Source organism: Oncorhynchus mykiss, chromosome 10, assembly GCF_013265735.2.
Source record: "Oncorhynchus mykiss isolate Arlee chromosome 10, USDA_OmykA_1.1, whole genome shotgun sequence".
NCBI lineage: Eukaryota > Metazoa > Chordata > Actinopteri > Salmoniformes > Salmonidae > Oncorhynchus > Oncorhynchus mykiss.
The window spans coordinates 68,923,454-68,995,542 of record NC_048574.1 but is presented as its reverse complement, the minus strand read 5'-3'; the positions used below and the strand labels follow the sequence as shown (position 1 = coordinate 68,995,542).

General features: G+C 42.7%; 3 protein-coding genes and 1 non-coding gene across 5 annotated transcripts in view; 3 read left to right on the top strand and 1 right to left on the bottom strand.

The window, feature by feature from the left end:
- Positions 1–21,576, bottom strand: part of LOC110498427 (TBC1 domain family member 9) — a 31,262-nt gene extending 9,686 nt beyond the window's left edge. Inside the window, exons 1-11 of one of the 2 annotated variants that reach the window (XM_036933682.1) lie at positions 21,479–21,576; positions 20,592–20,728; positions 12,006–12,116; positions 7,548–7,666; positions 6,736–6,964; positions 6,431–6,507; positions 6,134–6,318; positions 3,970–4,177; positions 2,521–2,727; positions 1,952–2,131; positions 595–745 (exon numbers count right to left, since the gene is read on the bottom strand). In XM_036933682.1, coding sequence (XP_036789577.1) covers positions 595–745; positions 1,952–2,131; positions 2,521–2,727; positions 3,970–4,177; positions 6,134–6,318; positions 6,431–6,507; positions 6,736–6,964; positions 7,548–7,666; positions 12,006–12,116; positions 20,592–20,712 — 1,588 coding nt within the window. In that variant the 5' untranslated portion in view covers positions 20,713–20,728; positions 21,479–21,576. Of the gene's footprint in view, positions 1–594; positions 746–1,951; positions 2,132–2,520; positions 2,728–3,969; positions 4,178–6,133; positions 6,319–6,430; positions 6,508–6,735; positions 6,965–7,547; positions 7,667–12,005; positions 12,117–20,591 lie in introns of both variants that reach the window. The other variant, XM_021575043.2, reaches the window with a different exon arrangement.
- A 9,608-nt stretch (positions 21,577–31,184) lies between these two features.
- Positions 31,185–53,406, top strand: LOC110498439 (RING finger protein 150). The gene is made up of 7 exons (XM_021575055.2): positions 31,185–31,641; positions 42,549–42,799; positions 44,461–44,532; positions 44,978–45,060; positions 45,326–45,422; positions 45,542–45,767; positions 49,558–53,406. Exons 1-7 carry the CDS (start codon positions 31,185–31,187, stop codon positions 49,674–49,676), a joined length of 1,305 nt encoding a protein of 434 aa, XP_021430730.2. The 3' UTR covers positions 49,677–53,406.
- A 3,782-nt stretch (positions 53,407–57,188) lies between these two features.
- LOC110498441 (zinc finger protein 330) lies at positions 57,189–64,059 on the top strand. The gene is made up of 10 exons (XM_021575057.2): positions 57,189–57,547; positions 57,952–58,097; positions 58,220–58,239; positions 58,631–58,701; positions 58,916–58,992; positions 59,457–59,583; positions 59,749–59,853; positions 60,120–60,166; positions 63,009–63,126; positions 63,457–64,059. Exons 2-10 carry the CDS (start codon positions 57,978–57,980, stop codon positions 63,729–63,731), a joined length of 960 nt encoding a protein of 319 aa, XP_021430732.2. The 5' UTR covers positions 57,189–57,547; positions 57,952–57,977; the 3' UTR covers positions 63,732–64,059.
- A 7,357-nt stretch (positions 64,060–71,416) lies between these two features.
- Positions 71,417–71,489, top strand: trnaa-ugc. The gene has a single exon. It is a non-coding gene; the product is annotated as a tRNA-Ala (tRNA).
- The last annotated feature ends 600 nt before the right edge of the window (positions 71,490–72,089 follow it).

The window sequence follows — 72,089 nt, the reverse complement described above, 5'->3', positions numbered from 1 at the left end:
ACTATAGAATGTGTGCTCTCACTGTAATATGCTGTAGCAGTGGACGTGAAGCATGCAGCCCAGTTACAGGTTAGATACAGTATGATACTGCTGCTCAGGCAGGAGATGGGAATGGAATGCGTTGCCAAGGCCAAGCTAATGCATGTTTAATGAGGCTACCCAAATCCATATGTACACTGAAAGAAAAGCTAATATTTGACTGTCAATACTTCTAATACACCTGGATGATGAACCATTCTGTGCTCATACCACAAAAGGGGGTTTGGGAAAACCCAAAACTAAAATCTGATGTGTTTTTCCTCCTGTGGTAACAATAACTATAGTAATGAGATGTGTGGTCCCACCACACGATGCCGAATGCAGGTTAGGAGTTGGTGTATGAGCACGTAGTACTGTCTATCTGTGGTCTTTGAGTGTGTGTATCAGCACGGCTTGTGGAGATACAGAATGAGTGAAAGTCGAGTATATGAATGTCAAGAACCGGGGGGCATAATGTAATATACAAATGACTATGTACAGTGAATGTGAGAGTGCATTGTGAGATCATGCCCACGCCGGACTGTTTGTGAGAACGCGTGCGACTGTTGGCCTCACCGGAGAAGAGCAGCCACAGCTCTCCCCTCATGTTCTCTGGGATGCCTTTAAGCACCAGGTCCTTGGTCTTCTCTGTACGGTACATACACACCCCCTGGCCGTACTCGGCGATGTGGTTCTTCCACGCCTGTTCCTTCAGGAACTCCTTGGCCTGGGGAAAAATAAAAATTGACAGTTAATAATCTTGCATGTGTTGGAAAAATAAATGTTCAAGGACAGAGAGAGTGAGAGAAAGAAAGTAGACACCCTTGTAACAGCTGTGCCAACAACCCAACAATCTCTGCAGAAAGCAACAACAAAAAAAGACTAGCCTCGTACGAACCATCCTAATCTGGCACGCTTACATTGTTTCAATACATGCAGAATGTAAGCTCGAGAGATCAGGATGGTTCGTAGGAGGCAAAAAACGAATTACCACCTCATTAAATGACGAGCCAGAGAGCCTTCAAAGCCTAAACAATATTTCTAACTTTCGACACAGACGTATGTAGCACAAATACTCCCCTAGAGGTCTCTGAAGAATTTCATTAAGGCTTTATTTACTTCAATTACCTCGGATCTAATTTACTTTACACACACTTCCCCCTTCCTTGGTCTACATCTGCAACTTCCCTACAGGCCTTTGAACTGTGCAATGCAAAGCCAGCTGGAGGTTAGAGCAGGAACAGAACACACTGACTGTAAGCCAAGCTTTGTTTTAGATCAAGGTTGAGACACTGATGGCACCGACAGACATGGCCGCTCTGTTTCTGGCTCCTAAGCAACTTTGTTTTGTTGTGTATTGTTAGATATTACCGCACTGCTGGAGCTCGGAACACAAGCACTTCGCTACACCCGCAATCACATCTGCTAAATAGTTGTACGCAAGCAATACAATTTGATTTGAGGCTTGGGAAAAGCCTCAGGTTATTACATGCAGATATTGGATTCCCAATGGCTTATTCAGCATGCAGGTATATACACGCAATTACAGTTTGTTACAATATCTTGTCACTGTAAATAAATGTATTCAACTCAATTTAGTCCAAGTTCAATTCCATCAATCATGTGGAATCATTCCAATTCTCTACTATAGCAATAGAGCATCTTCTTGTGTTCGACCACATGTTTATTTAACTAGGAAAGTCAGTTAAGGACAAATTCTAATTTACAATGACATTCCTACCCCAACCAAACCCGGATGACGCTGGGCCTATTGTGCGCTGCCCTATGGGACTCCCAATCACAGCCGGTTGTGATACAGACTGGAATCGAACCAGGGTCTGCAGTGACACCTCTAGCACTGAGATGCAGTGCCTTAGACCGCTGCTCCACTCGGGAGCCCCCAACATGTGAACAGACCATTCAATGACCGTACCAGTTTGGGGTTGAACTCCTCCGGCGAGCGGCGGCGGTACATGGTCATGAGGGCCTGGGTGGCGGTGGGCACGCTGTTGTCATTGAGGTTAAACTGGCGCTCACCCTCGGAGGAGCCCTCTGAGCCCAGACTGCTGCGCTGGGGACTGCTGGAGAGGAGAGAGCCCTGCTGGGAGTACATCTAGAGGAGAGAGAGAGACACAGATTCAGGATCAGAATTAGGAGATTGTTAATGCAGTCAATTATCATGAGTTTATCATAACAACTGTTCTGAGACCTGTGATGAGATGCTATAATAATAATAATACTGAGAATACACCTGGTGGAGAGCAGAACAAGTCCAGGATCAGGGTAAGGATAGTTAATGCAGTGTGCTTTATGATAAGAACTGATCAGAGACTGTGATATCAGAGACTGATCAGAGACTGTGATAATAATCATGCTAAGTATTTACTGAAGACCTGGAGTAGAGGGAGACTTATCAGCAAACTTGGGGAGCAGTTGTGGAAGAGTATAGACCTAAATGATGTACAACATCCTAGATATACAATGACATAGATGTGCCCTCACCTCATCGTCGGAGCTGTTCACACTCCCGGTGGTCTCCCTCTCGAAGTAGATCTTGGAGGTGGTCTGCTGCAGGAAGTCAGAGATCCTCTGGACCAGGAAGTCCCGGTCCTTGAGGTTGGCGAACAGGAAGGTCATCCTGTTCTTGGTGCTGATGGACACTGGGCTGGGCAGAAAGTTGGAGCTGTCCGCCTTCTCCACTATCGTCACCTGGGAGGGACAGAGACACAGAGGTCTGTCACAACAGATATGTCATTCATGTATCAGTCACAACAGGTATGTCAGTCACAATAGATGTCAGTCATATGTCAGACAACAGATATGCCAGTCATAAATCAAATGTTATTGGTCACATACACATATTTAGCAGATGTTATTGCAGGTGTAGCGTAATGCTTGTGTTCCTAGTTCCAACAGTGCAGTAGTATCTAACAATTCACAACAATACACACACATCTAAAAGAATGGAGTTAAGAAAAAATATAAATATTAGGACGAGCAATGTCGGAGTGGCATTGACTAAAATACTAGTAAATTGAATACAGTATAAAATATATTATATGAGATGAGTAACGCAGTAAGTAAACAGCCTCTAAGGTGCAGGGTTGAGTAATTGGGTGGTAGCCTGCTACCACCCGGTTGTGTCAGACAACAGATACGCCAGTCACAACAGATACGCCAGTCACAAAAGATACGCCAGTCACAACAGATACGCCAGTCACATGTCAGTCATAAGATATGAGGATGCAACATAAGATATAAATCTATTTGATATGAGAAAGTGGTCGATGTAGAACACGAATTACAATAACCCATCACATGTGTATTGATTTATTACACCATCTAACCACATAGGTCATTGCACATGAGAATATTGACCTAAGGCCAACATACCATACCAAGCACACAATAAGTTTCACCATATCAACACTTCAACCCACATATTAGTTGACTGAATTGATTCAGTGCCACACATCATAACACTAGACATTAGTAGTCGATCCACGTTCTGCCCTGCCAGCTATTGGTAGTTTAAGATGGCTGATGGGGATAGGATGTGACAGGGTGGGTGGGGGGATGGGGTCCTGATTGACATGGCAATGGCTGGGCGAGGGGCAGCCAGTGACTAAAGCAGATTGGGAGTGACAGCCCCTACCAGAGTGTTAAGCCGGCTGCTGCTCTTTCTAACTGCCCTGCTAGCAACCCCCTACAGCAGCACACAGCACAACTTGTCTAAGGTAACCTTTCTTTCCTGATGGAAAATCTCAAATCTATAGTGGTCCCACATTGATTTATGTCTTAGCATCATCCAAAATTGTCACAAAAGTCTAGTTCAAAGGTCACCAACCCAAAATCCCAGAGCGCTCCAGTCAGTACAGACTACTGCTCCGGGCCAACACTAAGCTCCAGGACTACGGTCAATCACCAGAATCTGTACCCAGCCAGACTCACCTCTCTTAGGGGGATGATGAGGCTGCACAGGGTCTCCTCCTTGGAAGTGAAGCAGATGTAGTTAGTGGAGACAAACATCTGGCCCAGGATGTGCATCTTGTTGAAGGGGGTCCAAAGGGTGCAGCCCGTGTGTCCGTCCAGCTTCTCATCCTTGGGCAGACGGAACAAGGCCCGGTAACGCTCGCTCTTAGCCCTGGCATCCAGGTCCCTGGGTGAGACAACAAGGTTCAAGAGATTGTCTAGTCTAGAGACGGTCAAGAATCTAATTCGGAACATAATCTGTTGTCTTTAAATAGCAGCAGTAAATTGAGACTAACTGTCGGTGCAGTTCTTGACAGAAACCGGTGCGCCTGGCACCTACTACCATAACCTGTTCAAAAGGCCCTTAAATCTATTGTCTTGCCCATTCACCCTGAGAATAGCACACATACACACAATCCATGACTCAACTGTCTCAAGGCTTGAAAATCCTTCTTTAACCTTTCTCCTCCACTTCAGTCTATATCATGGAAAGAGAAGGCATTCTTAATGTTTTGTACGCAGTGCATTTCCATACAAATGTATATATTCCAAATACCTTTACAAATGTATGTCACACATTAAAATACATTTGGCCAATGTTTTATATTTTCCATGTATCCTAAAATGCATCCCAAAAACAATTAAATGTTTTTTTTTCTTTGTATGAAAAATAAAATCAATCAGGTCAATGTAGTGAAAGAGCCATTTGCAACCAAGTATGACAGTATAATACTACAACAGACATCTATATAGGGCAACAGTTACTACTACAACAGACATCTATATAGGGCAACAGTTACTACTACAACAGACATCTATATAGGGCAACAGTTACTACTGCAACATACATCTATATAGGGCAACAGTTACTACTACAACAGACATCTATATAGGGCAACAGTTACTACTACAATAGACATCTATATAGGGCAACAGTTACTACTACAACAGACATCTATATAGGGCAACAGTTACTACTGCAACATACATCTATATAGGGCAACAGTTACTACTACAACAGACATCTATATAGGGCAACAGTTACCACTACAATAGACATCTATATAGGGCAACAGTTACTACTACAATAGACATCTATATAGGGCAACAGTTACTACTACAATAGACATCTATATAGGGCAACAGTTACCACTACAACATACATCTATATAGGGCAACAGTTACCACTACAACATACATCTATATAGGGCAACAGTTACTACTACAACATACATCTATATAGGGCAACAGTTACTACTACAATAGACATCTATATAGGGCAACAGTTACTACTACAACAGACATCTATATAGGGCAACAGTTACTACTACAATAGACATCTATATAGGGAAACAGTTACTACTACAACAGACATCTATATAGGGCAACAGTTACTACTGCAACAGACATCTATATAGGGCAACAGTTACTACTGCAACAGACATCTGGATGGGGCAACAGTTACTACTACAATAGACATCTATATAGGGCAACAGTTACTATCTGGATGGGGCAACAGTATGAGTAGTAGTTAGAGAGTTGGAATCTGTCTTGAGGGAAATACATTTGAAAGTCTTGGGCTAATGAAGCAAACTTGGGTGTTCAAAGTTAATAGCGCCAGAAAAAGTTCAGCTGTACCTGAAAGGATTATGACAAAGTCGTGCTGTAGATTTAAAGAATGTAAAAGTCTGTGAGCCAAACTACTAGAAAGGAACCCAGTTTAAATATACTACTAATGCCTCAGCTGGTTTTCCTCCAGGCACGTTGGAACAAGACTATACATTTCTTTCCTCTGAAGTCATTTTTGTTGTTTGTTGGTGGTCTTATGTAGTCATTTAGTTAAGTATTGGTATATTGTTTATTAAACTGTGTAAAACTTACAACACCATGCAACCACATGGAATGGTTGTGAATGGCTATAGGTCACCCGCAGCAAAGAATTTTGTGCAGCATTATAAATGACTACATCATGACTAAACTTACTGCATCTCCCCAGAAACCAATCCTCCGCCACTATCAACCGAACCTATTGAGGGGAGACCAACAAAAATCTCTCAACTACAACATCCAGCCTCATCAAACCTCCCCAGAACTTCACCAAACCTTCCCAGACCTCCCCAGAACCCCCTCCACCAAACCTCACCTCTTGAGGGCAGACACCTTTTTGGGTGTCTTCCTCTTGAGTTTGGGCAGAGAGCGGTCCTGCTCAAAGCCCTTGTTGTCAAGGAGCTGTCTCATGGCGATGTTGGCCAGTTGCTCCATCAGCTTGAAGGTCTCGTTGATGTTGAGGAAGACCGAGAACACGTGCTCAGCCAGCCGCGTGCTCACCTTGACCGAGGAATGGAAGCATGAATGAAGGTTAGAGGGGTGTATGGATGGACAAAGATACAGTAAAGTGATGGTAACATGCAGTATATTTGATATGATTTACAAGGCTCACCTTGACTGCATCGGGGAGGAGGAGCGTGGCGCTTTTCTCCAGCTGGGTGATGTCGGCCCAGCGGATCACTAGCTTGGCTGAGTGGGGAAGAAAGAGGGCGAGAGAGAGAGAGAGATGGTTGTATTTATACATTTTTGAGTTGCATAAGAGCTGATCGTTTGAAATATACATCACTTCATCTTAAAAATTACATTTTATCCACCCAGAAAAATATCAAGGGGTTGTACTATTTTGGGGACTTCTGAAGGGTCTTCAAAAGCTATGCATAATCAGTAGGTAGTAGGTAGCATGCCAGTGGTCCCTACCTTCTTTCCCCAGCAGGTAAGAGTAGAAGCAGATGTGGTTGATGCTGAGGTAGAGCCAGCCCTGCCGGGGCACACGGCCCTTCCAGTAGCTACAGGAGTAGTAGTTGACCAGCTTCTCCTCTTCAGGCATGCCAAACAGCTTACGGAACGTACAGATGGCCTCCTTGAATTTGTCAGTGTCATCGTCCTCCTTCACGTCGTGGTTCTTGTTGTACTCGGCGATAATACCCTGGGGCAAGAGACCAATAGAGGGAGTGAGGGACTTTGAGACAATCAATAAAAGTTCAACAATTAATTTTCAAATAGAGATAGCTAGAAAGTGAGAGAGTGAGTGGGAGACAAAGTGAGAGAACTAAATAAATCTTATCTGGCTAGCTTTTGTAATCTATTCATTGAGTAAGAACTACTTCATCGCCATACAGATACATACAGAATCTGATTTAGAGGCTGTGTCAGTAGCTGGACCTGTTCTTAGGTTACAATAGTAAATACAGCCGGGCTTTGTTATTTTGCCCCTGGCAGGAGTCATTTTGACAATACTAGTTTGACTACATGCTAGACTAATATTACACCTGGCATGACAAACATGTCACAGTCAAACGTCATACGTTTCAATGTCCAAACTGTCAAAATGAATTGTTGACAACCACCATTACTGTTGTCAAACACCATTACAAAGATTTGTGAAACTCCACAAACCCCACCATGCAACCCCTCTAAACACAACCAACCTTCCAAATCCCAGAGAAGTCCATACCGTTTCTTTAGAGACAAGCATCTGCTAAGTGACTCATATATACACTAAACAGTACCTGAACTTTGCCCTTGACAAAGGTAGTGATGTCATTCTCGTTCTCAAAGATGGACAGTGTCTGCAGGAGGTTCTGCTCCAGCCACTCCCAGTGTTCTGTGATCTCCTTACGGGAGCACCCTATGGAACGAGGGAGGGGAGAAGAGACGGAGGAGACAGGGGTGCATCAGGGAACTTGATTACAAGAGGCTCCCAGGAGAATGTGGAGGCATGAAGTTTCACCCATTCCTCATTTTCTTTGAGACATTACAGCATGTCGACTGAGACGCTCCTCATCATTCTTACAATTGTATGCAAATTTAACATGTTTAGCATACTTGGAATCCAAACCTACTCTTCTGGATACTAAGTAGTATGGAGGTACATGATTCAGGATCAGTGACAGACAGACGAGGGGAGACAGTACAGACAGCAGTAACAAGCTGTTCAGACAGCTAATCAAGACTACTAGACACAACCCACCAGGCTGTAAACCTAGGTGTTATTTTAGACTGACCTAAAAAAATATGTTTTTTTTGTTACATTTATTTAACAAGGCAAGTCTGTTAAGAACAAATTCTTATTTAAAATGACGGCCTAGCAACAGTGGGTTAACTGCCTTGTTCAGGGGCAGAACAACAGATTTTTACCCTGTCAGCTCAGGGATTCAATCTAGCCACCTTTCGTTTACTGGCCCAACACTCTAACCACTAGGCTAGAGCGTTGGGCCAATGAAGGCCCACATCAGAAATGTGACCAAATCAGCTTAGAAATATTGTCAAAGTGTGACCATTCCTCTGTCAAGCCCATACTGACTATTGCATGTTTTTATTACTGACAGGCTTGACTATTGCAATATACTCCTGTCTGGTCTCCCCCCTCAACAAAAAAAAACATTGACCAGCTTTAATTAATTGAGAATGCAGCAGCACGTGTGCTTACAAAGGCCAGGAGGAGAGCACACACACACCACCTATTTTAAAGTCAATGCATTGGTAAGCCAGTTAGTTTTAGAGTGGATTTTAAAATTGCTTTATTGATTTTTAAAGCACTACGTGGGTTTGCACCTGAATACATGTCTGATATCTTAAAAGCATATGTGCCGGGTTGTCCCTCAGATCCTCTGTCACTGGCCTTTCAGCTGTTCTTAGGGTTCAGCTGTTCTTAGGGTTCAGCTGTTCTTAGGGTTCAGCTGTTCTTAGGGTTCAGCTGTTCTTAGGGTTCAGCTGTTCTTAGGGTTCAGCTGTTCTTAGGGTTCAGCTGTTCTTAGGGTTCAGCTGTTCTTAGGGTTCAGCTGTTCTTAGGGTTCAGCTGTTCTTAGGGTTCTTTTAATTATATTCCCATATATAATCACATGTATTTTAATGCATTAGTCTCATGTGTACTGTTATTTTAAGTTCTCTTAAAAAAATGTATTGTCTTATTTGTATAGAAAACTTTGTTTTTATTTTTCTCACCTTTTATTTGTTAATCACTTTGAAACGCATCCTGGAAGAAATGTGCTATATAAATAAAGTTGGATTAAATCTAGACAGTCCAGCCACTGACATTACTTGGCCATCCCCTCTGCTCAGCCTACATTTACTACCACACATATTTATACACACATATGGCGATAAGCTCATGGCTAGAGCGCTATTGGCTAATTAGCTTCAGATATGTTACGATCCTACTTAAAAAGGTGAAATAATAATGCCCTGCAATACAGCACACCTTAAATTCAGGGAGAATTTTTAATAGTATTGGCAGGCAAATCCCTATTGGTGCTACTGTGGCTACTTGTTAGCAGCTACTTAGCGCTAGTGAAATCTGAGAGCCAGTCAAGGCAGAGCCTGCTAGCACAGAAACCTCAGTGTCCACTATCGTTAGAGGCCTCATCCGTCATCCATCTCCCCTGTAAGTAGCCCACTGCTGCTCATCTCTTAGCTACATTAGCGATGACGTCTGGCAGACAGACTGCTCCACGCTCCCTCTGTGCTGGAGGATAGGCGGATAGGGAGAGGGGAGGGAGGAGTGGTTGCCATTTCAAGGCCAGCCCTCAGGAGTCTTCTTCTCTGGGCTTCCATTTCAGAGAGGTAGAGGGTCTTCTCTCCTGTTTCTTTCCCCTACTCCTTTTTCCATATGGGAGCACTCACTAAGGCAAATACACATGCGCGTAGTCACACACTATTCAAAGTCCTCCAACACAACAGACTTTTCGATCCACCATCTCAGTTCATTTAAAAACAGAGCCATTGTTCATTACGTCTGGGGAGTATGGTTCTGAAGCCTCTCCTTACTTACACAATGATCCCTCTTTAAAAATAAATCCTTCCTTTCCCGTCCGCTTGTCATGGGTCCGTGGGATTGCATTATGGCTCCTCCAGAGTAGTAAATTATTTGTGTGACATACAGTGCCTTGCGAAAGTATTCGGCCCCCTTGAACTTTGCGACCTTTTGCCACATTTCAGGCTTCAAACATAAAGATATAAAACTATTTTTTTGTGAAGAATCAACAACAAGTGGGACACAATCATGAAGTGGAATGACATTTATTGGATATTTCAAACTTTTTTAACAAATCAAAAACTGAAATATTGGGCGTGCAAAATTATTCAGCCCCTTTACTTTCAGTGCAGCAAACTCTCTCCAGAAGTTCAGTGAGGATCTCTGAATGATCCAATGTTGATCTAAATGACTAATGATAATAAATACAATCCACCTGTGTGTAATCAAGTCTCCGTATAAATGCACCTGCACTGTGATAGTCTCAGAGGTCCGTTAAAAGCGCAGAGAGCATCATGAAGAACAAGGAACACACCAGGCAGGTCCGAGATACTGTTGTGAAGAAGTTTAAAGCCGGATTTGGATACAAAACGATTTCCCAAGCTTTAAACATCCCAAGGAGCACTGTGCAAGCGATAATATTGAAATGGAAGGAGTATCAGACCACTGCAAATCTACCAAGACCTGGCCGTCCCTCTAAACTTTCAGCTCATACAAGGAGAAGACTGATCAGAGATGCAGCCAAGAGGCCCATGATCACTCTGGATGAACTGCAGAGATCTACAGCTGAGGTGGGAGACTCTGTCCATAGGACAACAATCAGTCGTATATTGCACAAATCTGGCCTTTATGGAAGAGTGGCAAGAAGAAAGCCATTTCTTAAAGATATCCATAAAAAGTGTTGTTTAAAGTTTGCCACAAGCCACCTGGGAGACACACCAAACATGTGGAAGAAGGTGCTCTGGTCAGATGAAACCAAAATTGAACTTTTTGGCAACAATGCAAAACGTTATGTTTGGCGTAAAAGCAACACACCATCCCCACTGTCAAACATGGGTGGCAGCATCATGTTTTGGGCCTGCTTTTCTTCAGCAGGGACAGGGAAGATGGTTCAAATTGATGGGAAGATGGATGGAGCCAAATACAGGACCATTCTGGAAGAAAACCTGATGGAGTCTGCAAAAGACCTGAGACTGGGACGGAGATTTGTCTTCCAACAAGACAATGATCCAAAACATAAAGCAAAATCTACAATGGAATGGTTCAAAAATAAACATATCCAGGTGTTAGAATGGCCAAGTCAAAGTCCAGACCTGAATCCAATCGAGAATCTGTGGAAAGAACTGAAAACTGCTGTTCACAAATGCTCTCCATCCAACCTCACTGAGCTCGAGCTGTTTTGCGAGGAGGAATGGGAAAAAATGTCAGTCTCTCGATGTGCAAAACTGATAGAGACATACCCCAAGCGACTTACAGCTGTAATCGCAGCAAAAGGTGGCGCTACAAAGTATTAACTTAAGGGGGCTGAATAATTTTGCACGCCCAATTTTTCAGTTTTTGATTTGTTAAAAAAGTTTGAAATATCCAATAAATGTCGTTCCACTTCATGATTGTGTCCCACTTGTTGATTCTTTACAAAAAAATACAGTTTTATATCTTTATGTTTGAAGCCTGAAATGTGGCAAAAGGTCGCAAAGTTCAAGGGGGCCGAATACTTTCGCAAGGCACTGTAACTGCTCAAGGAAAGAGGAAGGTGAAGATTGGGTTTCTGTGATGTCACAAACCATTGTAACTAGCCAAAATAGGTGTGATGAGATAGCCCATTTGGTTGAGATCGTGTCAGTATCTTACATTTACAGCCCTGAGTTAACCTTTTAGCTTTTCCATATAGGACATTAGGGTGGTTAACCCTTTAACATGCAAAGAGACAGTGTTAACAGATGAAGTCAGCAGATGTAATGTAAGCTTTACCATGCTAGCTAATTAACTAAAAAAAAGCATGACAGCTCCTCATATTTTGAGCGAATCCCCATCGATTCCCATTCCTGGTATCCGTTTCCCCCCAGTCTAGCCCTTTAAGAGCAATGGGCCATGACGTGATGCTTGGCATTTGCAGGAAGTGAGAACATGGTGCAGGAAGAGAGGGCCTTGTGTGGGAGGGGGGAGAGAAAGAAAGAGCGAGAGAGAACTATACACAGACACACACAGTACACACCATGAGCAATGATCCAGTAGATTAGGGAGTCAGGTGTTTGGTAAAGGATTCTGTAGGGGGCCACTCGAGCACTGGAGTCCAGCACCACGTCCAGTGTTCCCACCAACAGACCTGCGGTGGGAGGAGCAGGGAATACCGTGAGTTAGGGAGGGAGACACTGTGGGAATATCATGATCGTCTATACAACATTGTTTGGACGTTGAATACATAATGCATTGACTGTCTTGAGGATGGAAAATAAAACCTTTAAGTGATCCAAGAACTTAAAAAGCAAAAACAAACAAGTCATGAATCCTCCCCCTAAAAAAATGACTTCAAAGCAAAAACCCAACAAAAGAGTTTCTGTTTTAGCCCATTTCAGACACGTAACAAAGCAGCCCCCTCCACCATGTGAGACAGCAGACCGTTCTGGTACATTAACCCTTGTTAGACCACTTATGCTCTCCTCGAAAGGCCCTTGATGGAGCCCTCCGGCGATGAGATCACCACTTATGAAATAGGAGGAGGAGGAAGGGGTATTTAGGGCTGACGGGCAGCTGTGGCTTTCCTGTCCTGACTGCTTCATGCCCAATTTATATTATAGGACCAAACTGAGCCACACAAACCAGGACTGTGCCCATATCTACAAAGCATCTCAGAGTAGGAGTGCTGAACTCAGATCGGTTTAGCCTTTTAGATCGTAATTAGATAGGTTTATATGGACAGGTGGGGACCTGATCTTATATCAGCACTCCTACTCTGATACATTTAGTGGATGGGGTCTGGGCTGGCCTGGTTATACATCCACCATAGTTGCTGGAACTGTGCTGGAAAAGACACAGTGAAGAAATATCCCAGCCAGCACAGTACGGTTCAGGTTGGCACTAATGTGTGAATCTGGTATCAATGTTCTTGTATGGAGAAGTGGGGTGGATGGGCAGATGGCACAGAGCTCAGATTTCCCATGTGACAGATCGATGCGGAGAGAAGAAGGTGAGAGTAAAGTCACCTGGAATAAAAAGGACGAATCCCCTATAATCTAATGACCAGGGGATGAATCCCCTATAATCTAATGAACGAGGGAAGTGGAGAGATAGATGGACAGATTATGGACTCATGACAGCTGAAAGAAGCCAATAACTCCCGTCTCTTTTAAAGAGTTGTTTTATTACCCTAATACTTCTTATCTCTGATACAGTAATAATACATGACTAGTGTAGCTACTGTCTATTGTAAACCACAAGATCATAAAATCAGAAGAAACTGGTACCACAATTCAAAAAAAAGAAAGAGTGGAGGAAAAACATCTGAAGTGATGAATACACTAGTCTTGCTAAAGGCCTTTTGTTGTGAATAGTGATAAGTCTCGTTTTTTATGCCTTGGGGTCTAACATGTCATCAAAGTTTGAGTGGAAATGACACTCCTTTTCCAAACTCAACCTTTGATAGAAAGAAGCTTTTTGGCTGCCATATTCCACAGTCGCCCTGAAACTTTATTCCCGGTGCGGGAATTTTACCATTGCCACGACAGCTTCTTGCCAGTCACACAGACCGAGATAGACGAAAAGAGCGATGTGGGGAGAGAGGGGGACAGAGACAGACATGCAGAAAGGGTGCAAGAGAAACCAAAACAGCCAGTCTGGATGATATTCTTCACTCCATACATAATGTCTGCTGGAGGACTTCTGGGACACCACTCATCTATTCTTCCCTCCATACATAATGTCTGCTGGAGGACTTCTGGGACACCACTCATCTATTCTTCCCTCCATACATAATGTCTGCTGGAGGACTTCTGGGACACCACTCATCTATTCTTCCCTCCATACATAATGTCTGCTGGAGGACTTCTGGGACACCACTCATTTATTCTTCCCTCCATACATAATGTCTGCTGGAGGACTTCTGGGACACCACTCATTTATTCTTCCCTCCATACATAATGTCTGCTGGAGGACTTCTGGGACACCACTCATTTATTCTTCCCTCCATACATAATGTCTGCTGGAGGACTTCTGGGACACCACTCATCTATTCTTCCCTCCATACATAATGTCTGCTGGAGGACTTCTGGGACACCACTCATTTATTCTTCCCTCCATACATAATGTCTGCTGGAGGACTTCTGGGACACCACTCATTTATTCTTCCCTCCATACATAATGTCTGCTGGAGGACTTCTGGGACACCACTCATCTATTCTTCCCTCCATACATAATGTCTGCTGGAGGACTTCTGGGACACCACTCATTTATTCTTCCCTCCATACATAATGTCTGCTGGAGGACTTCTGGGACACCACTCATTTATTCTTCCCTCCATACATAATGTCTGCTGGAGGACTTCTGGGACACCACTCATTTATTCTTCCCTCCATACATAATGTCTGCTGGAGGACTTCTGGGACACCACTCATTTATTCTTCCCTCCATACATAATGTCTGCTGGAGGACTTCTGGGACACCACTCATTTATTCTTCCCTCCATACATAATGTCTGCTGGAGGACTTCTGGGACACCACTCATTTATTCTTCCCTCCATACATAATGTCTGCTGGAGGACTTCTGGGACACCACTCATCTATTCTTCCCTCCATACATAATGTCTGCTGGAGGACTTCTGGGACACCACTCATCTCCACTAGCTTTTCTAATGAAGACATCTTAACACAATTACATCTCTGGGGCTCCATTTCTCTCTCCCTCCTGTTCTCTCTCTTTTAATTCTCTGCAGGGCACAATAAAAGGTTAGGACGAATTCAATGAGAAGTGCTTAAATAATGATTAAAGGCAAATAGATAATTAATATATCATTAACATATTAATTGAATATGATAAAAAATGGCTGTAAATATCAGAGTGGGCCTTTAAGAGGCAGTTAGGGCAATTCAGGTTTCACACTGGATGGTCGTAAACAATATGGCCGTCGGTTCTGACAGGTGTAAGGGCTTGAGATTTCCCATCTGAACTAGGCCTATACCTGTAGTTGCACTCACCGTGAACAAAACCCAACAGACAAACTTTCAACTGTATCTTCACATTAGTCACCATTGATAAGGTTACTGTACAGTTATATTTATTTGTTTTAAGTGTTAACTGCAATGACAACGCAGAACAAAAAGAGGTACAGTACGAAATCACAGAAACAGAAAATAAACTAGATGGGAGAGAACAGAACAGCTTGGCCGATATGCAAAAGGTTTGTATGTTAGCCTCCATTTCAAAGGGTTAGCACAGACACCAAAGCAGTTGTTGTTACTTTGGGGCTGGCTAATGCAAGGATACAGGATCTGGGCCTTTCTGGCAAACATGTTGTGGGCATAAAATTACATTTTCAGTTTCAAACTTCAATCGGTTGTTCCTGTTGAACAGTGTTAAGTCCAGTTCTGCACCCCCAGGGTTGCACATTTTTGGTCTAGCCCAGCACTGACACCACATTCAACTAAGAACATGAGTTGACTAGTTGGGCTGGAACAAAATGTGCAACCATGTGGGTTACCTCAAGACATGGAGTTGCAGAACACTGAACAAATACCTGTGAAGCACCACTCAGTTGGATAGGCAGGGCATGACCTGAACCCAGCGGTGTTGCAGGGATGTGTGTTAGGGGTTAACACAGGAAGCACAGGTGTCAAGCACAACAAAAGAGACCACTGACGAGTGAGACCCACAACATCCTGTGACTTCTGCGACTGCATGCAACCTACAGCTCAAACCTCTCACTCCAAATAAGTTGCACAGTTAAGATATCAACAGCAATGGAGAGGATTAGTATGCACTGTATTTTATGAAGAAGGAATTAGTGCACCCTACATCATCGTGACAATATTATTTGTTTTGATCAGAGGGCTACTTTTCCTGCTTTCCCCCTCAGAACACATGATCCTCCACCATGCTATAATAACAAGAGTTGATATGAGCTACTGTACTGTGGTGTTTTGTAATGGTGAAGAGAAGGCGGACCCCAGACCTATAGCCTAGTGTTGACCCTTTAATCCATAACATGAACTTTGGGAAACCACACAATTGTCTGTGACTATATGTTCCTATACATTTGAATGTACTTTCACCACCCCACGCGCAACTAACACACACGACCAAAGAAAAACAAGATGTACAGAAACTAAGCTCCAATGATGAGAAATGCTTCCTTTGTTGTGGGTGGGGATGGAAAGAAACGAGTCTGAGTGTACATACAGTAGACTGGAGAACAGACCAGCATCATGTGATGTTTTGGACTTTTTATAGATTGGAGAAGCCAGGAAACAAGGTCAGAAGCTGGGCTGCCTATTGTTACTTAGCAAAGCTCAATTCTCTGTTCAGTTGAGACAGCTAGTTCCTACTTTCCACTCAAGTGGGAAAAAAAACATCTTTGAGCAAAAGCAATCGGTTTTCCTCTCCTTTTCATCGGTCTCCATCCTGCTTTCTGTTGGGTCTATTTCAGTGTTTCATCTGGAAAAATGTATAGCAGTGGAGGGGAAGTTCCGATGGGGATTGAAGGAAGGGTCCCACCCTTGATTTGGGGGTCTGGGTTCCCTGCCAGATATTTTTTATGGAGGACTGAGAAGCTCAGTACTGGTGACTTATTAAAAATGGTCTTTCTACTCCAAAAATGAACAAAAATACAATTATCCTGACACCATCTAAAATATAACTTCCACATCCAGCAATTAGCACAATAACACATGTAAAATTATTTTGAAAAAAATATTTTGACATATTGGACAATGCATATAGTCTATGCATGGTCCATATTATCAGGTATGCTATTAGCAATAAGCATTATCACCTGTAGCCCAACTGATGCAGAGAAGAGCAAATAAATAAATAAATGGCTAGTCCCATGCTTCAGCCTGTCTGTGGTTACCCTATTTGGCTAATCATTAGCCAATTATTTTAACTAGTTATTATGCATAAACACAGTGAATATAATGTAGAGCTAGCTACCTGTTAGGGTAACCCAGGGTAACACACCCCCTGCCTGTACTTGAGGTAGGGTGGTGTTTTACCTCAAAGCTATCCTACAATTGACCAGTGTTACATTTATCCCAAATATCCCCCATGCACTAAAAACTGCCTGGTGCAGTTCGTGCATATTTAGTAGTTGAGAAATACACATGCATCGACTGCTTGTCAGAATGCATGTTTCCCTCCTTATGGCACTTGTAACTTGAATGTGCCACAAGAATAGAATAGAACACACAAAAACAAGCCGACTATAAAAGACGAACAATTATATTATGGGGTTACCCGATTTTTATATTCATGACTTGTTTGTTTGCAGAGGAAAAGTACATGTGGACTGTTCTAGCATTGGCAGAAATATTTTCTCATGTTCCATATTTTTTGGGACGTGGCAGTAATGATTTTACTGTGGAGCAGCACCACAGCTAAATGACTACAGCGGAAACACTGGTCTATATTCTACCAAGTACTGACACAGCACCTAATCACCCCACTGGCTGAGAATCAATATTGTTTCAAATAACAAGAACCTGATACGAAGTAACACCATACATGTTATTTTAAGTCATGTTTCTCTAACCTAACCCCCTGTAAGACAGCTGTAGTGTTATTCCTTTTCTTCTTTCCCAAGCCTCAATGTGTACCTCCAGGTCAGAGGTCACCAGATAAGATAGATAGGTGACGTAAAGCAGCAGATGATAGTGTGGGTAAAGTTCGATGGTCAAAGAGGTCGATGGTTAGAAGTCTAGTCCAAGTGTCTATTGAGGGCGATGTCATCATGTGTACGTGATGTTAGTCACCCAACACATGTAGGCCTAGTAGAGTTTCAGGTCATAACAACTCCAAAATGTCACACTATTGTGAAATGTTAGGTAATATAGGTTAGCTTATTGTCCCTTGGATAGTGTCATTTTTGCAGTGAAATATAGTGAATAAACTCCAATCCAACATTTGGGGTGGAAGGTAGCCTAGCAGTTAGAGCAATGGGCCAGCACCCGAAAGGTCGCTAGTTCTAACTCCCTAACCGACAAGGTGAACAATCTGCCCATGTGCCCTTGAGCAAAGCATTTAGCCCAAATTGCTCCAGTGTTGCCGTAGATAATGGCAGACCCTGGCAGAGACACCACTCTCCGAGGCGGTCTCAAGGAGAGTGGGGATATGCAAAAACAAACATTTCCAATTCACATGCGTATTAATACAAAATTGTCCAAGTGAGAAATAGAACAAATATAAGCACCTACCAAATTACCATCGTCAACATTTCGCAATTGAAGCTTGACATTTTTCAAATCTTAGGACTTAAGATTGATTTTAGGGGAACTAGTCATCTATAATGAAACTGTACTATATTTTCTGTTTCTCAGTCTCTATAAATCAATTAAATAAAAAAAAAGTGCTAATGTTGACTTTTCCTCATATCAAGTAGCCTCATAAATATGGCTTAAATCAAAAAGCGTTGGCCCTGGTGCCCTTCCATATGCCCCAGGAGGACCAGGTGCTCGCTTGGCTTTCTCTGCCCGCTGAAAAGGGGTGTTTACTGGGCAGTGCCAGTCATTGTGCCCAGGCTCTCTCTTCTCCTCAGCAGGCCAACTGGCACACCACACGGTCCGCTCAGTATTCACATAACAATGACATCATCACATATCACCACCACGACGCTTTGTGTCGCTATCCCGAGACAATAGGGAGAGGCAGAGCGTTGGTTCGGGGGCTAACTTTCCTGCTGGCATGCAGGAAAAAATAATATCTCCGTCCTTCAGTAAAATGTCAGCGAAATATCTTGTTGCTGACCAATGAAGTGAGATACTTCTAGGCCATTTTGTCTCCCCTTGTCATATTCATTACTGGCTGGCTGGCACTGAAGAGGGAGTGACTGACTGGCACTGAGGACAGCAGCACACAGTTCAACTCTCTTTGACCCACCATGACTGCGACGGCCAGTCTAGTCAAAGCAGGGCTACATAGATACTGCATAGAGAGGGCTATAGATATATCCATCCAGATATCCATCCAGAGTCAAAGACTTGGACTGAATCTACTGTACCTAAAATGAACCCGACTGACTTTTCAACTGATCATGTTCTATCCTTTTTTTAACAAGGTAGCATCATTCGTAACCCATTTTCATATTTTTGGATTCTCAGTTGCGATGAATTCAACAGACAGACTGAATCCAGGTCAGCCTGATTGGGATGGCACCCTATGCCCTACATAATGCACTACATTTGACCAGTTCCCCGGTCAAAAGTAGTGCACTACATAGGAAATAGTGCACTACATAGGAAATAGTGCACCATTTCAGATGCAGACACAGTCGCCACCACCTATGGTCCTAAAATGATTGCTCCTCCCTGATGTAGCAGTCCTCCTAGTGACTGTGGACTAATTTGGATGGAGTGAGTGAAGTAGAAGAGGAGGAGATGAGTAGAGAAAGGAGAGGGAGAGATGATTCAGCATGTACTACTCCTGCCGGGAAGAACAAGTGTGCCTTTGCTCTGCGTGTCTCCTTGTGTATGGGTTGTCTCGGTGGCATTCAAAATTCAGTACGGGGAATGACACATCAGCCATTTTAACATTCCCTGGGCGTGCTGGGCTCTAATCAATCACAGGTTCATTTCCATTTATTGGAGCTTTTTAACAGTCCCAAGTGCTGGAATTTGTCTTCCCTGTCAGGGGAGATGTGTCCAGACTTATGTTAGCTAGCTAGTAGCCTAATAAGATTACAATAAGAGTGAACTAAACACAGTCAATGATTATCTATTTAACAAATCTATGCATTTCTTTCCTTGTTTTGTTAATGGTTTAAAGGGTATATAGAAGGCTTACTCTTTGTAACAATATTAGTTACAATTTTCCAGGATCACCTAAAGTACAAGGCCTAGATAAATAGCCCAGATCTTGGGATGCTGATCAATAGGGTACATTAGCTGCTGAATGCCCACTAGCTCCAGTGTATGTAGTTCTATGGGAGGAGGTCCATAAACGTACAACAATGGCCCTATGACTATTCTGAGCTTAAAACCCCATTCAGATAAAATGACACCTGCATTTGTCTAGTTATAGTAGCTCTCGAGTGGCACAGCAGCCTAAGGCACTGCATCTCAATGCTAGCGGTGTCACTACAGACCCCGGTTTGATCCCGGGGTGTATCACAACCGTCTGTGATCGGGAGTCCCATAGGGCGGCACCCTTGGCGTCATCCGGGTTATGGGAGGGTTTGGCCATCATTGTAAAATAAGAATTTGTTATTAACTGACATGCCTAGTTAAATAAATAAAATATAGTAGTAGAGGCTATTAGGGTCACGTGTCTATTCATTCATACAGGTATACATCCCTTCATGCCATTGTCACCCCTTTGATACCGAGTGACCTGACCCCAATCCCTCCCTACGCATGCAATCTTCTCTCCATCACTAAGCATGAATAATCTCCCAAACCAAGCGAGAGACCCGGCCAGGGGACAATAATTTGTCTTGGCACTGCTTGCACACCAGCTGTAATAGCGTTAAATAATCCTAGCCACGTATATCTGAACTCGACGATGGAACATTCGTGGAGTTGAGCTATGCTTGGCTACAATAATCCATGATTTGGAGACGAGGAGAGAGACGCAGAGCAGAGACAGTTATATGTATCTCACCCGCTAGTCCTCCTCTGCCGTCCCCGTGGCCCTTGCGTTTCTGGAGGATGAAATAGGGATTTGCTCGCTCGGTTATCCACAACGCACCCGCCTGCAACACCTCTTCAGGGTGCACCCACATCTTCGTCCAGTTGATTCTAAAAGCACATCAAATCCAGCTGATTCAGGCGGTGCCTGTCAAATGAACTGGAATGCTGATTCGGTCTATCCAGTGGCCGAGACTCGATGCAGGTCCACCGAATAACGCGTACAATTGGACAACGACAACTTGGTTGCAGTGTAGGTATAGAACTATGACAGCATAAAGACACTATTTATTCGCTAAAAACACGCAAAAATAAAATACGCTCTCCAAACATCATGCAAAAATGGTGTGCAATACACTCAGTGGATCTCAATTACTAGGTGGCACAATAAAGCGGGTATCGCATTAAAACAACCGAATCTGACAGATGTCTGTAGGGATGGATCTGAGAGCGACACTTCGGTTCGGTCTTTGTTGTTTATTATCTGTGTTCTAACCGCTGTCAGGTGGATATCGATGCCGCCGACGAGTCCTCGTTCATCGGTCGCCAGATATTTCAGAATGAGCGATGGTTGGACGCTAATTAATGTGCCCACAAGCACGTTATATCCATTAGGCTATTTACAACCTACTATCCAACATATATGTATGCTGCTTGCCTCCTCATCGAACAACAATGTAATTTAACGCAACCCACTCTCTACCGCCGCTACCGCACAGCTCCGTATCAACAACACGCGTCACAGAGTGGCCACATCGTTACGTCAACTTTGTGGGAGGTGGTTGCATAATTATAGCCTAATAAAGTATGAATTCAAATGACTAAAGTTGTTCATATGACTTGGCTACTGTTTACAAATACCAGGTGTCGAAGCTGTCTTCAGGAGCAAAGCTGTCACTGCCGGCTCTCTCTCTTGCATTTGTTGTTTTTGCCACCTGTTACCAATTAGTGGATCAATTGTAATGGTTTCCATGGTTTCTTTCATCTGTACTTTTTTCTTTAATGCAAATATCATCATTTTATAAGCAAATACAATTGCCATAACTTACACCTATGTCCAGTGGGTAGCCTATAGGGGTTTTACAATGACATGCCACACACATTTGGGATTTCTTAAAAACTTGAGAAGGGGGTGTTTAAGAATGAAAACGTTGAATTTGTAAATTCCCAGTTAGTCAGAGGGCTGAAAAGGTACACGAAAAGCATATCCAGTTTCAAACATCAGTTCCTTCAACACCACACACCCACAAACCTGTCAGACATGAGTCAACAAATGTTTGTGTGTCAACAAACAAATATGTGGTAAATATGTGGGAGTTGATGGAGATAGAAATGGTTTATATTCCACAACGTCTCTCTGTCTACAGTATATGGTCCATGGTCTGCTAAAGGCCTGTATTTAACTGTGCTTGTTTATATATATATATATATATATATATATATATATATATATATATATATACACATATATATATATGTATATATATATATATGTGTGTGTGTGTGGGTTTAGCTTTGCTGAACTGACTGCACTTTAAGGTTTCACAGCTTCCATCGACACGTGGGAGACCTTGTCTGAGGTTGCTCTACTTTCTCTCGACAGACCACATTAAGTAAACGGGATTCAGAGCTGCAGAGACGAGACCGATGTCGCTATACTTTCTGTTTTTGTCGGTTTAGACTGAGGCTGAAGGTAGGGACAAGCAGATGTGCATAGTGCACTATTTGTTTTTACCCTCCACCTATTCACCAGTAACCACAGTGGGGCTATGTCAGGGGCTCTGTTCAGTCAGTGTTTATGTACATAGTCTGGAGGAACAGTTTCATTCACAGATGTGGGGGATGGAAACTTGACATTTAGGACTAACAAACAAACCCACTGACATAATGCCGACTCAAAGGGACCCCCTAAATACGTGTAATTGAGTTCACAAGATCGAATTTCCAACTGAACTTTACTCTGTTCTCTTTTCTTTCCTAAAGATACCTTTTGCACTCTTCCACTAGATCGAAAAGTCCCTCTTAGTTTCACCCTGTTTCATCTACAAAACTTATTGTGTTTTTAGCCTCAACTTTCATTCTGATATCGCTCAAAAGCACCTTAAATCTAGGGCAGGATTCAAGTGAGGCTTACCTTTCTGCCATTTAGTGGGCAGAGGGGCAAATTCATTCATAATTGGATTAGGTTTATGTGTAGAGTTGATTAAATGTTATGCTGCACAAAAATAAATAACACATTTTTCTAAACTAATCCAACCAGTTAGTTAGACTTCCATCTCCTACTGAGACAAGCTCTCCTGACAGAGATGGGGATTTCTTCAATGTTTTTTACTGTCAGGCAGACATCAGGGATTGAGGCTTTCAAGCTTCACTCTCAGTCCCAGTCGAGTTAAACCCTTCATGGTTGAGTTGATCGTGGAGAGCTGCTTTCTGCTTGGCAGTAGGGCCTTCCTCCCTGCCTTCTCTTACCATCACAGAACCAAAACAGAACTATCTGTTCCATAGCTTTGCATCTAGCACATCCTCATATCCCCATTTTAGAAGCAGTCGTTCCCTTAAAAAAACAGAAGCAGAACTGAAACAAGGGTTCCCATTCTAAGGAAATGTTCCTTTTCCTCTCCTTGTTCTGTTGTGAGCTGCCAAAACCCCAAAATCAAGACAGTGGTGCTACGGTAAACACTCCTTGAAGGAGAAAACACCTAAAGTAAGGATTTCCTCAGTATATAACTGAATAAGGAAAGGGGAAACGTAGTCAGCTGCACAACTGAATGCATTCAACCCAAATGTGTCTTCCGCATTTTACCCAACCCCTTTGAATCAGAGAGGTGCAAGGGGCTGCCTTATCCCATGTCATCGGCGTAGTTGTTGTTTAACTGCCTTGCTCAAGGGCAGAAGACCAGATTTTTCCATCTTGCCGACTCGGGATTCAAACCAGAGACCATTCAGTTACTGGCCCCACACTCTTAACTGCTGGGCTACCTGGGCACCCCAGAATAGCATAGTTAGTGTATGTCATATTTAGGCTATTACTAGGGTGTAGGCAGTGGTGTAAAGTACTTAAGTACAAATTCTTTAAAGTACTACTTAAGTAGGTTTTTGGGGTACTTAACTATTTATATTTTTGACAACTTTCACTCTTACTTCACTACATTCCTAAAGAAAATAATGTACTTTTTTCTCCATTAATTTTCCCTGACACCCAAAAGTACTCGTTACATTTTGAACGCTTAGCAGAATAGAAAAATTGTCCAATTCTCGCACTTATCAAAAGAACACGTGGTCATCCGCCTCTGGCTATCATTACATTTTCAAAACAAGAAAATGGTGCCACCTGTTTTGCGTAATATAATGAATTTGAAATGATTTATACTTATACTTTGACTTTTGATGTTTAAGTATATTTGAGCAATTACATTTACTTTTGATACTTAAGTATATATTCAGAACCAAATAGTTTTAGACTTTTACTCAAGTACTTTTTTACTGGGTGACTTTCACTTTTAATTGAGGAACTTTCTATTAAGGTATCTATACTTTAACTTAAGTCTGACAACTGCTACTTTTTCCACCACTGCTGTATGCCACACCTACATCAAAAAGGGCAGTTTATTTTTAGTCATTGACAGATTCGTTCCACATTCAAGGAGTGAAGGGGGCTTTTGAGAAATGGAGAAGACCACATGCAGATCAAACGGGTCGAATAGTGAAGCCTTGAAGACAGAGGAGAACAGTCGGCCTGATTGAAGATGATGTGTTATCGTTGTTGTCTGTATTATTACCTCTAACCAGTGGTGGAAAAAGTATCCAATTGTCATAATTCTGTAAAAGTAAAGATAGCGTAATAGAAAATTCCTAATTAAAATTCCTGGCCTTCTAGGCAGAGTTGCAAAGAAAAAGCCCTATCTCAGACTGGCCAATAAAAATAAAAGATTAAGATGGGCAAAAGAACACAGACCCTGGACAGAGGATCTCTGCCTAGAAGGCCATCCCGGGGTCACCTCTTCACTGTTGATATTGAGACTGGTGTTTTGCGGGTTCTATTTAATGAAGCTGCCAGTTGAGGACTTGTGAGGAGTCTGTTTCTCAAACTAGACACTCTAATGTACTTGTTCTCTTGCTCAGTTGTGCACCGGGGCCTCCCACTCCTCTTTCTATTCTGGTTAGAACCAGTTTGCACTGTTGTGTGAAGGGAGTAGTACACAGTGTTGTACGAGATCTTCAGTTTCTTGGCAATTTCTCGCATGGAATAGCCTTCATTTTTCAGAACAAGAATAGACTGATGAGTGTCAGAAGAAAGTTATTTGTTTCTGGCCATTTTGAGCCTGTAATCAAACCCACAAATGCTGATGCTCCAGATACTCAACTAGTCTAAAGAAGGCCAGTTTTATTGCTTCTTTAACCAGAACAACAGTTTTCAGCTGTGCTAACATAATTGCAAACAGGTTTTCTAATGATCAATTATCCTTTTAAAATGATAAACTTGGATTAGCTAACACAACGTGCCATTAGAACACAGGAGTGATGGTTGCTGATAATGGGCCTCTGTACGCCTATGTAGATATTGCATTAAAAAAATCTGCCGTTTCCAGCTACAATAGTAATTAACAACGTCTCCACTGTATTTCTGATCAATTTGATGTTATTTTAATGGACATTTTTTTTGTTTTTCTTTAAAAAACAAGGACATTTCTAAGTGACCCCAAACTTTTGAACAGTAGTGTAAGTATTCACACCCCTGAGTTAATACATGTTAGAATACCCTTTGACAGTGATTGCAGCTGTGCATATTTCTTGGTAAGTCAGAGCTTTGCACCCCTTGTCTGTACAATATTTGAAAGAAAATGACATTTCTTCAAGCTCTGTCAAGTAGATTTAAGTCAAAACTCAGGAACATTCAATATATTGACTTGGTAAGCAACTCTAGCGTATATTTGGCCTTGTGTTTTAGGTTATTGTCATGCTGAAAGGTGTAACAATGTGCACTGAGAGTCGGGAAGCAAGTTCAGGGAGTGAGTGTTAAGAAAATAAAAGGAACATAATACTAAACAAGAAACATTAACAGCACACAGACATGAAACATAAACAATGACGCCTGGGGAAGGAACCAAAGGGAGTGACATTCAGGGAAGTGATGAAAGTCCAGATGAGTCTGACGACGCGCAGGTGCGCGTAACGATGGTGACAGGTGTGCGCCATAACGAGCAGCCTGGTGACCTAGAGGCCGGAGAGGGAGCACACGTGACAGTACCCCCTTCCAGCTGCAAGACTCCGACCAAAGGGACGATCCCCGAGATCAGGAGCGGACCGATCACCTCTGCTGAGGCGCAGGAAACCTGTAGCCGGTTTCCTGCAATTCACCAGTGATCCGGTGAAGGCATGAAAGCCCGACGGGCCGGCTGTAGCAGGGGAGCCTGGCGATCCAGCTGAGGCTTGAGAGCCTGACGAACCGGCGGAGGCTGGGGAGCCTGGTGATCTGTCTGAGGCATGCAAGCCTGTAGCAGCTCCCGGACACGAAGTCCTTCCCACATTCCCGCTTACCTTAGGTGAGGCGTCATTCTGTAACAATGTGCGCTGAGGCGGGAACCAAGTTCAGGGAGTGTGTGTTTTAGTAAAATAAACTGCACATAATACAAAACAAGAAACCGAAACAATGACGCATGGGGAAGGAACCAAAGGGAGTGAGATATATAGGGACGTGATGGAGTTCAGATGAGTCTGACGATGCGCAGATGCGCGTAACGAAGGTGGCAGGTGTGCGACATAACGAGCAGCCTGGTGACCTAGAGGCCGGAGAGGGAGCACACGTGACAAAATGTTAATTTGTCTCCCAGTGTCTGTTGGAAAGCAGACTGAACCAGGCTGTCCTCTAGGATTTAGCCTGTGCTTAACTTTATTTATAACGTTTTTACCCCTTTTTCATGATACCCAATTGGTAGTTACAGTCTTGTCCCATCGCTGCAACTCCCGTACACGACCCTGCCAAGCCGCACTGTTTCTTGACACACTGCTCGCTTAACCTGGAAGCCAGCCGTACCAATGTGCCGGAGGAAACACTGTACAACTGGCGACCGTGTCAGCGTGCATGCGCTGTGTTTGAAATTCACTGTTCAACTAAGGGACCTTACATATAATTAATTGTATGTGTGGGGTACAGAGATTAGGTAGTCATTCAAAAATCATTGTAGCCCTTTGCTGCAGTCAATGACCAAAGCACCCTATTGGCCTCATGGGTGGAATGTTATTAATATGATTCATAGTTTTATTAATACATATTTTTTTTAAATAGACAAATGACATTGTTTCTACAGTTTTGTTATATTTCAGTCTTCTGTGATGTATATAAAGTCTAATATTGGGATGCAAAATCAAAATGTAATACATCAACTCTATATCTGACATGGTATAGGTTACTTTTTTTTAAGCCCATAACCATGTCTGTGAGGTATATACTTTGTTTCAATGTAGATTTGTTGAAGACTACCAATAATCACTGTGACCCTGATTTAGCCCACTAAAGTATTAAACACTATTATTGCACATAGTGAGTCCATGCAACCTACTGTATTCTGTGATTTAAGCACATTCTTATTCCTGAACTTATTTAGGCTTACCATAAGAAAGGGGTTGAATACTTATTGACTCAAGACATTTCAGCTTTTCATATTTAATTGATTAGTAATATATATATATATATATATATATAATTCCACTTTGACATTACGGGGTTATTTTGTGTAGGTGCTGTAACCACCACAAAGTATCATGAGATGGCTCAAACAGGAACTGTGCTGTTGTTGATGTGTTCTGTGTCATTCTGTGTTCTGAGTCATTTCCTTAAAGTTCCCCCATGTCTCTGATACCAACATAATGAATGTCAGCTAGCTGTCAGCTACTGCAAGAGATACAGTGCCTTGCGAAAGTATTCGGCCCCCTTGAACTTTGCGACCTTTTGCCACATTTCAGGCTTCAAACATAAAGATATAAAACTGTATTTTTTTGTGAAGAATCAACAACAAGTGGGACACAATCGTGTAATTGGAACGACATTTATTGGATATTTCAAACTTTTTTAACAAATCAAAAACTGAAAAATTGGGCGTGCAAAATTATTCAGCCCCCTTAAGTTAATACTTTGTAGCGCCACCTTTTGCTGCGATTACAGCTGTAAGTCGCTTGGGGTATGTCTCTATCAGTTTTGCACATCGAGAGACTGACATTTTTTCCCATTGCTCCTTGCAAAACAGCTCGAGCTCAGTGAGGTTGGATGGAGAGCATTTGTGAACAGCAGTTTTCAGTTCTTTCCACAGATTCTCGATTGGATTCAGGTCTGGACTTTGACTTGGCCATTCTAACACCTGGATATGTTTATTTTTGAACCATTCCATTGTAGATTTTGCTTTATGTTTTGGATCATTGTCTTGTTGGAAGACAAATCTCCGTCCCAGTCTTTTGCAGACTCCATCAGGTTTTCTTCCAGAATGGTCCTGTATTTGGCTCCATCCATCTTCCCATCAATTTTAACCATCTTCCCTGTCCCTGCTGAAGAAAAGCAGGCCCAAACCATGATGCTGCCACCACCATGTTTGACAGTGGGGATGGTGTGTTCAGCTGTGTTGCTTTTACGCCAAACATAACGTTTTGCATTGTTGCCAAAAAGTTCAATTTTGGTTTCATCTGACCAGAGCACCTTCTTCCACATGTTTGGTGTGTCTCCCAGGAGGCTTGTGGCAAACTTTAAACGACACTTTTTATGGATATCTTTAAGAAATGGCTTTCTTCTTGCCACTCTTCCATAAAGGCCAGATTTGTGCAATATACGACTGATTGTTGTCCTATGGACAGAGTCTCCCACCTCAGCTGTAGATCTCTGCAGTTCATCCAGAGTGATCATGGGCCTCTTGGCTGCATCTCTGATCAGTCTTCTCCTTGTATGAGCTGAAAGTTTAGAGGGACGGCCAGGTCTTGGTAGATTTGCAGTGGTCTGATACTCCTTCCATTTCAATATTATCGCTTGCACAGTGCTCCTTGGGATGTTTAAAGCTTGGGAAATCTTGTTGTATCCAAATCCGGCTTTAAACTTCTTCACAACAGTATCTCGGACCTGCCTGGTGTGTTCCTTGTTCTTCATGATGCTCTCTGCGCTTTTAACGGACCTCTGAGACTATCACAGTGCAGGTGCATTTATACGGAGACTTGATTACACACAAGTGGATTGTATTTATCATTAGTCATTTAGGTCAACATTGGATCATTCAGAGATCCTCACTGAACTTCTGGAGAGAGTTTGCTGCATTGAAAGTAAAGGGGCTGAATAATTTTGCACGCCCAATTTTTCCGTTTTTGATTTGTTAAAAAAGTTTGAAATATCCAATAAATGTCGTTCCACTTCATGATTGTGTCCCACTTGTTGTTGATTCTTCACAAAAAAAATACAGTTTTATATCTTTATGTTTGAAGCCTGAAATGTGGCAAAAGGTCGCAAAGTTCAAGAGGGCCGAATACTTTCGCAAGGCACTGTATATATTTCACAATATGTTTACTATTACCAAGGCACCTGACCACTGACTGAGGGCCAAATTCATACGGTCTTGTACAAATACTGCACTGTGGGTTTGATTGAATTGACTCCAAAAGTATTACGTCAATAGTTTTACGTCTTGGCAAATCCAGATCAAATGGAATAGATTTGGTCATTTCATATGTGGTGGCAATGGCATAAAACACTTTAGGTTTCCTACTTCAAAACGGTAAGGAAAGTGATTAGATGGAGACATGGCCTAATTATTTCCAGTGAAATCTCCCTTCCCAAGGCTGTGCTGTGGAAATGAAACAACCTGTCACCTTATTACTGTACAAAAATACAACTTCATATTGATAATTTACTGTATTTTGGGCGTTCAGAATAATTACACATCAATAGTGGCAACGCAACAAGCCTGAGACTGTATGGCTCGGTTCCAATATCCACACTAACATATCTCTTAGCATGAAGCCATATTAGGCATGCATTCAGGTGGTATGCTAGTGTGGATTTACCCAGAGCCACCTCAACACTGCTGTAGACCCCCCCGGCAAGTCAGATGCCCTAACATGATAAGCTTGGCACTTAGAAATACTTATTGAACCTTCCAGAATACAGTTCAATGCATATAATAATATACTGTCTCTGTTCATGGGGTTGCTGTTTACACTAAAATACATAGAGCTGTGTTTCTTATTCACAGTTTGTGTGTGTTAGCCCTCATCATGCATTGTACATGTTCCTGGGTCTAATTATAGCTGGTTATCACACAAACTGTATGTACATGTAGTATATACTATTGTTCATTATATGTCACATTATTCCTAGTTATATGTACACATCTACCTCAATGACCTCGTACCCCTGCACATTGACTCAGTACTAGTACCCCGGGTATATCGTTACTCATTGTGTATTTATTATTTGTTTTATTATTATGTGTTTTACTTTCTATTATTTCTCTGTTTTCTTTCTTTCTGCATTGCTGCTAAGTGAAGGGCCCGTAAGTAAGCGCTTCACTGGTGGTCTACACCTGTTCTTTACAAAGCGTGTGACAAATAACATTTGATTTGAGTTTATGTGAAACTATTATTAGACTGCATTTATCTAGACTTCCTTTCATTGGAAAGAATGTGATTAATTGGGACGTATATAGGGCCCAAGACGCACTCATCCTGTATTCTCTCTTCCAAAGGCTAGCATGATGATGGACATGTAGTAGGAGGATACAGTGCTCTCTTGAGGTCAACTTGTAGAACTGCTTGCAATATGTAATCCCAATATTTGCCCAGCAGAGGGCAATGTTTAATCGATTACAGGTCACAGACCCACAGCTATGATCATGTTATTCTTCTGCAATGTGTCTTGACAATATTAAGCTCTAATTCGAAACCCCCAATGTCAATTTTGTGTGTGTGTGTGTAGGGGGGGGGGGGTGTATATATATATATATATATACCGGTCGAACATATATATATACCGGTCAAACGTTTTCATAGTTTTGATGTCTTCCCTATTATTACGCAATGTAGAAAATAGTCAAAATAAAGAAACAATTATTGAATGAGTAGGTGTTCTAAAACGTTTGACCGGTAGTGTATATATATTTGTTTTTTTTTACTAACAACTTTGGTGGGCGAAAATAAATAATACGCGGTCGCCTATTGCCGATCCCTGTATAGGCGAACACTAGCCTTTATTATGGGGGACAGGTTCGACTATATTCGTGATCCCCGCCCAGGTCACATGTTTAGAAAGCTTGTCCAGCGCGCACAGCTGACTGACAACAACATTGCAGGCCAGTCGCTTAGGTAGCAGTAGGCAGGGTGGAGAAGCACGCCTACAAACCAACTGTTTAAAAACATTTCTGTCTACAACCAGAAGCTACCTTTAACCAGTTGGTTTGCTACATCACTTTTCAAGTATTTCAACTTCAGGGTAGTCCGACATCGTAGTCGTCGAGCTTGGAAAGGGGGAGGCTACCAGCGAGAGGCAGCTTTTAGGCTTGGTGGAGAGGGAAACACTCGCTATATCCTCGGACTGAACATGGCAATGTCCCTCATCCAAGCCTGCCGCAGTCTAGCTCTCTCAACATGGCTGCTATCCTTTTGCTTCGTTCATTTGCTGTGCCTGGACTTTACGGTGGCGGAGAAAGAAGAATGGTACACCGCGTTTGTCAACATTACTTATGTGGATCCCGTGACTTCAGAAATCAAAACAGAGAAGACTGAGTGTGGAAGATATGGCGAGCACTCCCCCAAGAAAGAAGCAAGAGGGCAAGTGTTGATGCCTTTGCTTTTGCAAGAGAGACAAGCTTGCGACCCGAACGCTAAGTATCCCCTGCCTTATCAAAACAATGCTTGGATGGCGTTGATAGCTGCAGGGAATTGTACATTCAGAGATAAAATTCGCAACGTCGCTGCACTCCACAACGCATCTGCAGTCATAATTTATAACGTGGGCTCCACTAATATCAACGATACCATAACAATGCCTCATCAAGGTAAACTACACTTTCGGGGGAGAAATGCATCATACTCATCAATCTTACATGACTGTATGCGATGCACTGTATCACTTGTTTGAGACACTGTACTTGTCACTGTTGTGACTTGGTGACAGTTTACAAGTGCTCTGCCCTCTTATCATGTCGTTATGGCAATGGCACACTGTTTTAGGCTGTTGAATACTGGCAATGCATTCATGTCAGTAAGCAACAAGCTCAAAACTGTCAAACTTACTATTATATATTGAACTAATCAACAAAGAAGCACATTGTCCACAAAACTAGATTTTGGATTGCAGGCCTACTTTTTAAGGGAATGGGCCACTTGTGTAAAATATGAATGTTGATATTATGCTGCATAGCCCATGCATGAACTCACCATGACCCTCTGGGAGTTGTATCCACCCAGCTCATATAGACTATTGATGCATGTTTCCGACTGCATTGGGATAGATCATCAGTCAAGCTCTGATATCCTACACATTCCCTATACATTTTTAGCCTATATCTAATTTGAATGCATATCTAATTCTCGCTGATTCTGAACTGGGCCAAATGTTGAGTCAGGGGATGGCATGGTACTGGCTCAGACCAGGCTGAGGCTGTTGTGTAAGCTAAAGAGTTCTCCTGTAATTTCTCTCTCCGGCTCATTCTTGACCGCATCAAAATCTGACCTCGCCTCGCTCCCTGTCCTTCTTCAGCACTGACAACTGACCAGGTGAAAGCCACAGCCTCATGATGAGCTTCCACCATTATTGTTTTCACTTGTCAGGTATGTTCCAATCAGTGCAGATGAAGGGAGATTAAGAGACAGATTTTTTATTTTTTACAATTTAGAGCCTGTCTCTCCTGCTCTCACCCTGAGCCATGTCGGAAAGAATCAAGGACAAAGAGGAGCAGAGGGGGGACAGGAAGTAGGAGGATTTTAGTTTTGGGTGGACATAAATATTAATGGAAGAAGGATTTAGCACAGTTACGATTTCAAACCCAAAATTATTTAAATGTTTGGGTTGTAAAACTGAGTCCTGCTTTGCAAGAGATCCAAATGGCAATCCATATTTCATTTTATTTTACCTTTATTTAACTAGGCAAGTCAGTTAAGAACAAATTCTTATTTTCAATGAACGAGGCAGTTAACCCACCGTTCTGAGGCCGTGATTGAAAATAAAATGAGAATGTGTTCTTAACTAATGTGTTCTTAACTGATTGCCTAGTTAAATAATGCTATTTAAAAAAAAGAATAATAAAAAATCTAAATTGGCAAATCGGCGCCCAAAAATACAGATTTCCGATTGTTATGAAAACTTGAAATCGGCCCTAATAAATCAGCCATTCCGATTAATCGATCAACCTCTAATCCATACCGTCTCTCCACATTCCTTATCTTTTCACATGCAGTCTAGTCTTCATATACGGTACCTTGGAAAGTATTCAGACCCCTTGATCTTTTCCACATTTTATTACGTTACAGCCTTATTCTAAAATGTATTACATATTTTGTTTTCCTCAGCAATCTACACAAAATACCCCATAATGAGAAAGCGAAAAAATGTTTTTTTGTGCAAATTTATTACAAATAAAAAAACACCTTATTTAGAGAAGTATTCAGACCCTTTGCTATGAGACTCAATTGAGTTCCGGTGCATCCTGTTTCCATTGATCATCCTTGAGATGTTTCCACATCTTCATTGGAGTCCACCTGTTGTAAATTCAATTGATTGGACATGCTTTAGAAAGGCACACACCTGTCAATATATGGTTCCAAAGTTGACAGTGCATGTCAGAGCAAAAACCAAGCCATGAGGTCGAAGGAATTTTACATAGAGCTCCAAGACAGGATTGTGTTGAGGCACAGATCTGGGGAAGGGTACCAAAACATGTCTGCAGCATTGAAGGTCCCCAAGAACACAGTGGCCTCCATAATTCTTAAATGGAAGAAGTTTGGAAACACCAAGACTCTTCCTAGAGCTGGCCACCTGGCCAAACTGAGCAATCAGGGGAGAAGGGCCTTGACAGAGCTCTAGAGTTCCTCTGGAGATGGGAGAACCTTCCAGAAGGACAACCATCTCTGCATCACTCCACCAATCAAGCCTTTATGGTAGTGGCCAGACGGAAGCCACTCCTCAATAAAAGGCAAATGACAAGGTTCTCTGGTCTGATGAAACCAAGATTGAACTATTTGGTCTGAATGCCAAGCGTCACATCTGGAGGAAACCTGGCACCATCCCTACGGGGAAGCATGGTGGTGGCAGCATGCTGTGGGGATGCTTTTCAGCGGCAGGGACAGAGAGACTAGTCAGGATTGAGGCAAAGACAAATGGAGTAAAGTACAGAGAGATCCTTGATGAAAACCTGCTCCAGTGTGCTCAGGACCTCAGCCTGGGGTGAAGGTTCACCTTCCATCAGGACAATGACCCTAAGCACACAGCCAAGACAATGCAGGAGTGACTTTGGGACAAGTCTCTGAATGTCCCTGAGTGGCCCAGCCAGGGCCCGGACTTTAGCCTGATCGAACATCTCTGGAGATACCTGAAAATAACTGTGCAGCGACGCTCCCCATCCAACCTGACAGAGCTTGAGAGGATCTGCAGAGAGGAATGGGGGAAAAACTCCCCAAATACAGGTGTGCTGAACTTGTAGCGTCAAACCCAAGAAGACTTGAGGCTTTAATCGCTGCCAAAGATGCTTCATAAAGTACTGAGTAAAGGGTCTGAACACTTATGTAAATGTGATATTTCCATTTTTTTTAAATATAAATTTGCAAAAATTGTAAACCTGTTTTTGCTTTGTCATTTTGGTGTATTGTGTTTAGATTGTTGAGGGGGAAATACGATTTAATCCATTTTAGAATAAGGCTGGAATGTAACAACATTCTGAAAAAGTCAAGGGGTCTGAATACTTTTCGAATGTACAGAATGACTGACGTGTGTGTGTGTGTGTGGTTGCCCACATGCGTTTTGAGCTCGGCTACCCTCCTTTGTCTTTACTGTAGCTCTGTTTACTGAGACAGATCATGTTAATGGATTGAAACTAAACGAACCATGTCTGTGTCTTAACACAACCTGACTGTGCGACTGGTTTGACGACGTGCTGTAAAACGTAGCACCCTCCTTCACAATGGGCTGACAGGTAGTGTATAACCTATCACCCTGTTAGCACGCTGCCAAACTGCATTATCCTGCTGCAAAAGCACTGACACACCTCCTCCAACCAATACAGAGTGGTGTCTGTCTGTATGGGCATCCAAGCTGTGCAGGTGATCGGGTTGCATGAGGGTTGGCATCAATGGAATGGTTACCATTGCTGACGTTTTGCCTTCTTTTAACTGAGGAATACGCCATGTGGACCAAAACGGGTAATTACATTCATATAAACCCCTTTGTTCACATTCACTGGCAGTCTGACAGATTCCAAGCCCTATCTACATCATCTCCTGGACTGGACAGGAGCATGCTGGCTTCTAATGGGGAAGTGAGGAGAGATGATGGAAGGCCCTACCAGATGCCTCAGACACATGGGGCCAGCCGAGGAGAGGGGTTTGGGGGGTGGGTGGCCACCCCTGGCAAGCTCTCTGAGACCCCCATTGGGTCCCTCCCTGCTTGGCTGGCACAGCCCAGGAGATGTGTCTGTTAAGGCGTCAGCATTCTTCAGCTCGGCCGGCGCCGAGCTCGGCTAGGTGAACCGAACAAGTGTGCTTGTATACTCCCTTAAAAGACCCTCGCTTGAAAAATTATTAAAAAGCGTTGATGGTATTGTTTGTCCATTTTGAGAAGCCGTAGCCAGTATACATTTCTTCAAAATAGTTAAATTAATCTAAAATAACTCAAGAAATCTGTTATTAATTTTGAAGTTTTTTGCTGATGGGATCTTAGTCTTGCAATTTTACATCTAACTAAGATGTTTGCAGTATTTGTCTCTTTTATTTTTTTGCATGAAAAACAACAGACTTTATTGAAGAATTTACTATTATTGACCAATCACCGACAGAGGGGCGTAGACTTCGGCTACTGACTTCGGGTTGCCTCAAAAAAAAAATAATTGTATGCCTGAACAACTGAAGTGAACAAAAACATCACAAAAAGTCGGCATTATATATGCACTAACTCTTCCAAACTATTTTGTCTGGGAAGCATGTGGATACGAACCACACCACACACACCCTTCCTGCTGAGAGGGTACAGCGGGCCTGCAGTCCCTGGGTACCTACGGAAAAGAGTAGACTGTGCTATTTCTGGGGCTGCTAAGACTCATACTCCCAGCCCTGAGAGGAACAGACAGAGATGGGGGGGGAGAGAGAGCGAGCAATGATGAGGGAAAGGGGGACTAAAAAAAAGCGAAAGGAAGTGCCAACAGAAGTGGCCAGGGTAACCGAGAGCCAAGAATCTCGTTCTCTCTCTCTCATCTTAATTAGGTTGGCCCCACCTGTGACAAAGAACGCATACAAGGCCTTTTTGTATGAGAAAACTCAGACCTCTGTGTGGACAGGACACATGAATCCTATCAGGGCTGATCTTTATGAAAGACTAGACATTTGCAGTCTGGCTTTTATATGGAGGGAGAGCAATGAGCATGTGGAGGACATTTTCTGAGAGCTGGAATTAATCACTAGATTTCTGTACGTGGCTCCCTCCCTCTGCCTGACCATGTTTTTTTAGGCAGTTGTTTTGTCGGCCATCTTGGCTATGCAAATTTCAGTGGCTACATGTATGAATTATTTTATATTTTTATGCACATTTTCGCTGGACAGACTAACACCGTTGATATTGAATAAGGATTTGTGCTGTTTAATTACAGCTAACCAAATACTATTATCCACTACACAGCAGGTTATGCTGCCCTCAAGGCTGCTAGCAAAAGCTAATCCTCAGCAGCAATAAACAGGTTAGTGCCCTTCCTCTAAAAATCAACTCTAAAAAGCTCACTCGCTCTCTATTCCACCTGGCGTGCCTTATTATGCACCATCGTGGCTGATTATGCACCACCCTGGCTTATTATGCACCATTCTTGCTAAAAGGTGTCCGCAAAGAGGAGAGATTTTGGACCAGTTCAGCCTCTGTTGGGCCATCGGTTGATATTACACACTGCTTTGATTTTTAGAAGCAGCTATTTCCGTTTTCTTGTTCTTTCTCTCTCTCTAAATGAAATGGATTCGCCAACTACTTGCAGACAGTAATGATAAAATGTGTATAACATCTTGCCCCTTGTGGAATATCTTTGTGTCTGTATTCTTGTCTCCTTCATCTGGGTTGTAATTTATAGCCTGGTCCAAGATCTGTTTGTAGTGTCTTGCCAACTCCTATGGTTATTGACGTGACTATGACCATAGGAGTTGGCAAGACAGCACAAACAGATCAGGGACCAGTCTATGTAATCCAAAATCCCACCCAGATGGTAAAGATGGCTAAAACCTTGAGTCTACTCTGCACTACCTACTTAAGATCTCATACTTAACAGCTGAAGCATGGCCAGTGTGCAAAAGCAGCTTTGCAGATGTAGAGCTTTGGCAATGTGTTCCCTTACCATGGCCATTTTGTTCTCGAGGCGCATAGAGGTGAAGAAGTTAATCCACTCCTTGAGGCCATGTGTTGCTACTAATCTTTTGGCATCCATGTTGGATTGTGCCCTCATGTCCAGATGTTTTTTTTAATTCATCAGTTGAGGGGTATCTGGTTAGGTTAGCAAGCCCATTGTTTTTTTTAAAGCTGTGTAGCGTTTGTCAGGGTGTAGGGCTCAGTGTTAACATAATAGTATTAGCAGCCGTGAGATCTGTTTACCGTGCACACACAGCCTTGTTTTTCTGTCGGTGATTGTGCCGCTGATTGCATTAGGAGTGGCTACCCTTAACAGTTGCTGCTGCAATGCTCGCTGCTAATTCAGCCAACTGTGTCTGTGTGCGCGCTTGTTTGCATATAGGCCTAAATGTGACGTTTGTATGAACAAGCCATGGTGCTGCTGCAATGCTCGTTGCTAATTCAGCCAACTGTGTGTGTGTGTGTGTGCGCCCGCGTGTTTGCATATAGGCCTATATGTGACGTCCTTGGACCTAATGCATTGTGCCTTGTTGTGTGTAAACCCTATATGCAGGGTAACACAGTAGCCTCCGGCCTACTACCCATTGTGCACTGTTACATCACAATGTGATTTAGGCCCCGTCTATGCCAGGACATTGGCTCCGGAGCTCTTCGTTCCTGATGCGCTTATTTCATTAGACCACTGTGTATTATTAGATTTAGTCTAGTCGTTTTAGTTTTTTGGAAACAATTAGGCCATCTGAAGCCGAAAAAAGCACACCTTGCCAGTAGCCCTTTAACTTCCGTTTCAAGACCATACGCCTTTGAGAAAAAAGCTTCAAGACTGTATCTTTTGGACCCATAGTAGTGGACCCATAGCTAGTAAAGATTATTATTATGTAGATTATCTATTGATCTGCTCTCCTTTCTCTCCATAAACCTGTGGCTGTATACGACGAACTAGTTACATATGGAGATTCATGAGCATAATGCATTGCGTCTTTCCCATATGAAATGTGTGCTGTCCATGGGGGATCAGTCCCTGCGTCACACACACATACCTCAAGGTTTATTTCCAGGACCGAGTCATGAAACTGGGCGCTATGGCGACCGACCGAGAGTACAGAGAAACGAGTTGTATTCTGTCTCCAACCATCTCTTCCCTCTGTCTTTTTACCACCCTCTTCCACCCACTCTAATTTGACCTATTCTCACTGTTAGACCCGTACAGATGTGAGTCATGCAACCCTGCCAAGGAAAATTAGCATGCCGTATCCCATAGGCGGAGTGTGAGTTTCACGTTTGGGGAAGCACATTTTCACCTGAAAAAATGCACCTTTTATAATAAATCATTCCATGCATCATCATATTTGCAGACTTATGTAAAATAGCCTACTATTCCAAATGTGATGAGTTGATTGGATAGTCGTAATTTAAGCTAATAATATAACTTAATCATTGAATGCATGGCTGTAGGCTATATCAGATACGTTTCTTCTTTCTTTGCACAGGAACATCTTGGCCTTTTATGAACACATGTCATGCAATTCTACTACACTTTATATTACTGGAGACAATAGCGGAATCTTTTTTTAGTACGACAAAAATGACAGAGTAGCCTACTCTGCTGACACTGACAAACAGATCAATTAAAACGATGGTGTCTGATCCATCTAATCGTCATATGAGAAGGGTAGACACATACAATTATGACGTTCATCTAACCTGGAGGAGGAAATTATTGTAGCACATACCCAACCATGAAAGAGTGAATATGCGCACTCACCGGGAATATGACAAACTTTCGGCTGGTGCTAATAAGAAAGGCTATACTGTTCACTCAATTAAATTGAGAATTTTGAACTACAAGACAGATGAGTCTTTTCATTTACTTTTCTTTACAGCAATAGACATTTGCATTCCAAATGATGTTTTCCTTCAATTGGATTTTGAAATATTGCGATATGCCTGGCTGGGCTTCGGCTTTTCACTGACATTCGCAACTCAACAATCATCAATGTGGCTATTTGCCAGGCGCCCTGTCCAAATTGCGGCGCCTTCTGACTGTAGGCAATGCGTTTTTTACACGTTTATTTCACCTTTATTTAACCAGGTAGGCCAGTTGAGAACAAGTTCTCATTTACAACTGCAACCTGGCCAAGATAAAGCAAAGCAGGGCGACACAAGCAACAACACAGAGTTACACATAAACAAACACAGTCAATAACACAATAGAAAAGTCTATATACAGTGTGTGCAAATGAGGTGAGGTAAGGCAATAAATAGGCCATAGTGGTGAAATAATTACAATTTCGCAATTAAACACTGGAGTGATAGATGTGCAGAAGATGAATGTGCAAGTAGAGATACTGGGGTGCAAAGGAGCAACAAATAAATAACAGTATAGGGATGAGGTAGTTGGATGGGCTATTAACAGATGGGCTATGTTCAGGTGCAATGATATGTGAGCTAATTTGACAGCTGGTGCTTAAAGTTAGAGAGGGAGATATGAGTCCAGCTTCAGTGATTTTTGCAATTCGTTCCAGTCATTGGCAGCAGAGAACTGGAAGGAAAGGTGGCCAAAGGAGGAATTGGCTTTGGGGGTGACCATTGAAATATACCTGCTGGAGTGCATGCTACGGTTGGGTGCTGCTATGGTGACCAGTGAGTTGAGATAAGGCGGGGCTCTACCTAGCAAAGACTTATAGATGACCTGGAGCCAGTGGGTTCGGTGACGAATATGAAGCGAGGGCCAGCCAACGAGAGCATACAGGTCGCAATGGTGGGTAGTATATGAGGCTTTGGTGACAAAACGGATGGCACTGTGATAGACTGCATCCAATTTGCTGAGTAGAGTGTTGGAGGCTATTTTGTAAATGACATCGCCGAAGTCAATAATCGGTATGATGGTCAGTTTTACGAGGATCCACAGCTTATATGTTTTTAATGAAGCTAATGATCCTCTGTGGCCAAATCATGCTTTATGGTGTAGTAGCTTATTTTGAATTATTTTATGAATATCTGTATCGACAGGAGTAAGATAATTAGGCTATATAATTTTGCTAATTTACTTTAGGGGAAGCTTAGCTCTTAGCCTTATGGACGCGCCGACTGTCGTATGGCAATCTTTTGGCTGTTTTAAATCCGCATTTGTTAGTGAATATTTTTCAGTCTCTGGAGTAAAGTCCAATGTTCCTTTTCTAATCCGGAATTCATTAGTGAGTGGGTAGACTCAGTCATCCATTTTTGAATGCCTTGCTGCTTGCTTTGTGTCTTTCTTGGGCTAAAAGTTTTGCAGCTACTTTTATTTCTTCAGTCACGGCTTTTTCCAACCTGTTTTTGTCTGTTCTGCAGTGATAATATGGTGTCGCTAGGTGCCAACTTTCCTCTCTCTCTTTTTTTCTTTCTCTCTATCCATCCCCAGGGTATGGTGATATAATGGCCTTGGCCACTTTCAGACCTCCGCCGGGTGCTGAGGGTATCCCACAATGCCCTGTGGCTGGCAGGCTGCCTTGGCGGCGGTGGTGGCAGAGTGAACGAGCATCTCCTTTAGAAATTACTGATAGATGGAGTGAAGAAGTGAAGCACCCTGGGGCTTCTGTGTTCCTGTGGCTCCGCACAGACGCCACGGTAACAAGGCCGCAGAGTACTAGAGGAAATGATGTCACCGAGTTCCAAAGGCTAATGAGTCACTTAGGCCCTTGACGACACAGACATCATCCCACATCAATGTGTGGCTGCAGATGGAGTGTCCATGAAGTGTAATCTCTTGTCTGGGATTTTAAACCACTCAGACACCTCTGATAGGCTATACTTCCTATCTATCACTCTCACCTCACCTCCCAATGCTTCAGTCAGTGGTAAAAGTGTGTCTGTGTCCGATAGACAGGTAGGCAGTACATACTGTAGCTGCAAGTTAAGGCACTCGGAGTCTTGCCTCGCTGAAGCTTTTTGGCCTGCTTCTGATGAACGTGAATGGCGACCATTTTGAAATCTTGAGGTCGATTGTGTTATTTAGTGTGTTAGCTTAGGACTTAGCCTACTTGAAGGATATTTTATCACTGTAATTATAATTTTCTGTGTGAAGAAAGGGTATATTGAAGCTATAGTATCTTTTGATGTGACGGTTGAGGATTGTGTGAAGTGTCAGGTCACAGGCCATAGGGAGAGGGGGCTAGATGAGAGGTGAGGATGAGAATAATGTCTGGTGGGAGGCCCTGTCAGAACTTGCTAGTTTCAACTCTGAAATGAGTTAACTGAAGTGTTAAAACACAATGTGTTAAAGTGGCACTTCTGTTGTCTATGACCTTGATAACATTCAACTCAACAACCTTCAACTCTGTTGTGAAAATGTGTAAAAATATCCTTGGTGGTTACAATTGTCCACTCTGTTGACTATCTGGTGGTGTGAACTAATGGCTTTGCTATGAAATGATGTTCCCTTGTAGAGTGTCTGGGGGGTGTGTGTTGTACTTTGTTTGACCCTAAATGAGCTACCGATCAAACCTTTTTAGTGGCAGCTGGGCCTGACCTAATTGTCAATTGGACTGTGTTATCAAAGCGGTCTGGTATTGTGACACCAGGGACGTGAAATGTTCAAAATGTTGCTGATAGAAATGTCAGCTAATGAATAGAGCTGATATGATTCCTTACTCTGTGACAGACAAGTCATTTCTGTTCGACAGATACAGATTTGTTCTAAATCTGTAACGTTTACTCCCTTCTGAACAGGGCCACAGGGCTCTGACCCAGACATGGAGAGTCAGGGGTTTTGTTTTGTTAGCTCTGCGTCCTGTCTCTGCCTGAATGAACTCCCAGTAGGCTAGCCTAATGCTAATTACTCACTGTGTTCTACAGACAGTGTTCTGTGAATACAGGTTATTTATAGTTTAGCTCAACCCTGATACACAATAGGGGTCTGATACCTCCACAGAGAGGTTTCAAATCCCATACAAATGAATGGGATCTAATGAAGCCACAAAGGAGCAATTAAAGAGCCACATGTTGCAGATCTCTGTCCCATACAACAAAAATATTGGCACATGAATATGGATGTGTAGGTTGTCTCAACAGATCCTTTAACTTTCTTTCCAATGAACTACAACATATTTACAGTAGTTGGTTGGATACATTTTGTAGCAGCTGACAAAGTCTTGACTTCCTACCAGCCTGGTGTTCTAGAACAGAGCAGAGAAAATGTCTAAACGGGCCTCTTGGTGTTGTGTGATTTAGAAAATACAGTGCCCATCTCCAAGAGGCCCGTTTAGACATTTTCTCTGCTCTGTTCTAGAAATGTCTCCCTTTTGCAACTTTTAACAAACCGGATAAATATTTGATTGACTTTAGCAACGACTGCTCTTCTTTTTGTTCACCTGGAAATTCCTATTCCAACAGGTACGGGGGATATCGTGGCGATCATGATTCCGGAACCCAAGGGTCGGGAGATCGCTGCTCTACTAGAACGCAACGTCACGGTGACCATGCACATCACCATAGGAACGAGGAACCTTCAGAAGTATGTGAGCAGAACGTCGGTGGTGTTTGTCTCCATCTCCTTCATCGTCCTGATGATCATCTCCCTGGCATGGCTCATCTTCTACTATATACAGCGGTTCAGATACGCCAACGCTCGCGACCGCAATCAGGTACGGTTCACTGTACAGACACATGAATGTAGTCACTAACGAGTCTACATACAGGGGGTACTGGGTTAATGTGAGGAACATAGTGAGTGTAGCATTGTAACCAACCGTCTGAAGGGATTATAACATTAAGACATGGTTGGTAATGTCATCCTACTGCATTTCAGTGTGTTGTCTCTGATAACACACACAGGTTGTCTGCTACTGTATACAGGGGGTACTGGGTTAATGTGAGGAACATAGTGAGTGTAGCATTGTAACCAACCGTCTGAAGGGATTATAACATAAAGACATGGTTGGTAATGTCATCCTACTGTATTTCAGTGTGTCTCTGATAACACACACAGGTTGTCTGCTACTATATACAGCGGTTCAGATATGCCAACGCTCGTGACCGCAACCAGGTATGGTATGACCGTAATGACAGCGTAAACTGGCAGTTTGACCACAGTATGAACATACTTTTTAGATATCTACATGTAGAGCAGTTGCTTTTCTCTGAGGTGATTTGTCTACTCTAAACCTTTCCCTGCTTTTACCATCCAAAATTAAAAATAGTGCGACAGCTGGGTTTGCTAGCGTAAACCTGTTGGACCGTTAACCGGGTAGTCCTGTTGGACCGTGTAGTCAATGCACACACCGTGGCCCACACTTTTACAAAAAAAGATGCTATCTAGAACCTTAAAGGTTTCTTCAGTTGTCCCCATAGGAGAACCCTTTGAAGAACCCTTTTTGGTTGCAGGGAGAATTATTTTGGTTCCAGGTAAAACCATTTGGGTTGCATGTGGAACCCTTTCTATAGAGGGTTCTACATGGAACTAAAAAGGGTTCTTCAAAAGGTTTTCCTATGGGGACAGCTGAAGAAACCTTTTTGGAAACCTTTTTTCTAAGATTGTCCGATGTTGACACAAATGTCACAGACAACCACATGGGTTGTCAAGGGGAATGGGCACCATGGTGACAATTTTTTGATTTTTCATACCTGCTGGAGTTGAATTATGATTCACTCCAAGAACTCGCCAGGCCTGAAACCACAAATCTGTTCTCTGTTGATGTCACAATGACTTTCCTTGATGACTGATTGAGAGCAGCTGTGGGCAGTGGCCTGGTCTGATGCAGTTATTTTCCACAGTGAGAGTAGACCTAGATAGCGAGGGTTAACAGCCTACCTTTCTCTCAATGTCTCTTAGTATTTATCTATCATCCACTCAAATCTCTCCCTTACTCATGCATTTAGCTCTCTATTGCTCCCTCCCTCTCTTTTTCTCTCTTTCCCTTTTTTCATACCTTGCACTACTCAGTGACCTGACTCGGCCTGTGTGTTCTGCTCTGGTCTGCAACAAGGGGTTAACTGTCAGCTCAGAGACGCTGCTATGTCAACATCACTAAGCGACTGTTCATCCTGCCGCGTTAAAACATTACACAGCCTCTCAGAACGTCTCCTTCAGATCTATTAACCAGTAATATGGTCCACCATGGTTCAGATGGAGACAGTGCATCTCAGGCCCTTTCTCTAACCTTGAAACGTGTCCATTCCTTGCCTTGTCAGTGGTTATTGGATATATAGGAAATTCCAGACATTCTTTTCTCTCTTTTGGGTTGCCAGGTTGGGTTGCTTATCTTTCCCCCACCTTCTTTGTTGTTCTTTGATCTTCTATGAGCAGAGACGTCTCGGAGACGCAGCCAAGAAGGCCATCAGTAAGCTCCAAGTACGAACCATCAGGAAAGGAGACAAGGTACACCAGGCTGCGTACTTTACTAACCTCTTCTATGATGTTGGATAAATGTGTTACGAAGGTTGTTATGAGTGTGGCAGTATCATTCATAAAGGTTTCATGGAGGGGTCATGAATGCCTTATGTATAGACCCTCTTCAAGTAAAGTGTTTCCAAAACCACCTATTTAAGTAGCAGTGATATGACCTTGATTGCAGGGTTCTAAACCGAAGCGAACCGTTTCCCCACGCTCCTGCTAAGCGCAGCATTTGGTAATGAACTTCCATCAGCCCAATGATAATGACCGACTCGTTTTTATTTTGTGTGTGTGTGTGTGTGTGTGTTTAAATTTGAATGAATTATACAGGCTGCATGGCTTTTGATCCGCTCTGCTTTATTCACCTTCCAGGAAATGAAAAGGAGACTAGACAACCAACCAAATGTCTCCTGTGTGTTTGGTGTTCTAGGAAACGGAGTCTGACTTCGACAACTGTGCTGTGTGCATCGAGGGCTATAAAGCGAATGATGTTATTAGGATATTGCCGTGCAGGTACGACAGCCTCTCCCATTTGTCAGTGTAACTAGAGAGAGCAGACACATTGACACCCATTACTATCATTGTCTCCTATAGATCATGTGTTGCAGTAGGTCTATTGGGAATGATTGGTAGTCATTAATATGCCACAATAATTTACTGTTCTGTACCTGAGAGCATATGTAGAGCATGGTGAGTGATGCTATGTTACCAAGGAGACTGTTACTACGGATGACATCATCAAGGCTGTGCGTGTTCGTGTGTGTGACTCTGTCCTCAGGCACATCTTCCATAAAAGCTGTGTGGACCCCTGGCTTCTGGACCATCGGACCTGTCCCATGTGTAAAATGAACATCCTCAAAGCGCTGGGAATACCAGTAAGGAGTTTCTGTCTTTCAACATCTATCCATCTCTCTTTCATTCCCAACCCTGATCCTGGAGAGATTCTATTTTTGGAAAGTGTTTTTGATGTTTATATTTGATTGATTGATTTCAGCCCAACTTTGACTGTGGGGGTGACATTCCGCCAGACTATGAGATGTCAGTGGGAGGCCCGCCCACCAACGCAATCACAGGGGCCAGTGACATCACGGTGAACGGGGAAGAGAGCTCGGTGGTGCTGGACACGGTGGACATGGACAGGACTATAGGGCTGCCTCAGGTCTACCACGACGCCCACGAGACACTACCACAGGCTGGGGACAGCCGACACATCGCCAGCAGTGAGTATAGACACACACCTATGCACCTACACACACACACCTACACACACACATTTGCGTATCAACACATACACACATATATACGCATATACATGTTACACACTCTCTCACACACACCTATGCTTTGGTTCCATCCCAGCACTAACATAACTTCTTCAACTAACCTGTACTTCCTCAACACAAACCAGTGAACTCACACCAGAACACTCCCCCATACCTGTCATGTTCAGAGCTGTGCTATGGTGGGATATAAGAGGAGTACTGTATTCTGAAATAGACCACAGTGTCCTCTCTGTCTCCACCAGAACAGAGAGTAGTTGCTCTCTCTCTCTAACAGACCACAATGTCCTGGTTCTTCACATGTGCGTCCACAACAACACCCTATTACCTAGATAGTGCACTATTTTTGACCAGGGGTCATAGGGCTCTAGTTAAAAGTAGTGCACTATATAGGTAATACCGTACCAATTCAAATGCAGCCTTGTACTGGCGTGGCTTAGCTAGTCCAGGGCTGCTGTACTGGCGTGGCTTAGCTAGTCCAGGGCTGCTGTACTGGCATGGCTTAGCTAGTCCGGGGCTGCTGTACTGGCGTGGCTTAGCTAGTCCAGGGCTGCTGTACTGCCGTGGCTTAGCTAGTCCAGGGCTGCTGTACTGGCGTGGCTTAGCTAGTCCAGGGCTGCTGTACTGGCGTGGCTTAGCTAGTCCAGGGCTGCTGTACTGGCATGGCTTAGCTAGTCCAGGGCTGCTGTACTGGCGTGGCTTAGCTAGCCCAGGGCTGCTGTACTGGCATGGCTTAGCTAGTCCAGGGCTACTGTACTGGCGTGGCTTAGCTAGCCCAGGGCTGCTGTACTGGCATGGCTTAGCTAGTCCAGGGCTGCTGTACTGGCGTGGCTTAGCTAGCCCAGGGCTGCTGTACTGGCATGGCTTAGCTAGTCCAGGGCTGCTGTACTGGCATGGCTTAGCTAGTCCAGGGCTGCTGTACTGGCATGGCTTAGCTAGTCCAGGGCTGCTGTACTGGCATGGCTTAGCTAGTCCAGGGCTGCTGTACTGGCATGGCTTAGCTAGTCCAGGGCTGCTGTACTGGCATGGCTTAGCTAGTCCAGGGCTGCTGTACTGGCGTGGCTTAGCTAGCCCAGGGCTGCTCTACTGGCGTGGCTTAGCTACCCCAGGGCTGCTGTACTGGTGTGGCTTAGCCAGCCCAGGGCCAGAACTAGGCCATCAGCTACCTGCTTCACTGTTCCCTGAATCCAGTCCCTGGCCAGAGAAGGAATAGTGCTCCCTTTTTTCAAAGTCACAAGCTAACCCAAATGCATTGGCATGGTTTACATACGTAGCATCAGAGTATGTTTTAAGGTTGCCGTGCTTGCTATTAGCAAGTTATTATGATAAGGCACTACAGCACTGAGCCATTGATAGGCACATTGTGTTTTTTGAGTTAGCCTGTTTGTTTAACAGCTGGTTAGCACATGGAACTTATTAGGGTGTGTGCGCGTGTGCGTGCGTGCCTGCATGCAGTCGGCCCGGAGAGTGGGGCAGGAGTGTGTTGACGCTGGCGTGGCCCACTTCCTGTCCTGCCCACCGTGCTGAAATTCCACCTGCAGTTGGCGGGGCCTCCGACCAAAACGCTCGCCTCTCGAGTCTCTTGTGCCAATGGAACAAGTTAATGCTGCCTTTGTGACAGCGTCTTATTAGCTTCCTGAGGCCTCTACTGTACCTTAAAGACCTGGTAAACACTTTGGACAGCGTCAACCTGCTAAGCCCCTTCAAAACATTAGAAAACTAGGGAGAACCTTGTACTTTTTTTTATCCCTCCCTCATTCCCATAACACAAGCCGACTTCTTGCGCTCCCATGAATGCCAGTCAATATTCTACCTTCAAGGTAGTTGAACACTTTTTACATGCCTGTATGTCTTTCAACTGTGCACAGCTTGTCCCCTTTTCGAGCCTTGGCATTGCTTGTCACACCTACCTTTGTGTTAAATATGAGCTTTCTCGGTTCCATCCCGGAGCGTATTCAAAATCCCCCACCTGCTGTTTATTTTAAGCCCCAGGATGGATCTGCGATGTCAGGGAGAGTGATTTGTGGGTTGCGCAAAACGCAGAGCCCATTCGGGCTGAGTCATTGCTTATGGAATGGCACGGCAGTACTGCCACTCTAGGCCTTTAGCCTTATTGTAGTCTGGCTGTCACCAGCACGACAGCTTACTGCAGTATAGGCAGTAAAACAAACTTGGCGCGCACTGAGGGGGATGGCATTTGGGGTAAGGAGAGAGAAAGCTCCAGGCCCATATTCACAGTGTCTTCGAAATAGGAAGGCTGTACATATAATGGCATTTACTACGATCTAAACTGCAAAACTGATCCTAGATCAGTACTCCCCTCGAAGAGTAACGCAGTATGTCTCAGGGGTACACTACTAAGTAGGAGTTAGCCAGCTGACTTTGATAAACAACCAGAAATAACAGTTCCTTACCAGTCTCTCTCTCTCTCTCTCTCTCTCTCTCTCTCTCTCTCTCTCTCTCTCTCTCTGTCTCTCTGTCTCTGTCTCTCTCTGTCTCTCTGTCTCTCTGTCTCTCTGTCTCTGTTCCTCACCAGTCTCTCTCTCTCTCTGTTCCTCACCAGTCTCTCTCTCTCTGTTCCTCACCAGTCTCTGTGAATAGCAGCTGGCATCACTTAGAGCCTGAACTCCTGCTGCTATGCCAGAGCCTTTCAGGACACACCTTCAGACTCCCTGCCCCCTCTCTCCCTCCCTCCAAGCCTTTATATAACCATGACAAAATGCAGCCATGGACAGATAGGATTGAACTGTTATATATTAGTATTAGGTTGGCATTTACCTCCTTGAGGATGCAGCTCATGTTTGGTGCCTGCTTGCAACTTGTATGGTTGTAAAATTGGTTCCACTTTCACTAAGTAATTCAAATAGCTTATGCCAGTGTATTTGGAAATGGATGATGTGTAATTAACACACACACACACACACACACACACACACTGTTTAGTTCTGTTGTGTTGGTTGTCAAGTGAGACTGATTATCAGCCCGTCACACAGTCTGTGTTCTTCCTGCATCAATTAGCTGGCAGTTAATGGGAGTTCTGTTGTTTGTTTGTCGCGGCGCTAACTAGCTCACGGTGCCGCCTGACAACCGCCCCGAGATGAAGGATCTGATCTATCAGTGTTCTGCTGAATTGCCGTGTTGCAGTGACAGATCGCGGTGCACGCCATGCCCGCCAGCGTAAACACCGAGCGCTGTCTGTTAACTTATTACGGTTATCCTTCACTTTGGACCGTGCTACAGCATGTTGCCAAAAAAAGGCCCGATTTGCTGCAGGAAAGTCAGACAGGAGTGGTGTTAGTCCATAGGGAGCATATGTGAAGTAGATTGATGGTCCCCTGTACTTCTCTAGTTGTTTTCTATTCATCTGACTGTGTAGCACTGCTATCTCCTAAGGCCGGGTGTAGCGCTGCTATCTCCTAAGGCACGGTGTAGCGCTGCTATCTCCTAAGGCCCTGTGTTGCGCTGCTATCTCCTAAGGCCCTGTGTTGCGCTGCTATCTCCTAAGACCTGGTGTCGTGCAGTCTGTCTTTAGTCAAGTGGACATCACAGCACTTACAGAGCAGTTTACATCTTGTCAGGTTTCCTACTATGCCCTCATCAGTCGCCTCATCTTGTCTCTGCTACTGCACATTAACTGCCATTTTGGGTCCATTCAGGTTTACCTGTATCACCCTCTCTTTTAAAGACCACCATGTTGTGTCTGTGCTGACCGGTCTCTCTCTCCCTGCAGGTGAGCACCAGCCCCCGCTGAGCAGCGACTCGGACACCTCCCTTATCTTGGCTGTGGAGGTGGGTCTGTCCGACATGGAGCTCTCCCTCGGGCACGACCGTGACGAGGTCAAGTCCTGAGCCAATCAGAGCCAAGTAGGAAGGAAGCTCCCGGGTTCGACATGGAGATGAGAAACGGGGCCGGGCCCCCTGATGGGAGGTAGTGGCTCCAAATAAATAAGAGACAAGCAAGCAATAGAACCCATAGCAGTGCAACGCACCTATCTGTCCCCACTGCCTCATCTACAGGTTCCTCCTGTCCTGCCTCCCTTTTCTGACTACTGTCACGTTCAGTCGCCATGGAAACCAGGCAGCCAATCACAGCTCTTGTCATTAGCCTCTGGACTGGGGGTATAGTTTAGCACCTCTGTTAGTTGTCTCCATGTCACCATCACTTTGACTCTTTGGACATGTGACATTTTGATTTCTTTCTACGAGATCATCACTGCCAACGTATTCCAGAATGAAACACGGAAATCTTTACACCTCGTTATAGGAATATCTATTTATACTGTATATGGTCAATATAAGCCTCCTGCAGCATGGGCTTTGAGTGTCATAAACAGTTAGTGCGTGTTCTGAGTGACCAGCATTTACATGTGGTAAACTTGAAGCTGATGTTTTTTCACCACCTCTGCTTGAAATAATTTCCATAACATTCAACGCTGTTGGTATTGTAGCATTTATACTATGCACATGTTGTCAAGCATTTCTGAATATCCGATTGTTAAATTGCATCCTTATCCTTCATTTAGGGGTCTTTAGGACCATCGTTTATTTCCACTTCTGAAGTACTGTACACCATGTGTTGTGGGGACCAACTACGAGTTTGTTTTACCACACCAGTTGACAATCACAGCCCACGGTAATGGAGATTTGCAGTGATGACATCAGCTACAGCCCTGTTTCAAACTGCTAAAGCTTTATTAGCACCGCCAGTAACACAGCACAGGAGGCGATAGTAGTGGCTGTTTGTTCCGTTTTAATGTCATGTCATCTCCCAGTCGAGCCACCCAATAGCATGTGGTGAAATCTTCTGTTCCCTAACATAACGTGTGTCTGCAGGTCTGTGCATTTGCTCTGTGCCAAGTTCTTGCAGTTTTAGTTTTTTGTATTGATGTTGCTTCTGTTTCTAGAAGCCAAAGCAAGATGGCATTGTGGATGTTGTTGAGTTCACCCATTGTTTGGATAGTGAAAAGCACATCGAAGTTGTCTGTTGATAAAAGTAAATGACATTTGACTATATCTGAACTCGGTGTATTAGATAGCCCCTAGTCTGAGACATCCCAGACCTAGGGCAACCGCACTAGTATGCTGGAACATTGGTACATTGTGGGAAGCAACTGGCCCATCTAGAGAGACTAGATAGCCCCTAGTCTGAGAAATCCCAGACCTAGGGCAACCGCACTAGTATGCTGGAACATTGGTACATTGTGGGAGACAACTGGTCCATCTAGAGAGACTAGATTGCCCCTGGCGAAGGAATACCATGCATTGGTTGTGGCTTTGGTTGACTGTGAATTCATTATGAAAGAGTTGACTAAACCCTGTTGCAGATAGTTTGTACCTCTTAGTCATTTCTTCTGAGGATAAAACTTTTTTTTTCTTCCTATGATGAATTTCAAAATGGCAGTTTTTTTTGTACATTCGTCGTGTAGGGAAACGAAAGTCTGACGAACAGCATTTATTTTAGTATGAAAATAAGTTTATTTTTGTAAGAAAAAGAAAATGGAGGTAAATGTTTACAGTCCAGGAGAAATGGAGTAAGAGAATAGTTGCCTGGTTTCAAGAGCTCACTGGTAATGCTAATGCATTTTGAATGACATGTATTAATTCATGGTTTATGTCTTTCCTCCCCCGATTTTGATTACTGCTCTGTAATTGTTTCAAAGGCCATTTTTTATTTGAGTTTGATTCCTGTCTCTTTTGGAGTTCCCTCAAGGTTCTCAACACATTGATTTATTTTACAAATGTGTACTTTCATCCTTAACATATGATCATCTTATATTGCTTTAGTATGCAATTTAGATTTGATTTTCAGGCTAAAATCTGTATGAAATGGCACAAGGCCACTGTTGTTATCGAGCATCTACTGCGTTTCTCTTCCTTACTATGCGTTCGTTCATTTAATCATTGGTTCCTTTAGGCCGCCAACCAATCAACAACCAATCAACTCCCAGTTATGTAAGAAGTTCATATTACCCATATTCCCCCCTGTCCTTGTCAATCAGAGAAGGATTACAGAATCTATGGGAGAATGTTGAAATCTCCCACGCTCATGCATTAGGTACATCTGTATGCCCTCCTAGTGTGTCAGACTCCTTACATTTAGCTTTGTTTTGCAGTATCAGTTTGTGAAATACACTACATCTGTGTGATTAATATTGCATAAGCGTCATAAATGTATATTTAATCAATCGATTGAATGGAGACTGAAGAGCGATGCATTGAACATGGCTCAGTTAAAAGCATATTCTTCCCACTTTTTGCGTTCCAATTCTCTACACTTCTCACTAAGTGTGCACACTTAAAGTAATGGATTTTATAATGGTGGAAACGCCCTCCAGCCAATGTTTACACCAATCCAGTGCTTCTAAATCAGTGGTGAGAACTGCACGGTATGGGAGGATGGGGATTTAAGTGCTCCACCATAACTCATGGCATCCTTGGCCAGAATACTATAGATCCATTAAAATATGGTATGGTAGCCTCATCTAGCCTCTCCACACACAGCTCTACAGTTGTTACTATGGGCTGAGGGCCCTAGAAACAACTAACAGCGTTTGATTTCCCTCTGGGGGTTGGTTTCACACACACACACACACAACACCACACAGTTTCCATGTGCCCATTTGTTTGTATTGCACAGGGGGACAAGATAAGAGGAAGCAATTAAGCTCGGGGGGCATTTTGAACCAGAGGAGGGTTTTGATAGATGCTGATTGTACTGTGTGTGTGTGTGTGTGTATGCGTGTCTGACATCTTCACTTGTGTGAAGCCAGAACATTTAAAAGCCTTTAATTGCTTCCTGTTTCATGTCAGGGGTCGTGTTTAATTGACTTAACTTCCTGAAAGGTCATTCTCTCATTCTCAAACTTCTTAAGTCCACTTATTCTAACAACTCTTTTTTTTTAAATTTTATGACCATGAAGAAGCAATGGCCTTGATTTGAACGTAATTTGAATGAATATCAGTTATATTCGTAATGAACACTTGTAATAAACCGGCATGTTCTTCCTAATAAAGTAATGAATGCACATATTATAGTCTTATAGTAGGTTATTGTTTACCCCAATGATGGTATAATTATGTCAGGTATACATAAAATTACATAATAGAAACTCATCATTTAAATATAGCTTTTAGTTCTCTGTCTTTAACTGGTTGTGTACTACCTAGAATGCACTTTTTCACATGAAGGAGAGTTCTGTATACTACAACGAAATGGCACAAAACATCTTTTGAATACGGTTGACCTTAAATGCGGTTGACAGTTGACACGACCATGTTTTTAAGAGAGAGGGCTACAATATTGGGAAAGGCACATGACAATTGTCACTGGATGTGTGCTGTTTAAGAGTCTGTGTTCTTTTATCTAGACTTGTATACCAGCTGAGGATTTGGGGAATGTTACAAATGTTGTATGCTATATCTAGCAGAACTCTACAGTATTGCTATTTTGTAATATAGAGAAATATGTAAATATTTTTGGTAGTGTTAATGATATACAGTACAGTTCTATAATACAATGTTGCACGTGTGTGAGTCAATGATTGTGAGGTACAATACATTTTATTGCAAGTTTTTCCAACTGTGGTGAAGCTGTCTGGTTTCTATTTCGTTATTGTCAATCATGTTTATGTCAACCCTCTCTGATACCGTTAGGGTGAGCCAATGCTATTGAGATTATTTATTCTGACACGATTCATTGGCCAATATGTAAATGACCATCATATGTTCCAACGATATAAGCTGGTCTCTGCTGTATCGTTACGATATGCACACTAGCACACTACACTACATGGCCAAAAGTATGTGGACACACCTTCAAATTAGTGGCTTCTGTCACACCCATTGCTGACATGAAAGGTTATTAATAATTTACGAGGGAGGAAAATAGAACAAAGAGAGACGGTGAGAGAAAGAACTTTGATTTCATTGTTTGGGGAGAGGGCGCGAGAAATCGGTGATGAGAAAGTCAGAGACTCAAAAGCTCAAGCCAAGAGTGGGACAGACGTCTTTCCAGAAGGCCATTGTTTTTTATTGTAGGAGGAATCGGCATATATTCAAGCAGTGAAGTCATGATGTTCTAGCGGGGGAGAGATGTCTCACTCTCCAGCGCCACCCACCTTCAGCCCAACGACAATAACACGTACTCCGTGACAAGCCGACAGATGTGCTGCTAGGGTTGGGGTTTGTTCACAACAAGACAGGCGTGAGGGAGAGAGGGATGAGAGAGAGAGAAAGGGGTAGTATGAGAGTTCTCAACCAACCCAGTGAAAGAAAGAAACAAATTGGATTTGTTGGAAAAGAGGGAGAGAGGGTTCTTTATAGAAAGAAACATAGAAAGATGGAAGAGGACTGGCCACCCCTCGGAGCCTGGTTCCTCTCTACGTTTCTTCCTCTGTTCCTGCCTTTTCTGGTGAGTTTTTCCTAGCCACTGTGCTTCTACATCTGCATTGCTTGCTCTTTGGGGTTTTAGGCTGAGTATCTGTACAAGCACTTTGTGACAACTGTTGATGTAAAAAGGACTTCATAAAACAAATTGGAATTTGATTGATTGAGATAGAGAAAGAGAGTCCACAATCAAGAAATTGGATTTGAGAAAATACAAGCTAGGAGAAAAATTAAGGCAGCGAGGGATGGAGGGAGAGACAGAAGAGTGAAAGAATGAGCAAAACAGCCAATTTCACACAGAGACAGAGGATAGAAAAACAGAGTGACAGTTGGAAAGCGGGGAGAGGTGAGAGCGAGTGTAACAGTATAACTTTAGACCATCCCCTCGCCCATTCCCGGGCTCGAACCAGGGACCCTCTGCACACATCAACAACAGTCACCCACGAAGCATCGTTACCCATCGCTCCACAAAAGCCGCGGCCCTTGCAGAGCAAGGGGAACCACTACTTCAAGGTCTCAGAGCAAGTGACGTCACCGATTGAAATGCTATTTAGCGCGCACCACCGCTAACTAGCTAGCCGTTTCACATCCGTTACACGAGGAGAGAGAGGAGCAAAACAAACTGCCCAGTTTCGAGACTCAACATCCACACCGCACAGGCTGAGATGACAGTTTGCTCACTCAGCACCAGAGGGACAGGTGGCATCCCAAATAGCACCCTATTCCCTACATAGTGTGCTACCTTTGAACAGAACCCTATGGGCCATGGTGCACTATACAGGGAATAGGCTGCCATTTGGGATGTAGAGAAACTGAAACCCTCGTTTGCTATATTTAATGTCTCTTCATGGTCTCTGGTTTGAAGCGATTATTAAACGCTCTAATATCTTAGTTCATCTGTATTAACGGAGAGAGGAAAATAGAGGAAAGGCAAGTAGGCAACACACCAGCACTACTGAAGAGGTTTATATTGGTCTTTAAAATGTTGATGGAACGTTGCTCTAACATTTCTGTTTATCTGTATCCGAGAAGAGAGGAAAATAGAGGAAAGGCAGGCAACCCACCTAGAGCAACTGACCTAGAGGTCAATATTGGTCTTCAAGGCATTGATAGAATAATCTCTTGGTCGCTCGAAACAGGGTTGAGGGGGTTGTGTGGGTGATTGTGATTTTGATACATGCTTAAGTGAATTCTGAAGGCCAGTGGTAGGCGGCTCAAACCATAGGAGCCAATCGTATGTCGGAAAGATAGGAAAAGGCCCCCTGGACATTTGTAATGAGAAGTTAATCAGCACAGAATTAAGTACAACATAATATACATATGTATCTCTGTGGTTATTATAAGAGTGCTGGAGTCAGGAATCTCCTAGTCCAAGATATCCAGCCATCAAATCTTGGATGAGCTACTGGGTGTGCAGGCTTTTTTTCCGGACCAAATAACCTGTGTAGTTGCTAATGCTACTGACGGTATTGACAACATTGACATGCTTGGCAGTCTTGATACAACATTTTTAACAAAAATGCAATGGTTCATTGGATCAGTCTAACACGTTGCACATGCACTGCTGCCAACTTGTGGACAAAATCGAAATTGCACCTTGGCTGGAATAATACATTATGACCTTTCTCTTGCATTTCAAAGATGATGGTACAAAATAATGTTTTTTTTTCCTTTGTATTATCTTTTACCAGATCTATTCTGTTATATTCTCCTACATTCCTTTCACATTTCCACAAAGTTCAAAGTGTTTCCTTTCAAATGGTACCAAGAATATGCATATCCTTGCTTCAGGCAGTTAGATTTGGGTATGTCATTTTAGAAGAAAATTGAAAAAAAGAGGTGTATCCTTAAGCGATAGACTTAAGTTCCAAGGGCCTTGCTGATCCATTGTGTTATAATGGTGAGATCTTGTTTTGCACCACTTCAGTTAGCCTATGTTGTCCTGGATACAGTGAAACATTCACTCATTCCTGGCTGCAGAACAGGGGTTAGTCCCTCCATCATACATTCCCCATGTATAGTTCTTATGCAGATACTGTTCCACCATCAGCCATCAATGTTTCTGTCCACCTATCAGATAATATTGAGGTACAAAATGGGGTTGGGGGCGGGTACAGAGAACTACTGGTGTAAAACATTGACATCAGAGGAGGTGTTGTGGAATTCTGTAATCAATGTTCATAAATGTAAATTATCTTTATAGGTCTGCAACCCAGAGTGTGTAGAGTTCTGGTTTAAATGAAACAGACATAATTCCCAACTCACAATTAGTCAAATCCAATTCCGTGCATATACAAAGATGTTCCTTTTATAAAATGTTCTTATTAACCTACGCACATACATACACACTAACAGGAGGTTAGCTATCCTATCTACTTCTCTTCAAGTCTCACCACAGTTGATCACTACCCAACTGACAGTTCCACTCCCCAGTTCCAAACCGGGAGGGGTCCTCTCTGTCCTGTCTTATCTCCCCAGAGTTTTAGTCGGGTCGGTTCAAACACAAGTTAAGTAAGGATTCTCTTTGCTTTCTTTCAGCACACACATACATTCCTCTCTTCCCCTGTCCAACCTATTTGGACTTATGTTTAACATCTTTCATTACTCCTTGTCTATGCTACATAACCTCTAATCCCTAATTATTAAGTTTCCGGGTAAAGTTATTTAATCATTTATCTTCAACCGTTATAAATTCTGTTAACAGGAGGCTGGTGGGAGGAGCTATAGGAAGATAGGCTCACTGTAATGGCTGGAATGGAATGAGTCAAACATATGGTTTCCATATGTGTGATGTGTTTGATACCATCCATTTTATTCCAGCCATAACAATGAGCCCGCCCTCCTATAGCTCCTCCCACCAGCCTCCACTGATTGATAAGGCTAAAGAAACCTCCAAGACCTCAAGCATGTGTGATGAAAATAATGGTTTACTGCCATCTCCTGGGGCATTGTGAACCCATTCACCGTAGTTTACGTTACAGAAAGAAACATTGCAAAGGCTTCTTTGGTAAAGCCCAATTAATTTTAACAATATTCATGGTTCATGGTGGCAGGTGACTGAAGTGACTTCAGAATACAATATAAATAAAAAAGTATGTATTTTTGAACTAGCGTTGATAATAACAGCCTTAATTGGCCAAACCATGATGTTATATACAATTCATACTTTAATATAACATTTCATTGAGCGCAAATTCATGTACAATAGAAATATAGGAACTCACATAGGAACGAAAAGGCGAATCACAATTCAGGCGAGAATACTCAGTCGGACTAAATATCCGTTCTGTAACTTCCGTTTTCATCTGAGCCAGCCGTGGATTGCAACATTCCTGGTAAGTCTTTCTTTACATTTTGGGTTATAATGTGTTAAAAAAATATATAAACAGCACATGTCGGTTAAGGCTTTTATCTGTTAATTATACAATTACATGTCATTGCTGCATCTGGTATTTCCATGAAGTCAAGCTAGTTAGCGCGTGTTTGAACCGTGTTGCTCAGCACACGTACAGTAACGCTAAGCAGATAGATAGCTAAATAACTGCTTTTTTCATATTTTTTTCACGTAGATACCTAGTTAACTAGCTAATACAGTTTTACAACATTTATATTTTCGTAAGGACCTAGACTAATGGTGTGTTAGGTCTGTCAAGATGTGATGCCATTGACTGAGCTGGCTTGGTTGGTTGGTTAGTTAGTTAGTTATAGCTATGGTTTGCTAATCCCCACATGCCTTCAGGTAAAGCCAGCTACTGAAACTGAAAGATGCCGAAAAAGAAGACTGGTGCACGCAAGAAGGCAGAGAACCGCAAGGAACGGGAGAAACAGACTCGAGCCAACAAGGGCTTTGTTGACGTTGCAAAGTCCCCTTGCAATTCAGCAATGGTATGGAATAATATACATGTTCTCATCACAGCACAATATGAAATGGATAGCTAACAATGACTGTAAATCATGATTATTTCCCTAGTCCTCATACTTACTGTAGTCCTCATCTGGTGTTGCAGGAATGTGACAAATGCCAGAGGTAAGACATCTTCAATCAATAGTTTTTACATTCATCTTAATGGATAACTTAACTAGCTAACATTGGGGTTCCCGAGTGGCGAAGCGGCCTAAGGCACTGCATCTCACTACTACAGACCCTGGTTCAATTCCAGACTGTATCACAACCAGACGTGGTTGGGAGGCCCATAAGGCGGCGCACAATTGGCCCCGCGTCGTTAGGGTTTGGCCGGGGTGGGCCGTCATTGTAAATAAGAATTTGTTCTTAACTGAGTTGCCTAGTTAAATAAAGGTTAAATTGTGTGAACACATTCAACTATTTGAACAAGATACCTTATTTCTTTATTAGCAACTATAATCTACAGGTGATGGAGGCTTTGACACTTTGTTCCCATGTTTCAATGACACCCAAGACGGCAGAAGAACAGAGCTTTCTGCTACTTCTGTGCAAACGTTCAGAAGCTGCCCCAGTGCGGTCAATGTGGTGAGTCTAAGATAAATTGTGACGCATGGCATGTTTCTGATTTTAAAATCCCTTGAGCTCTTTGAGGCCAACTTAATTCGATACAACTTGATTTATCCCCTCAAGTGGCAAAGAAATATATTGCACAATGTTACATGTAAGATATTTGTATAGGAGTGCAAGAACCATGTATCATGTTGTGATGTGATACTGTCTTCCTGTATTCCAACTAAAGGCAAAACCAAATGCATGAAGTCATCAGACTGTGTCATCAAGCACCCAGGGATCCACGCTACGGGAATGGGCATGGTGGTAAGAGATGAGAGCCGTTTTTAAAACTTTATTGAGATGGGAGTAATAAATACTCAGTTGTAATCATTAATGCACACCATAGCAAAACAAGTGTTTCTTATCGGTCAAATCAGGTAATCCCCGATAGTTTGCCTCCTGTGGTTTCTAGTGAATATGACCATGGGGTGTATTCATTATGCTGATTCTGTTGCAAAACGTTCTGCAATTGTAACCATTTACTCCAAATGAAAAATGTTTTGTTTCTATTGCACAAATTGAAGGTAGGTCCCTCAACGTTTCGTTTGCTTCCGTTTGGTTCTTAAATGGCAAATGGTTTCCCGTTGCAAGACGTAATGAGTACACCCCTGGTGTAGACCTACACCTATTTAACATTGTGATATGTGCCCAGATTGTCCACAGTCAGGAGTTTATCATTGGATGTCTTTATGATATGTGTAATGTGAGATGCTGTCTCTGTCCACAAGGGGGCCGTGTGTGACTTCTGTGAGGCCTGGGTGTGCCACGGGAGAAAGTGCCTCAGTACCCACGCTTGCACATGTCCTCTCATGGATGCCGACTGTATTGAGTGTGAACGCTGTGTATGGGACCATGGTACATTATGTCATTTTATAATATTATCCAACCTGCCTGGTCTGCAAAACTAAACAAGGCCTATAATTTGCTTTTTTTTATGTCAATACATGCACCCAAATGCTGGTTGCCATCCACCTTGTGTCCCTTTTGTAATCATTCCCCCTTTTTTCCTATCTGACACAGGGGGAAGGGTATACCGTTGCTCCTTCTGCCACAACTTCCTGTGTGAGGATGACCAGTTTGAGCACCAAGCCAGTTGCCAAGTCCTGGAGGCAGAGACTTACAAATGTGAGCAATTGGGGTGTCTTTCTCACACGTCAATCAACCACATTGTGTTGGCTCATGAGAAATCAAGAGGTTTCAACACTATAACCTGTTGACGTTTAGCCTCAGGGCAGACTTTGGCAGCCATGAGGAACACCATGTAACATATAGGAATTTAGGCATTCTGCCAGTTGACAGTTTAGAGAAAGGTTAACTCCTAGCTATAGTGATTTTAAATAAACATTTTCATGTGTTAATATATACTGTGTTTTCCCCCATGTTCATTTCAGGTGCTTCCTGCAACAGATTAGGGCAACACTCCTGCCTGCGTTGCAAGGTAATGGAGATCCAAGTATTCATACCCCTTGGGTTTCTTCCCCCAAAATGTTCTGATTTAGTATGGATTTAATTGTATTTTTTTTGGTCAACAATCTAGTCTGTATACTCTTGTCAGTGGAATAACAATTCTAACTTTAAAAAAAAAAAGAAGAAAAAAAAAAGATGAATACAATTGAGAAGTATCCTAAATTAGCTCAGGAGTAACATTTGGCTTAACAAATCACACAATAAGTTACATGGACTCCCTCTGTGTGAAATAATAATAGGGGTTGACATGGTTTTTGAATGACTAACCCCTCTGTCCCCCATACATAGAACATCTGTAAGCTCCCTCAGTCAAATTTCAAACACAGATTCAACTACAAAGACCAAGGAGCTTTTCAAAAGCCTCATAAAGGGCAGTGATTGGTAGATGGGTAACAATAACAAATCAGACTTTGGATGTCTCTTTAAGAATGGTCAAGTTAATAATTATGCTGTGGATTATGTATTAAACCACTCAGACACATCAAAGATGCAGTCATCTGTCTGAACTGAGCTGCAGGAAAGGAATGAAACTGCTGAGGGATGTTACCATGATTTACAAGACGTGCATATTGTATGCAGCTAAAGTTAAAGTTTTACTAAAGTAAAACTGAAGAAAAAAAGGCCAAGGAATTCACTTTTTGGCCTAAATGCAATGCCTTGTGTTTGGCGCGCTATCCGACACAACACATCACTGAGTAACTGCCTCTTTATTTTCAAGCATGGTGGTGGCTGCATCATGGTATGGGTATGCTTGACATCGGCAAATACCAGGGAGGTTTTCAGGATGAAAAGAAACGGGATGGATCTAAGCCAGCGGTTCTCGATCCTGGGGACCCAAAGTGGTGCACATTTTGTTTTTGCCTTAGAACTACACAGCTGATTCAAATTATTAAAGCTTGATGGTGAGTTGATCATTTGAATCAGCTGTTGAGTGCTAAAAACTAAATGTCCGCCCCTCGGGGTCCCCAGGACCAGGATTGAGAACCACTGATCTAAGAACAGACAAAATCTTAGCGGAATACCTGGTTCAGTCTGCTTTACAAGAGACTCTGGGAGACAAATCCACCTTTCAGCAGGACAATAACTTACAACACAAGGCTAAATCTTCAATGGTGTTGTTTACCAAGAAGACGGTGAATGTTCCTGAGTGGCCAAGTTACAGTTTTGACTTAAATCTGCTGAAAATTTATGACAAGACTTGAAAATTGTTGTCTAGCCATGATCCCCAAAATATTGACAGAGCTTGAGGAATTATGAAAAGAATAATGGGCTAACATTGCACAATCCAGGTGTGTAAATCTCTTAGATACTTACCCAAGAAGACACCCAGCTGTAATTGCTGCCAAAGGTGATTTTAACATGTATTGACTTGGGGAGCTGGATACTTAAGCAACAACTATCATTTCTATTCATCTTAAATGCTAGACATTTGGTTGTTCAGAAAAATATACTATATTTTTTTAATCCCACTTTGTAACACAATAAAATGGGAAGAAATCCAAGTGCTGTGAACACTTTTAAGGCCTTAAATCAACACAATGTGTTATGTTGTAAACAATTGTCTCTCTCCCACTGTTCCTCATACCAGTGTAGTTGTTTGTTACCGCTGTTGCCTCTCTGTACACATTGACCGAGAGATGTACATTTGAGTCATTTAACAGACGCTCTTCTCCAGAGCGACTTGAGCCGTCGGTACACTACATGATTTTTGGCCCTGGTTTTAGCTGTCCCAGACAACTTTTTGAGATCGGAGACAAAATCCCCATGTTGTTGCCTACTCGTAGCTGTCACCGACGCTCATTTAATGTGAGTAGGTCAGAGTCACAATCTGAGGGCTACCGATCCCGCATTTGATTGTTATCGGCACAAAATCTGCAACGCTCTTGTAATGTGAGATGTACCACGACCAGTTTTGAGAACGGCGATCGGCAATAGCCAAATGAGAGCTAGCCAGGGAAGAAGACCAAGATCTTGATTCGCATCACCCAGAATGTGCACTCGCTCGAGCGATAACTACTAGTAGTATGGGTTTGCACTTGCATTTAACCTAAGCCCAAATGTAAAATTGTTACAGCTCTGAAGTTCACACCCAATGTTATTCAGTCCAAAATGTATTGGCAAGATATTTCAACACTGTAGGGCAAGTGTGTATGTCTGACTGAACTTATGAGGCTGCTTTGAGCCACAGCTCGTTGTAGCTAGCTACGTTAACAATCTATTCACATTGTTTTGGCGAGACGGGGTGGTATGGAGAATCCTCCCGATCAAGTGAAGAATCTTAGTGTGTCGACACCCTTCTCTGCCAGATGGTTTACTATAGGAAATACGGTTGTTTAATGCTCGAGGCTCAGCATTGCTAGGATTTTTGAAAGTCGTGTACGCCTGGCATTACAGTGAGTGCATTCGTCTTAAGGTAACTAGGTGAGATAATCAGTCCTAAAGCAGCTATCAGCAGTCGGTGCTCGTAAGAGAAGGCAAGTGTTAGTGCAAGAAAGGCAAGGGTGTTGGTTCAGGGGGAAATGTGTAGATTCCCAGTTGCACTGTTAAATTAGTAGATTTTTCCGGTAAATAAGTACCCGTTTACCAGGCTTCTGAAGTGGAATACAGCTACAACTAGAGGTTACTTTTTTTGCAGCAGGTTTGGAGTAGGTTAAGGTTAGGAAAAGGGTTAGGGTTAGCTAAAATTAAAATGTTCTATCTGCTATGAAAAGTCACTTCCAGTCATGGCTGAATACATTTCCTGGATATGACACATGACTGTAACCTATAGTGACAAGGCCCATTTGGGTTGAACTGTGTCTCTCCCTCCCCAGGCCTGTTTCTGTGACGACCATGTGAAGAGTAAGGTGTTCAAACAGGACAAGGGTAAAAATCCTCCCTGCCCCAAGTGTGGCCATGAGACCCAGGAGACTAAGGACCTCAGCATGTCTAGTGAGTCTGCCATCTAACATCTAATCAGTGCTTAAGTCAGTCATGGATTAAAACTCTTCAGTCATTAAGAGGAAAACTGAGTACTGTTGGCAGTGCAGTTGTATGTATAATGTAATATCATAATTTTAGTTGTTGATTGAGTAATTTTTGCATCATTACAAATCACTCGTTTTCATACTCTCTTTTCTTGTAGCAGATGTCAGATCTTAAACCTCAAATGTATCCCGCCATATTCGACGCCTTTTAATTGTTGTATATACGCACTCCCTGGATCGGGATTAGTACTCAAGATTCTCAGCTCATGTCTGTATTCCTGTACTCACCCTGCAGCCCGGACGACGAAGTTTGGCCGACAGAGTGGTGCTGACGAGGATAGCTACGGCTATGGAGGTTATGGAGCCTCTGGTTACGACTCCTACTGGAAGAACGTGTCATCGTCCGGAGGAGGGGAGGGAGACCAGGAGGACGATGGCGGAGATGACGATGATGATGATGACGATGAGGAGGAAGATGAGGAGGAGGATGATGAGGAGGAAAAAGAGGTAGCTGACTCTCTGGCCGGTCTTAAAATTGAAGGGACCCCCGTGATCGAAGCAGTTCCCTAGACGGAGGTTGGTTCCCATCACATCTCTACCTCTGCTTCCCAAAGAAGAGGATTAGATTATATACAAGGAGTGTGTGTGTGCAATGCATTGCAGTACACTGTAATAAGCTGTTTAAAGTGATAGTTCATCACCATATGTGTACTGCTTGATTGTTTCTGTATTTGGACATTAGCGCATTTTAAGAAGACGGTCAACTTCTGTATGGCTCTTGCCTAACATTGGTGAAATATCCTTTTAAGTTTTAGGCTGAAATATTGTAAGTTAACAGTGGCTTGTATTCATGGATGCCAAGTATTTTTGACCAATAAAACATTTAAAATAACATTTATCTTTCGTCTCTCAGGGTTTTCAAAATGTTCCGTCAATTCCAAAGGTGCTGGAATCTCACCAGAGAAATCATCAGAGCGAGGGAAACAGCAGCCTTCTGTCTCAATATGTGTAGCCCATGTATCTGATGCCGTCTGGGCCAAAAGAGTGTGACATGTTGTTAGTGTAGCATTTGATTGATTGATGCTAGCAAGCTTTTGGCCTCCCTTGATATATATATTTTTTAAATTAGCGTTTGCTGAGCTCAACGGTGGATTGTCCTGGTGCAGCAAAACGCCCTCCAAAGGAGGCCAGTTTGGATTTGGCTTCATACCAATCAAATCACTTTCTAAGAAAAACCATTTTCACAAAAACATGTCTGTTTCTGGTCTGCTTGTGTTGATGACCTTACAAAATCTTCCCTTTCTTAAGCCATGGATTTGGACTTGTGGTTTTGACTTAATTCTCTGTACAGGCCAATAATTATGATCTAACAATAAATGAATGTTGTGCCACTGACCTGAGATGTAGGCTCATGTTAACTAGCTGGCTAACTCAGTTGGTTCGTTAGGCTAGCAAGCTTTTTAGCTAGGTAACCTATGACAACAAAAACTAAAAGTGTACTGTATGACAAAGACAGACCATTCTGCCAACATGAAAAAGATGAGGATGACATTGGTGTTCTACAAGTGGGTGAGTCCATGTTTAGTTTTACTTGCGCACACGCACACACAGACAGAAAACAGGACAACCACACAATATTTTGCAACATTGATTGGATTAAATTGTTTTTGGTGTCTTTTTAAGTTGGTTTTCAGCATCTTAAATTATTTTATGTTTAAGTTGAAATGGCGCTGGAATAACTGTGGCAGTGCTCCTGTTGTCTTTGTGCTGACTTGCGGTGACTCCACATTTGCTGAGCACTTGTTTGCTGCTTTTCCTTCACTCTGCGGTCCAACTCATCCCAAACCATCTCAATTAGGTTGAGATTGGGTGATTTGTGGAGGCCAGGTCATCTGATGCAGCACTCCATCACTCTACTTCTTGGTCAAATAGCCCTTCACAGCCTGGTAGTGTGTTGGGTCATTGACATGTTGAAAAACAAATGATAGTCCCACTAAGCCCAAACCAGATGGGATGGCGTATCGCTGCGGAATGCTGTGGTGGCCATGCTGGGTAAGTGTGCCTTGAATAGGAAATAAAACCAGCAAAGCACCATCACACCACCTCCTCCATGCCTTACGGTGGGAAATACACATGCGGAGATCAACCGTTCACCTACTCTGCGTCTCACAAAGACACAGCGGTTGGAACCAAGAATCTCTAATTTGGACTCAACAGACCAAAGGACAGATTTCCACCGGTCTAATGTCCAATGCTCGTTTTTCTTGGACCAAGCAAGTCTCTTCTCCTTATTGGTGTTTTTTTTGTTGCAGCAATTCACCAAGAAGGCCTGATTCACACAGTCTCTTCTGAACAGTTGATGTTGAGATGTGTCTGTTACTTGAACTCTGTGAAGCATTTATTTGGGCTGCAATTTCTGAGGCTGGTAACTCTAATGAACTGATCCTCTGCAGCAGAGGTAACTCTGGGTCTTCCTTTCCTGTGGTCCTCATGAGAGCCAGTTTCATCATAGCGCTTGATGGTTTTTGCGACTGCACTTGAAGAAACTTTCAAAGTTCTTGATATTTTCCGCATTGACTGACCTTCATGTCTTAAAGTAATGATGGACTGTCGTTTCTCTTTGCTTATTTGAGCTATTCTTGCCATAATATGTACTTGGTCTTTTACCAAATAGGGCTATCTTCTATATACCACCCCTACCTTGTCACAACACAACTGATTGGCTCAAATGTATTAAGGAAAGACATTCCACAAATGATGTATCAAAGACATCTTAAATCAGTTTTGTTTTATGTTTTTCTGCCATGCATAATATGCGGTAGGCTATGTATTGTATAATGGCACAATCATAATTTTAATTCAGGTTATTGATTCGGCCTTGGGCTCATAAGCCTATCCATAAACTAATATGCATATGGCTGTTTTGAATTAATTATCACCTTAGAAAGTGCTGTCCATTTCGTTTACACTGTTTCAACCTGCTGTGGAACAACTTCTTTAAATGGATCATCACAGTGAGGTGAGTTGTAAAAGTATGATAGGATGTTTTGATGTGATTTTTCGATTGCATTCGCACTGTTCTTAATAGTGAGGACAAATGCTATTAAACTTAACTCACACGCATCCTGTGTATGCCAGTTAGGCTCTACACCGGTTATAAAGCATATTAAATGTGCTCAAGTATAAGAAGTTATTTGGCCACTTTACAAACCTTATCAAAACATATAGGTCTATAGGCTAGGCTACATGAGGTAGGTGTGTGACTATGATTTAAAAAGTAGCCCAAAAAAAGGCAAGCTATTTCTTGCCTTACTGCACACAAGCTGGGCATCATTCACAAGTGATAGGCTAATATTGTCCCTCATTAGATTATTCATAATTTAATGTCTTTACATATACTATAGAATATATGTGTAAAATGTATTTTGATTTGGAATTGACTATCATGCACCTGTCTCGGAACTGGGGCATGGGGGGGAGAAATAATCTATGCACTTATATATGGAAGGGAGGACGCTTTTTCCCGCGGTACATTTTCATTCAGGCCAGGTATGCTATAATCCTGTTGTAAAGAGAAGCAATGTGCTTAATATTAGAGAAGTTGATAGATAAATACAGCAGGCCTAGCCTATAGAAAGCTGATGCCATCCTCTGCTTAGCCTATAGAAATGCTGCGCAACATGAGCTCATGGGCTCTCATGAAGTGTTTGATTAGATTTTCGATACATTTGCATTGATGTCTGAGTGATTAGAGGGACAATAGAGTGCTGAGTACAATACATTTATCAAGTTTGGTAGGCTACTACTGGACCATCAGCAGCATCAGAGCTTGGAGAAGCCTAATTACAGTGACTAAACAGTCACATGGAATTTGACCTCAGGTGTGGAAGTAATTTGGGCACCCTAGCAGAGAGTTCCATGTAGTCATGGCTCTATTTAATACTTTGCCTCTGTTCTGAACCTGGGGAATGTGAAGAGACCTCGTTGCATGTCTTGTGTTGTACCGATGAGTGTCTGAACTGCGTGCCAACTGCTTGAACAGACCATTCGGTACCTTCAACACATCAATACCTCGCACAAAGACCAATGGTGATGCAGTCAGTCAATCTCGAGCCAGGAGAAACTGACGTGCATGTTACTGACACTTCAGTGTACATTTAAGTGCGATACTTGCTGCTTTGTTCTGGACAACTGCAATTGACCTATTTCCTTCTTTGCCACACATGACCACACAGCAGGGCAGTATTCTAGGTGCGACAAAACTATGGCCTGTAGGAGCTGTCTGGTTGACTGAGATGTCAAGAAGGCAGAGTAACGCCCTATCATGGACAAACTTCTTCCCATTTTAGCAACCATTGAGTCTAAATGATTTGACCATGGAAGCTTATTTAGAGTTACACCTAGCATTTTTTAGTCTCCTCAGCTAGCTCAATAGCGACATTATTCAATAATAGATCTAAATGAGGTTTAGGGTTGAGTGAGTGATTTGTCCTAAAAATGATGCTTTTAGTTATTGAGATATTTAGCGCAAGCCTATTTCTAGTTACCCATTCTAAAACTGACTGGAGCTGTATATTACGTGTCTGTTGTTTATTTTACTGTTGCAACCGTCATGTATACTGTTGAGTCGTCTGCGTACCTAGACACATAGGCTTTGTTCAAGGTCAGTGGAAGGTCATTTGTAAAAACTGAAAACAATTTCTTAGCCAGCTGCCCTGTGGTACACCACACTCAACGGAATTTGCATGAGAGAGGCTTCTGTTAACGAAAACCCTTTGTGTTCTATTAGAAAGTTAACTCTTAATCCATAACCTAAGTTTATTCAGCAATATGTTATGATCAGTAACATTAATCTTTTTTATGGTCATTAGCAAGAGTACAGTGCCTTCAGATCGTATTCATACCCTTTGACTTATTCCGCGTTTCGTTACTAGTCTGAATTCAAAATTGATTAATTATTTTTTTTTTTTTCCTAACCCATCTACACACACCCAATAATGACATTTTAGCAAAGGTATTGAAATTAAAATACAGAGCTCTCATTTACATAAGTATTCACATCGCTGAATCAATACTTTGTAGAAGGACCTTTGGCGGCAATTACAGCTTTGAGTCATGTCTGTATCAGCTTTACACTTCTGGATTTGGGGATTTTTCACATTCTTCCTTTCAGATTTTCTCAAGCTCTGTTAAGTTAGATGAATGGCAAACTTCAAATCTTTATACAGATTTTCAATGAGACTCTATTCTGGGCTTTGGCTGGGCCACTCAATGACTCACATTCTTGTTCTGAAGCCATTCAAGTGTTGCTTTGGCTGTATACTTGAGGTCGTTGTCCTGTTGGAACATAAATCTTCACCCGGTCTAAGGTAATTTGCACTCTGAAGAAGATTTGCATATATTTTGCCTCACCAGTGTTTCTTTCACGTGCCTCTAGGCAGGCTGCCATATTATTTTTTTCTCAGGAGTGGCTTCCGTCTGGCCACTCCCATAAAGCCCAGATTGGTAAACTATTGTCAGTCTGGCAGGTTCTCCCATCTCAGCTAAGGAACTCTGTAGTTCTGTCAGTGGTCATTGGATTCTTGATCACCTCCTTGTTCAAGTTTCTTCTTGCTCAGTTTGGTCAGATGGCCAGCTCTAGGCAGAGTCTGGGTAGTTCCATATTTTTTTCAGTTCCCCAATGATGCTCTTGGAAACTTTCAGTACTCTAGAAACGCCATAGTTTTAAAAAGTATGTGTGGATAGTGCAAAAACAATGTCATACCTTTAATTCTGCCATCTTTATGCACGTTTACCATTGCTACCTATCTCTAGTTATGGTATTGTTTCATTAAATAAGTTCCAGCTACCTGGCTATTGATAATTCCCCCCTAAACACTAGAGCCTAGACTCAACCAGATCAAGCGTTAACCGGCAATAGTGGACTGAATTGCAATTGGATGCATTCTATGTGAGGTAATTTTCAGTTGATCATGGCAGGAGACGTGTGAACATGCCAGTTATAACTAGCTTAATAAAGAGCGATGTTGAAAAAGATCCCAGCTGATGTTTTTAGGTGGTGTTAAAGGTGTAACTGCTCTCAGCTGTCAAATCGATGAATAGCTGCTTTGATCATTGTCACAAAGCCACAACGTCCCACTTGGGTTTGAAGTTCAGAATGATAAAGTGTATGCCATATATACATAATGATGTTAAATTGAAAATTGTTAAAGGGGCAGTGCAGTTAACATTAATTTACCGTTTTTTTAATGATATTTCCACGCAGAGGTTGAAAATAAATCCCTAGAATTTCAGCATGTTCAGATAGGACAACTTTTGGTCCACATCCTGACGTCACAATGTGATCTGATTATAATAGACCAATGACATGTTCATCTGGGTAAGGAGGATGGTCTATAGAGCCCACCCATCAGCCAATCAGGGCTGTGTATGTAAATATCTTCATTTGTTTCCTAATGCCCACACAATCAGACTGAGCATTTCAAAGGCTGAAGGAGGCTAAGGGAAATAAATTATACAAAATAAATGTTGGGTTATTTTTTATTTATTAGACATACAGTGATGATTTTAAAGTACATTTACAAAGACTCCATAGGGGCTTTAAACTAAATGAGGATTTCTATTAAACAAATTCAGGTGTTTAATTTTTGTATGAGATTGCCATTGACTGCATGGACTTGCATTAAGAGCAATGTCCACTTTAGGTGTAATGCCAGTAGCCGCTTGTGGATTTGACAGCTCCACCTCTGACACCGCCATGCGGATCTGATTTAATAAAAACTCCACTCCTCATAAGGCCTGGCTGCTTTGACCCAAGCTGCAAGTGATGTTCCTGATTGATTCGTTGGCAATGTAGCACCACCACACAACCCTGACACAACCACTGAAAAGAAAAACAAAGAAACACTGGAAACATGAACATTTCAAATCAAATTGTATTGGTCACATGTGCCAAATACAACAGGTGTAGTAGACCTTACCGTGAAATTATTTCTTACAAGCCCTTAACCAACAATGCAGTTCAAGAAATAGAGTTAAAAGATTTACTAAATAAACTAAAGTAACAAAATAACATTACAGAGGCTATTTACGAGGTGTACAGGTTAGTCGAGGTAATTTGTACATGTAGGTAGAAGTAAAGTGACGATGCATAGATAATAAACAGCGAGTAGCAGCAGAGTACAATCAAATGGGTTTTTTGTGTTTGCAGGTTGCTCTATATGTGCACCTCATGAGACAGTTGGATGATATTTTCTGTTTAACACAACAATCACGACTTGTTTCAGAAGGAAGTTATTGAAAACGTTACTAAAAACGTATGCAATTGTGACCTATTAACAAACCAAGCTTATAATTCGAGCTGTGTCCCAATTAATCAGTCTAGCAATCAGTACAGTCACCCCGTATAACAGAATGTGAAGAAATGTAGGCATATAGTATTTGTAGTATTGGTTTATCATCTCCAACAGGATTCTATAAGACGCTCACAACAACATGTGTAGCCACGGACACTGAGTGACGTCAAACCAATATTAGGAGCTATGTCTGATTAACAGTTTTCTGTGACTACAGGGGGACCTTCCTCTCTAGCCCCCTCCTGTATCATCAACCTGTCTCTTCAATATGAGTACAGCATGAGGTACTTTGTCCTGCTATTCCAAAACCATCAACAATTGCTTAATCATAGTAAGATTGGTTCAAAAAATAGATATTTTAACGAAGAACAACTGCAATTAAATTAAATGGAAGGGAAAAATATCAAAACATCCTGCATCCTCGTATAAAACATATAGCCCTGGTCTATGATGTGCTTCTCTCTATACATTAACTATTTAAAGCTATGGTGGATGGCATCTAAAACATAATATTTTCCCTATTGGTGAAACAAATACTGTCACAGAACTAGGACAGGGCTGTTATGTTTTGTATGAGAATGGCTTACCCAGTGCCCTACCAAACCCTGAACAAATGTTGCAAGCACATAGTTTACAAATACCCTTGCTTTGTCTATTTTGGATGACCTGCCAGCCCTCCCCTGGCACCCTGGTGTAATGCAGGTGGGGATCTTCAGTGGGCCCTCCTGATGGACAAGCAGGACATACGGGAAGAGTGGTATGGGGATGAGGGAGGTCTGGGGTACGTGGAAATCGGCCTTGGGATGAAGTTGTCTGAGCTACTGCCGTTGGCCAGGGATATGGTCACGTTCATGGTGCTGTAAACTATAGGCCGATCTTCTACTACTGTGAATGATTTTTGTATTTGTGGCTCAGTTGGCAGAGCATGGTGCTTGCAACGCCAGGGTTGTGGGTTCGATTCCCACTGGGGACCAGTATTTAAAATGTATGCTCTCTACTGTAAGTCTAAATGACTAAAATGTAAATCTGTAAATAATTCACTAAAGTTGTCTGCTTGTAATGGCCACCTACTGGTTTTCTTTCATGTTCTACACAAATACCATCAAGACCTCCAGTGGTGTCGGGTTACATACTGAGTGCAGCTGGGCCACTATCCATCAGTTCACCTCCAGTGGTGTCAGGTTACATACTGAGTGCTGGTGGGCCACTGTCCATCAGTTCACCTCCAGTGGTGTCAGGTTACATACTGAGTGCAGCTGGGCCACTATCCATCAGTTCACCTCCAGTGGTGTCAGGTTACATACTGAGTGCTGGTGGGCCACTATCCATCAGTTCACCTCCAGTGGTGTCGGGTTACATACTGAGTGCTGGTGGGCCACTGTCCATCAGTTCACCTCCAGTGGTGTCAGGTTACATACTGAGTGCTGGTGGGCCACTATCCATCAGTTCACCTCCAGTGGTGTCAGGTTACATACTGAGTGCTGGTGGGCCACTATCCATCAGTTCACCTCCAGTGGTGTCAGGTTACATACTGAGTGCAGCTGGGCCACTATCCATCAGTTCACCTCCAGTG

Coding starts and splice junctions, on each gene's coding strand:
- LOC110498439 (XM_021575055.2), top strand. CDS start 31,185: ATGGCAATGTCCCTCATCCAAGCCTGCCGCAGTCTAGCTCTCTCAACA. Junction 44,533..44,977: donor CCATCAGGAAAGGAGACAAG/GTACACCAGGCT, acceptor TTGGTGTTCTAG/GAAACGGAGTCTGACTTCGA. Junction 45,423..45,541: donor TCAAAGCGCTGGGAATACCA/GTAAGGAGTTTC, acceptor GATTGATTTCAG/CCCAACTTTGACTGTGGGGG.
- LOC110498441 (XM_021575057.2), top strand. CDS start 57,978: ATGCCGAAAAAGAAGACTGGTGCACGCAAGAAGGCAGAGAACCGCAAG. Junction 60,167..63,008: donor ACTCCTGCCTGCGTTGCAAG/GTAATGGAGATC, acceptor CTCCCTCCCCAG/GCCTGTTTCTGTGACGACCA. Junction 63,127..63,456: donor TAAGGACCTCAGCATGTCTA/GTGAGTCTGCCA, acceptor CTCACCCTGCAG/CCCGGACGACGAAGTTTGGC.